This window comes from Hypomesus nipponensis, chromosome 26, assembly GCF_054491055.1.
Source record: "Hypomesus nipponensis isolate SF chromosome 26, ASM5449105v1, whole genome shotgun sequence".
Lineage (NCBI taxonomy): Eukaryota > Metazoa > Chordata > Actinopteri > Osmeriformes > Osmeridae > Hypomesus > Hypomesus nipponensis.
The window spans coordinates 6495572-6565314 of record NC_140386.1 but is presented as its reverse complement, the minus strand read 5'-3'; the positions used below and the strand labels follow the sequence as shown (position 1 = coordinate 6565314).

At 49.3% G+C, this 69743-nt stretch overlaps 5 protein-coding genes across 5 annotated transcripts; 1 reads left to right on the top strand and 4 right to left on the bottom strand.

Moving 5' to 3' along the window:
- The first annotated feature begins 1588 nt into the window (after positions 1–1588).
- Positions 1589–6445, top strand: LOC146221193 (regulator of G-protein signaling 5-like). The gene is made up of 5 exons (XM_084692419.1): positions 1589–1886; positions 2335–2433; positions 3189–3256; positions 4030–4193; positions 5129–6445. Exons 1-5 carry the CDS (start codon positions 1843–1845, stop codon positions 5372–5374), a joined length of 621 nt encoding a protein of 206 aa, XP_084548545.1. The 5' UTR covers positions 1589–1842; the 3' UTR covers positions 5375–6445.
- A 5969-nt stretch (positions 6446–12414) lies between these two features.
- On the bottom strand, positions 12415–19489 carry rgs5a (regulator of G protein signaling 5a). Its single transcript, XM_084692420.1, has 5 exons — positions 19347–19489; positions 17923–18036; positions 16994–17055; positions 15144–15310; positions 12415–14612 (listed from the first exon to the last, which is right to left on the bottom strand). The coding sequence occupies exons 1-5, from the start codon at positions 19388–19390 to the stop codon at positions 14448–14450; spliced, it is 552 nt and encodes a 183-aa protein (XP_084548546.1). The 5' UTR covers positions 19391–19489; the 3' UTR covers positions 12415–14447.
- Positions 19490–27339: 7850 nt separating this feature from the next.
- Positions 27340–29811, bottom strand: LOC146221191 (regulator of G-protein signaling 16-like). Its single transcript, XM_084692938.1, has 5 exons — positions 29715–29811; positions 29381–29464; positions 29209–29270; positions 28491–28657; positions 27340–28136 (listed from the first exon to the last, which is right to left on the bottom strand). Exons 1-5 carry the CDS (start codon positions 29756–29758, stop codon positions 27948–27950), a joined length of 546 nt encoding a protein of 181 aa, XP_084549064.1. The 5' UTR covers positions 29759–29811; the 3' UTR covers positions 27340–27947.
- A 5770-nt stretch (positions 29812–35581) lies between these two features.
- LOC146221190 (regulator of G-protein signaling 8-like) lies at positions 35582–39318 on the bottom strand. Its single transcript, XM_084692939.1, has 4 exons — positions 38990–39318; positions 38403–38464; positions 35997–36163; positions 35582–35804 (listed from the first exon to the last, which is right to left on the bottom strand). The coding sequence occupies exons 1-4, from the start codon at positions 39088–39090 to the stop codon at positions 35610–35612; spliced, it is 525 nt and encodes a 174-aa protein (XP_084549065.1). The 5' UTR covers positions 39091–39318; the 3' UTR covers positions 35582–35609.
- Positions 39319–51491: 12173 nt separating this feature from the next.
- Positions 51492–56288, bottom strand: LOC146221189 (thiamine transporter 1-like). Its single transcript, XM_084692305.1, has 5 exons — positions 56121–56288; positions 54997–55753; positions 52660–52852; positions 51992–52127; positions 51492–51832 (listed from the first exon to the last, which is right to left on the bottom strand). The coding sequence occupies exons 1-5, from the start codon at positions 56286–56288 to the stop codon at positions 51671–51673; spliced, it is 1416 nt and encodes a 471-aa protein (XP_084548431.1). The 3' UTR covers positions 51492–51670.
- Positions 56289–69743: the final 13455 nt, after the last annotated feature.

The following is a 69743-nucleotide window of genomic DNA, read 5'->3' as shown; positions in this document are numbered from 1 at the left end:
TAGCTCAGTGGTACAGGGTGGGGATGAGTATAGCTCAGTGGTACAGCGTGGGGATGAGTATAGTTCAGTGTTCTACTTCATGGTTCTGTTACACAGGGACCAGGGCGCTATGATTGCCCCTTAGCTCCACCCACTCGCCTGTAGTGATGGGTAGTCATGTTCCAGAATGTTCTTGACAGAACTTCTAATACGGTATCATATTAGCATTCTAATCTCGATTAGGCGTTGATGGATCACACACCTTTGAAACAATAATTCTGATGGCCGGGGTGCATTCAATCTCGTTTGTGACTGTGTGTGTCTGTGTGTGATTAGCTTTCCTTGCCTGTGGGGTCGTACTGTACAGAGCCATCTCCCGTATTGTCTATCCGGTGTAACCACGGCAACATTCCCTCAGGGACCAATGAGATCAGTCCTAATCTTTAATTGGAAAACCTTCGAAAACTTTGATCAAACTCAGACGCGGGCGGTGATGCTGCGCGCTTGTACGTGCACAAACCAGCGTGCTTGGGTGTTGAGCTCAAGGCTCTGTCGAGCTGGCCCAGTCTGGCTCGCACCGGTTTGATTGTTCCTGTGGGTCTGGATCCATTACGAGGAAATCCACCCTAGTCTGTAAGATGTTTGCAGAGTTCAGTCAAGATTCTGTTTTCCTGTTGCTCTGCAGGCGTTCAGACGTCAAGGACACACGCTGATGTGTTGTTCTGTTTCTTGCTCTGCTTTTCTCTGCAGCTACCACACACACACACACACACACACGTACGCATTCACACACATGCAAATGTTTCAGTAATTGCAAATCCTGCGTTTTGCTTTGAGCTGAAACATGAACTCTGACTGATGTCATCCGATGACCATGTGCCAAAAGCAGCCACACACACATCATGCTTTCCCTCTCAACGACTCCTGGCATCTGACCTCAGTTAAAGTGCCCACATGTGTTGACTGGGAAAGCTAAGGTTTATGTCTGAGAGAGAGGCAGGCTCTGGGCAGGAAATGAAAGGAAAAGATGGCCAAGGGCCATGGAGGTAAAGATGACATCTCCTCTGGAGCTGTTGCCGGACAGATTATGTACCGACTAGAACCTTCTCTGAAACCTCCCTCGTGGGAGGAGCCATGTTTAGGACATTTTACGTGTCTAATCCCACTGGGACAAAGACAGAGGCAGGGAAGGCAGGGAAGTGGGGAAGGCAGGGAAGCAGGGGAGGTACAGAGGCAGGGTAGGCAGGGTAAGCAGGGTAGGCAGGTTGGTTAAAACCACTCACCCATCACAGTCTGCTGGAGAGAGTGAAACACAGGTACTTACATTTTGATAGTAACTTTATTATTATTTCTGCCAAACAATCTGAAGACGTCTAGAAGCGAAACACCGTCCTTTTTGAATCATTAAATGTTGAACGAAAGGCACAGAAACCCTTTGCTCGCCTCAAATCCCGTCAACAAATGACATGAAATCAAAAGGAACACAATGCTGCTCAAATTGAATTTTCCATTGTGAGGTTTTTTGTATCCAATGAAATTATTGAGACAAATCTGTTTAGAGGCGGATTGAGCGAACAACAGCATTGATCCTTCAGGGGTAAACAGCATTTGTTTGGTACCTAACTCCTCTTACTTTTCTCCATGTGTGAAAACACACACACGTACACACGAACACACAGCCAGCCAGCCTGCCAGGCAGCACTGTGATTGGCCAGTCCTTAGTCAGTGGCTTATATATTTCGAGCTGAGGGAGGAGACTAGCAGCTTGTTGACTAAGAGGCAGAGGTTCTCGACACTGCTGTTATCACACTTTGGATTTCTCCACGTCCGTCCGACCACACAACCAGGACCTGAGACGTCAACATGTGTAGAGGATTAGCAACACTTCCTGCGACATGTCTGAAAAGGTAGGGCTCTTGTTGTGGTTCTTATTGAGGTTTTTTGTTTTTGGGTTCTGAGTTTGTGTATTTGTCAGACGCTGTTGACAAATATTGACAAAGTATTCAATGTCTTAGATGCGCTGTAGGATGTGTAATTTTCCGAACAGTTGCTGTGCTAGGAAGTTACAGTACTAAAAAAGTATTAAAAATAATGTTCTCTACTGTATAGTTTGTTTAGTATATTGTATAATGTGACAAAATATACACACAGAAAAAATGTATAGAGTTAAACCAACAATTTATTGTAAAATAAAAAACAATACAAAAATTATAATAATATAGATATATGCTTATATATAATATACTGTATATAATAGTTGAGAAGTTATTCAAGTTCAATACTTGACTTCAGTGGTGTTGGTAAACAAACATGTTACGTGATCCAGCTTTCTAACCGTGTCGAACTCCTCTCCAGTGCCAGAGACATAAAACACAAGATCGGCTTTCTGCTGCAGAAACCAGATCTGCTACCAGACTCCAAGAACGTCAAGGACAGGAACATAGAGGCAGACAGGTGAGCGCAGAACATGTACACACGCGCATTCACTCACCGTTACAGTAGCGCGCGGCACGTAGCACACTTGTACAAGGTGACAGACTTTGTTGGAAGGGAGATGGAAAGGTGATGCAATGCATATTGCATTGCATTTTGCATCCTAACCTGACCATAGACAATAGAACAAAGTACGCAGCCATCCATAAGTCATCGTCAATGATTATTTAATCATCATCTAATCATTCATAATTTTTGCAACTGATTACCTTGTGGCCATTCTTACAAGAAACGAATGTGTTGCGTTCGCACCATTTCCCACTAGATACTAGCTTGCCTCATAGGAATTAGCAGTGACACTATTCACGTGGAATTGTATTCTAAATAAGCGCTCTCCTGATAAAAGCTAATTGGACACGAAATGGAGATATGTGTCGCTGAACGCTGAAACTACACATGAATAAACTACACGAATGAGCTAAATGAATAAGCTTCAAGAATAAACTCACTTGGGTATTGTGTTATGTTTGGTAACTCATTATCTTAGCAGTTAAGTATTAAAAGCACGTAGTAATAATACATCACATATTTACGTGGTGTTACCTAACTGGTAAGATATGAGTTCAACCATCCACAGCACGTTGCGCAACATTAAAATGGAATTCAATAAGCAATCAAACACGTCTTGCGTAATACCACCAACGGGCTGTGATAGTGAACAGAAACGCCTTTCTATGAGGTCTGACAGCTAGATGAAAAGACCTCTTGTGTTTCAGAGTCCCTGATGGCCCCTCCAAAGTGCAGAAGTGGCGGGAGTCCTTCAACAACCTGATGAACAGTGAAGGTGAGATGATGTTATGTACACCGTACTACCGTAAACGTCTTCAGATCTCCCTGATCCCTTCTGGAGAGACTGTCGGATGACGTGGGTGGGGGTTGAGCGTGACTTGGCTGGTGGTTTGTTCAGGACTTGGCTGGAACACACACACACACACGTTTGGACTCGCGTTCTCATGCTCTGAACGTCTTCTACGTGTCTCAAGGCAGAGCTGGGTGGCCGCTAAGGGACTGGTGCACTGGAGTGTGTGTGTGTGTGTGTGTGTGTGTGGGACTGAGTGCCTCTGTGTGTGTTAGTGTGTCCGTGTGGGTGTGTGATTATTGAGTGAGTGTCTCTCTCTCTCTCTGTCTGTGTGTGTGTGATTATTGAGTGAGTGTCTCTCTCTCTCTCTGTCTGTGTGTGTGTGTGTGTGTGTGGGGGGGGGGGGGGGCTGAGTGCCTCTGTGTGTGTTAGTGTGTGAGTTTCTGTGTGTGTGTGTGGCCCCCAGAGGGTCAGTCTGCAGGGACTAAGGAGTCGGAGCAGTGGCCCTCTTGAGAACCTCCAGAGCCTTGACCTCCTCATTCCACAGCTTCCACCATGACCCCCGGGGAGTGGTGGGACACATGCACATCCCACACAGGGAACATCAGTTTGGATTGATGCCTCAAGATCCCTCTGCGAGTTGACTGACCCTCTTCTCTCTGTCTCGGTCTCTCTCTCTCTTTCGCTCTCTTTCTTTTCTCTTTGTTTCTCTTTCTCTCTCGCTCTCTGCCTCTCGCTCTCTTCTCTCTGTCTTTCAGATGGTCGCACGGTGTTCACTGACTTCCTGAAGTCGGAGTTCAGTCAGGAAAACATGGAGTTCTGGAACGCCTGCGAGGACTACAAAAAGACCCCTTTAAACAAGATGGCCGCCAAAGCCAAACAGATCTACGAGCAGTTTGTGGAGGCAGACTCTCCCAATGAGGTAATTGGAAAGTTGACAGGTGCTCGTCTAGCTGTCCTGCAGCATACGCATTGCCATGGTGACAGAAATGACCTCAGATCCTTGTTTCTCCCCTGTTTTTCCAGACGTGGTTAGGCGGCTGTGTGATTTTACTCAAAAGCACTTTTACTGTGATCCACACCAGTGCTCCCAGATATACTGGGATCATTTATGAATCTGTTCTTTGTCTAACTTCGTCTTGACACAATACAAGTCTGACGAATGTAATCCCTCTTAAGTACTTTTGGCTTTGAATGTTCCCAACACAGGAAACGTTGTGTTGATGGAGTATCCAATGCATGACTGAAATTCTATTTTGAAATCTTCTCCTGATCATCAAAAAACTAATAAACTAAGAATTAATTGAATAATAATGATATAGGTCTGACAAATGTAATCCCTCTAAAGTGCTTTTGGCTTTAAATGTTCCCAACACAGGAAACATTGTGTTGGAGTATCCAATGCATGACTGAAATTATATTTTGAAATCTTCTCCTGATCATCAAAAAACTAATAAACTAAGAATTAATTGAATAATAATGATATAGGTCTGACAAATGTAATCCCTCTAAAGTGCTTTTGGCTTTAAATGTTCCCAACACAGGAAACATTGTGTTGGAGTATCCAATGCATGACTGAAATTATATTTTGAAATCTTCTCCTGATCATCAAAAAACTAATAAACTAAGAATAAATTGAATAATAATGATATAGGTCTGACAAATATAATCCCTCTAAAGTGCTTTTGGCTTTGAATGTTCCCAACATAGGAAACATTGTGTTGGAGTATCCAATGTATGACTGAAATTATATTTTGAAATCTCCTCCTGATCATCCAAAAACGAATAAACTAAGAATGAATTGAATCATAATCATCCATTTGATTTGAAAACCTCCCTTCCTCCTCCCCTCTCAAGGTAAACCTGGACTCAGCCACCAGAGAAGAAACCAAACAGAACCTTCTGTCCGCCGGGCCTTCCTGTTTCCACGAGGCCCAGATGAAGATCTTCACCCTGATGGAGAAGGACTCCTACAGGCGCTTCCTGTGCTCCAAACAGATCCAGGATCTCAGTGCCTCCGCCGGCCCCCCGGCTCCCCAGGAGGCCTCCAGGCAGATGGGGTGCGTCCCAGGGAGCAGACAGGCTCTCGTGTCCGGAGCTTAGAGTCACTTCCGAGTCCCAAACGCCTCGTACTAAGTCGTCTGGGAAACTGTGAGAACACACAATTTGGTGTTGTAGATGGAAGAGGCTGCCGGGAGTAGAGGTGCAGGTAGAAGGGGGGGAAGAATGAGTCGTGATTTTTCTTGTGTTTGGGACTGATTGGATGATTGGGTCTCAGCTATGAATGTTAAGAATGTTTCATCTCTGGCTACTTGTCTGACTTCTCAACGTCAGATTTGAGTCAAGTCCTTCCAACAGAACCTTAAGAAATACATTTGAACTTTATCTTTCTGCCAAGCATCCGTAAGGGGTCCAAAAGTGCTGTAGAACTTGTCATATTTTGAGATTTAAAATAAACCTTAACCAACGATGAATTTAGTTCATTTGACAAAAGCTAAACTTGCATTTTGAGGCTGTGTGTTGTGAATTTTACAGCTTCAAGCTCACTTGACCTTTGTTGACCTTGCGGTCGAGTCACAAATAGGTGTTGTTTTGAGGCGCAACAATGTGAAGTTACCTCGGAAACCAACACCCATATGCTGACACATCCATGCAAACACACACAAACATCACCAGTAATCATTCAGACTGGTTTGTGAAGAAAGTTTTTGCAATCACATGACTGTTACAGTTTTTGTTTCTCGATATATCTGTATTCCGGAGGGGGAAATTCCAATGTGTCCAATTGGTGTGAAAGTTGAATCTGCTCACGGTAGCTTTCCCCACATCATCACATTGGAAATGCTGCAACCTGACTTCATTGACATCATGTTTGTAACTCTTTATATTAACTCGTGAACTTTACATGATATTATTGTTGTTGTTCATTTTCCAGTATATGTTGAGTCAGTTATTAACGTCATGTGGCATTGTAATTGTTGGTAGGCAACCAGGACCAATACATGTGCTTTGTTACTATTGTTTGTGACATTTGATGCTTTATACTGTACCAGAAAGTCATGGTGCTTCAGATTTCATATGGAAATGTTATATTTATTGTAAAAAGTCATAGCTATATTAATTTGCTTGGTAATAACTGTAATCCTATCCAAATAAAAAGATGTGCCACAGAAAGTGATTATGTGCTTGACATTTCAGACAAAAGGATCTGATTGAATGAATGTTGGATTGAATTGGATGCTCGTGTTGGCCTACGAACAAACTCTTATCTTAGACAAACAGTTTAGTGAGAGCTCTAAGTGGAATTTGAAAGCCTGAATCTGTCTCTATCCGCGAAACATTTGCATGCAGTTTGCTTGACAAACAGGCAGGCGCAATTGAATTACCAGCAACGATGGGTTCGACCATGACCACGACTCCTACCTCAGTGTCAGTGAGGCACACCTGGATGGGAATCGTGTTGGAACTGCATCCTCTCCATCAGTGCGGTCTCCTTCCTCTGCTCATTTCTCTGCAAGACACCGTGTCGACCACAAACCCCTCCACATGCGAGTGTGAAGTCGAGGCATTGTCATTGGACAACCCAGTGAAACAGAGAGGAAGTGTGCGCTCGATGGCTCAATCATTGAGCAAAGAAACGCAATTTGTGCTCTCGTCCTCAAAGGGGGACATCAAAACGTACCTGCGTAGCCTCGGTTATGCTCACGCACACACACACACGCGCGCGTACACCCCGCCAAAAACAAGCACGCACACACACAGAATCGCACACACGGTCATTGAGGCCAGAATTCGCGTCTCTGATAACCGACAAACTTTGATTTTGGACATGCTGCTGGAAGGAGTGTCTGGTTGGTTGGAGGTATATTAGAGAGGCGGTAGGCTCTTTTACCTTCACCCACTTTGACGCACCTTCAGCCAGTTTACCACCGCGTCGAAAAACTCACGAATCCAAGCAATCACTCGAACGCTGAAAGTAAGGTTGTGTAACAGCTCAGTTGTCTGTTATGACAGATTCTAAGTCAGGGAGACCTCCGTTTCACAGTGGCAGTGAAGGGGGTTACGTAAGAGCGGATGATTGGGAATAGAAACGAGGTTCAATCTGGGGAAAAAGAGACCCGGATTTGTTGATCTGAATTGGCCAAGACAAACCACCAAGTCTCGTACACCTCCCGTGTGTGGAGGACAAACGAGAACAACGGATAACCGAGTTTGTTCAGAGAGCAGGCGAGAGACCGGGGCTCGATTCAGCAACTTCAACTTCATGTACGTCTTGCAGAACATTGGCTGGATTGCGTTCTGTCGTTCAGTCGTAACACAACAATGCTGAAGGAAGGAGGAAGGGTGATGTCTTATCATAACGGATGACCTGGTCTGTCCATCCATCCGTCCGCCATTTGCTTCAAACGCGCCCTTTACTCAAGTCAATCACTATACAGGTATCCCAGCATGCATCTAGTTAAGCTGAGAAAACGACGGCACAACAGAGTATCCAAAAGTGCAAACTCGGGATCTAAATATATCACATCACCCCCTTTTTAAATGAAGGTACTCTTCAGTTACACTAAACATAACAAATGCAGACCTGTGAAACAGACGACAATAACAATGACAATGCAAATGCAAATACGCTCTTTTTCATTCGTTTAACCCCGTGTGATATCTTTTTCCTTTTAACCAAAACAGAAATATTACGCTAGAACACTGTTAGACTATTCCAACACCATCAGTCCCATGTTGAACCTGTTTTCCAAAACCACAACTAAGCGTCAAGCCACATGTTAAGGTTCAAAGCGCTCAAGTGGCTCCTCCTCCCCCCTGAGCGAGGAAGAGCTGGAGGTCCCGCCTGCATTTCTGCATGGTGTCCATTTGCACCGGCTTGGCATTCTGTGCTGGATTGTCATCCGGGATCACCTCGGGCCGGGCTGATGTGTCAGTGCCAGTGGCGGTACCGCCCGTATTCCCATCCAGGTCATCGGTTGGTACACGGGATCTCAATGGATCCCCATGCCTCCCACATGTGCCGTCACTGTCTGTCCGCTGCACCCTGGAGGACACTGGTCCAGTTTGCTCGGCTATGACACCCAGAATCCACTTTTGTTTCTCCCCCTCCCCCCCGCCCGTTTTCTGCAGGTATACAGGGTCCGGAGCAAAAGACCTGTTTACTGCACGCTGATCGCGATAGAGCTTTTGCATATGTTGCTTCTTGCGCACCGTAACCGCGGTGTCAGGAGCAGGTCCAAGCGAGTGCGCGAACGTCTGTTCAAGAATAAGTCCGCAAGTGACTGACCCGTGGGACAATTTGGAGTACAGCGACTCTGCATCGGGAACACAGAGATCTTGTCCTCAATGTCCGTAGTGGTCTGTCCAAGCTTTCTCATAGCACTCTTAAATGTCTGTACATACTCTTCGGCGAGGCCATGGCTGTCAGCGTGGGCAGGGGCGCTCGAGTGCAGAATTCCATTCTGACGCGTGAAGTTCTTGAATTCCTCTGACGTGAACGTGAATTTTACTGTGGTGAATTTTACTGTGGTGTATTTCCCCATAATAATCCCACAGTAGACCGTCAGCCATTTGCTTCAAACACGCCCTTTATATCAAGTCAATCCCTATACAGGTATCCCAGCATGCATCTAGTTCAGCTGAGAAAACGACGGCACATCAGAGTATCCAAAAGTGCAAACTCGGGATCCAAATACATCACAGACATTAAAGTCTTTCCGGTTGGAAGATAAATGTCGATTTGACAGTCCAGGGAAGATGAACAGTGCATTTTCTGTTTGCCATTATGGACGGGGGGGGGGGGGGGGGATTGTGTGCCAGGATAACGAGGGTTTAACTACACAGGATGTCTGCAGGCTCTGGAGGAGTTAATGGTCTCTGTGTCATTAATAACCTGCTTATCACTCCCTCTCCTCTCCTCCTCTCTGCTGCTGTTCTCTGGGTGCAGGACGGCAGCAGACAGGCAGGCAGGGAGGGAGGGAGGGAGTCAGACAGGAGCCAGGGAATGAGGCAGGGGGCAAGCAGGAGGCAGGGCAAGCAGGAGGACAACCTGCTCATTGGAGGTTACCAATGGGTACAGTGTTTCTGACGTCATCACGCCATGCCTCTGGCTCCCTGTGTCCCTGTGTACTGCAGACACTCCCGTTGAACACATCTCCACCCCCCCCCCTCCCACCCCGCCCCCTCTAAAATAGCACATCACTGCTCCCCTTCTCTGTCTCTGCATTCATGTCCAGCCCCCCCTCCCCAGCCCCCCCCCCCACACACACACACTCACCCCCCCCCCCACTCCTATCTTTGTTTCTCATGTCCTTCTGACTCTAATGTGGCTAGTCTCTGACCCCCCCCCCCCCCTCCCCCTTCCCACAAGCTATTTTTCTCTGTGTTATTGCATTACAACTTCCAATTGCGTTATGAGTGGCTCTCGGGAAGACCACAGCTGCAAAAGGCAATCAAGATAAAGACCTATGAGTTGTGTATATATATATATATATATATATATATATACATACAATATGTTCAAATACAGAAGCAGTCTGTCATCTTTTAAATGTGAGTGTGTGCATTTGCAGGTGTGGGCGTGTGTGTGTGCACACACTTGTGTCTGCGCGCAAATATGCATGTGCACACTTGTGTGTGTGTGTGGGTGTGCGTGTGTGCGTGCGCGCACACATTGTGGTCATCGTGAGAGAAAACCATAGAGCATTCCAAACCAAAATGGAACCAAGTGAGTCATTTTTCCCCTGTGCAAGTGAGTACCCATGAACTCTGTTTTGTTTAAGGGTATGGTAAACAAAATACAACTATATGGTTTAATGACGGCAATCCATCAGCAAGAGCTAAATATGTAGCCTGACTTCTCCACAGGACACCCATCACTCAGACGGCCATGTTTATTAGGCCTTTAATGAGCCGAGGAGGTTTGAACTCCCCCATCTGCTCGTAAACTCCATGTGACCATATTAAGTAGTCTTATCTTACCATCTTCATCCTGTGTGGTTTGGTATCTTCGCTCAAGCGTTGTTTGCGCAAAGTAGACAGCTGTGGACGCATTCGCATAGACGCGGCGGCCAAACCGTCTCGTCCGCTGCGTTCTGAGAGTGCTGGCTGGCAACACTTCAAGAGGACGAGGCCCTGATGGAGCGTTGGATCGACGTCTAAAGTGATGGAACTACGACTCCCATCTGTGCTCCGACAGTACAGGTTGAACTTACGTAACCTTTCAGACACGTTATAAAAAGCTCTGGTACTTCTTGTTTACCGTCTTTGAGCCCATTTACGCATTCTATCGTGTCGTGTATGCTCAAAACACACACACACACACACACAGGACACATGGCAACGCAAACTGTTAGGATCCCGGCTGCCCGGGGAGTGAAAGGTGAACCCAAATGCAACACTCAGATTCTGATGTGACGTAGACCAGGTTTATTGTAGCCACACAGAGGGTGATGATGGTGAGGTCCGTGGATTCCAGGCAGGAGGGAGTGAGGATGGTGCCGTAGGTTGTGGATGGTGGCGTCTGTAGCCCACAGGAACAGAGGCAAGTTAGCAATCTTCAAGGCAGAGGCAAAGGCAGAGGTCCAACTACCGTCAAAGTAGCAATGTTGAACTGGCAATGAGTCTGCGGGAAGTCAGGGTAGATGAACTGTGCAGGTAATGACGGATGGGTAACAGGTGTGTCTGGTTGGGAGGTGAACTGGAAGACGTGGACTGGAGTGTTGGGGCACGTGGCCTGGAACAGATCACTGTATCTGACTGGACAGACGCACATGAAACCACGACTGAACACGACAGAACACAAGACATACCACACACACACATACAGTCCAATGTGTGTGTGTGTTTGTGTTCCGGCCTGTGCTGTACCAAGGATGTGAATGAGTGCAGGGGGGACGACTAATGGCTCTGCAATTGAGCTGCAGTCACTGCGATGACTGCTGGCGAATAGGCTACGCTACACTTATTCGATGAGGAACCGTGTTCCAGTCTTGAGGACTTAAGTGACATAAGTGATGTCGTTTAGGCGTTAGAGCAGCGCTGTTGAACAACAAGTCAGAGCCGAGACAACTCGGACAACAACACAGTCTGTGACAGTCTCGTTCAGCGTCGAGAACCCTTCACTACGCTTCTGGAAACTCGGGTGAGAGAGGGGAAAGATGATGCGTAGGCCTGCAAGGGAGGCTGTGACAGTGTTTGTGTTGGCTGCAAATCCTTGCTCGCATCTGTTTCTTTTCAATTGTCCCCCCCCCCCCCCCACTCTCTCTCTCCCTCTCTCTCTCTCTCCCTCTCTCTCTCTCTCTCGCTCTCTCTCTCTCTCTCTCTCTCTCTCTCTCTCTCCCTCTCTCTCTCTTTCTCTCTCTCTCTCTCCTCCAAAGTTTTATTTTGCTTTCCCCCGCACTCACACGCACATCCACGTCTTGTTACTCAAAACAATCGTTTTAATTTCCAATTCATTTTATTTTCAAAGGCAGTATTGTCGTAGAAATGTGCACTGGTTTTCATCAAGTTCATAAATCTCTTGACGGTGGAACAATTGCATCCGTTCATCTTATCTGTTTTGTGCACACATAATCGAGACAGTGTCGAATCCACTGGTTATAGATTTTCAACCACCACAGTATGGAACACCCTCCCATTGTAAGAGATGCACTCACCGTATGGGAAACGTGCAGCAAGTAGGAAGCTTGAGGAGACTTGACGATGTCGCTCTGGTTCCCAAAGCTGTTCTTTGTCATTCTTCAATCTCACGTTTGTAGTGTTTATAAAGGGGGACAAGGTTAATAATAATAATATACTAGACTAGATAGATGATATTAGACTATACATAGATGATTATTTAATCTTTTAAACATCCGATTATGTTGTCTGTATTTGTTAGACATGTTTTGTATGTGGTAGATGTAGCTCTCTTTATCTCCTAAATAGTAAGACTATTCAAGACACGTTGAAGGTGTGCAGGATATAGGACCAATAAAAGATAACAAAAACAGCGTTGAAAATCGGAAGTCAGGTGTTCTAGTTTTTATGACAGTGAAAAGACTATGCTGGACCAACGATGCTCTCCCTGGGAATATGCACCCCAAAGTGGCGTTCATTAATAACTTAATAACACAAACAAAACGGTTGATATCTACATGTAAAAAATAAATACATCTTCAGAACTTTAATGTATTGATGCATTTTATGTGATTGACTACAGGTAAGATACATGCAGAGACTATATATGTCCAGTAACCAGCCGGCACGAAAGAAATCCTCATTGATTATTTTCTTCGTTTCAGTTTTTAAAACCCATCTGATATGGAAGGCAATGCTATAGCTCTAGATTGGCCGATCTATGCCACTGCAAATCCTTGTGCATGCCACATTGAAACCAAATCATAGCAATAATCTTAAAACTCAAAATAAGACGTTTTGTTTTTGAATAACCATGAAATGAATCAACTGCAGACCTGAAGTTTCACATGAAACAATAAGGATTTTTTAAGTACCATGTCTGAAGTAATAATGTTTTCATATTATGCTTACAACAACTGCGTGTCAGTATAAAGCATGCCAGAGTAGATAGATTCACACATAATAATTAACTGCTGCGTGGAGACGTTTTAGTGACACACTGCTGCACGCCAAAACTCCTGACATTTATAATTGAGGCTTGTGATCACGTACTAAGTCACAATAAGGAATGCAGACAAAGGCAGTATTGTGGTATATAAGTGATTATAAATAAAGTCCATAAACATCTTTACTTGGGGTTGGGACCATGGCATTTTATCAACTGAATAGTTTTGCGGACAATCAAAGACACATTTGGATTTATTTAGTTTGTTTTCCACTTTACAGGCACTATCAAGCCTGATTTGGGAAGTAAAAGACAGTTTATGACTTAAGACTACTTGGACAAATGTTTAAACTTTCTGGACACAATAAATCACACAAGGTAAAAAAAAAAAAAACTTTCCCAGAAGAAATTGCACTTGTAGAGAAGAGAGTGCACTTGTAGAGATTCCATTCTGCTTGATGTCCCATCTTAGCAACTTACAATGCAGTGGTAGCCTAGAGAATCTGACCACTTAGCCAACTAGCCTTCCAAGCATGGTCATAAAGAATGCCAGACGCGATACACACCATCTCCTACAATAACCTCACTCCGGCACAGTCCTAATCCCAAAAATACTTTTCATTTTTTTATTTAGCAGACCCTATTTTCTAAAGCAACGTACAGGGGAGATTTTGAACCTGCAACCTTGATCAACAGTCATATGCTCGACCACTGAAATATACCCACCCCCTAATTATCATTATTAAGGTTGTTTATTGCCCAATATTTAATGTAGGATCAGGTGGTTTATGGGAAAAAGCTCAATGCATCAATGCTTGGCTCTTTCTAATTGTTTACCGTATGTCTGTGTGAATCTTTATGTTTCCTGGAAAGCACTCTGCTAATCTAACAGACCATTTGACGGCCACTGGACAAGGAAGGTCACATATCACTTGACCGCTTAGTTCTTGGGAAAAAGCCATGGAGCTTTTGGTTTCTTTTGTGTTTAGACTGGCGCCGTGAAATTGAGGCCAGTTAAAGTATAAACAAACTTGAAAGTTTGTCAGCAAGAGGTGAACTTTTGGTTTGTTTGTCTATAAAAAAAAATTGATGTTCAGAGACCATTTAAGTTACAGTTTAATTCATAGTTTTGTCAGTTTCATTTGGACTTCTTTGGGGGTAATGCTGTCACATTGTAGTGTTATCTACTGATATAAAAAAATAACATTGAGTGGTATTCATTTCAGCTGCAGGCAGTCGGGTCAATATCTTCTATTCATGCTTGTTTTAAATTTGGTTTAGAATCTTGTACAGAATTAGCCTGCTGCTTAGCCAAATACTCTAGTATCTGTCTCTTTGCACTATAGCTGACTTGGTCTAATTTATTTCAAATTCAAAGCGATGTCGGTTTTACGGGTATTAAATTTGTCTGCTGTGGCCTTATTCAAAAGGGTGCAGCTTCAAAACACTCAGATGATAAACATAACAGAGCAGACCTGGTTTGTTTATTTGAAAAATAAAGAACTGGATCTGTTCCATAAAGCCACATTTCTATATCTGCAGTGTTGCACATGGTGCCCGATCCTGAATAAGGCCCAGCTCTCCTCTTCCTCCTCCTCCTCTTCCTCCTTAGTTCTCCAGCAGCTCCTGGTACAGCTCGGATCTCAGGAAACGCCCGAAGGAATCCTTCTCCATGAGGGCGAAGATCCTCTTCTGGGCCAGGTCAAAGGTCGCAGAGGACAGGTCGACCAGGTTTCTCAGGGTCACGTCCTTGGTGAAATGGTCAATGTTAACCTGGGCAGGAAGACCAGAGGATGAGGGATTTAGATGAAGACAATGGAGTGGCGATGACAAGTGAGAAAAGAAGCAGTAGACATGAGATCAAAGGTTTTAAAAGCTGTGTCCTAACCGAGACATCTACTTTCCTAAAGATAGAGAGAGACACTCCTCTCCATCAATTAGCTCATGATAACATCTACACTAACCGTTCCACTGAATGAGAAAGAGAAGATTCACACGAAACTGAGTCACCACAGAACGTTCCGTACACCGACAGTGCTCTCTGCGCACTGCGCGTCCCGTCGATCTCAAAGACAAGACGAGCAGAGAACGAGGACGTGTCGATCTGTTTACGTGAGGAGGGGGGTTTCACAGCCCTGGGCACCGGAATCTAGGCCATCTCCTCAACCACAAGACTGTCCTGTTCTGTCCTAGGAAGAGAACGTTCCTCTAGAGGAACACAATCTAGAGGCCCACGTCATGCGGAAGGGCCGTGTGGCTGCGTGTACTGGATGCAGACACTCGAAACACAGGAAGCGCGCTGACCTCACGCGGCCCCTCGGTCTGGATGAAGTCCTCGTAGATCTTCTTGGCCTTGTCGGCCATCTTGGGGGGAGACTGGGTCTTCTTGAAGTCCTCGCAGGCCGCCCAGAACTCGACATTCTCCTCGCTGAACTCGGACCTGAGGAAGCTCCTGAAGGTGGCCAGACCATCTGTTGCAGACAAGGCAAAGAGAGATTCGAGGGGGGGGGGGGAGAAGAAAAGTGTGAGAAAGGAAGGGGGGAAAGAAAGAGCGAGGGACGTACAGGGACAGAGTGGGGGTAGATCATTCTGAGGTCATTTCATAATAAGTTCTAGGAGCAGTATAGAAATTGTGATACGTACGGTGTGTCTAGGGTGCTCTTTCTCTCCCTCTTTTTCCCTACTATCCCTCTTTCCATCACGTTCTCTCTCTTATTTCTCTCTCTCTCCTTCTACACCAGCATTTATCTGGAGCAAAAAGAGCATCCAACCCCCTATTTAATGGTCTATGTCAGGGTCTTTTGTCCTAGCACTCTTAAAGTCTCCATTTAAAGTGCCTTTGCAGTGGCCCTGTATTTATGAAGCTTCCGGTGAGGCCAGGCCTGTCATTGCTATGGTAATTGCGTTCTATTGTGTAGGCTTTTATCGACTTTTATACATATGGGTGCTTTGTCTCAACTCGGAAAATTGAGACCATCGATTCAAAGCAGATGAAAACAACTAACCTTGACAGTGCACAGAAGAATGTTGCTCTGAACACAAAAGCTTCTCATTTCCAAAGAGCTAGTAGTCCAAGTTACATTGTGGGTGAAAAGCGCAGAAAGGAATTGAATTGACAGAACTACATACATCATAAAAAGAACGAGTTGGAAGCAACATTGTATTGAAGATTTTAAGAGTTCTGCTTGTTGTTCTGCTTGTAAGAGTCCAATTGTTGGGGAATACATAATGAGAGAACATGTCCTTTAAAATCCATCAGGAAACTACTGTTAGAATTTTTGTTGGATGGAATTTGAGTGTAAAACAAATAATCAGAGCGTAGCAGTTTCCAGTTCATGGGTAATTAGTTGTTTTAGTTGAAATTGTTGGATCACTCTCTGGAACTCACCATAACAGAAGTAACCTCAATGGTCACACACACACCCACCCACACCCACCCACCCACACACACCCACCCACCCACCCACCCACCCACCCACCCACCCACCCACCCACCCACCCACCCACCCACACACCCACTCTCACCCACCCACCCACACACCCACACACCCACACACACACACACACACACACACACACACACACACACACGCACACACACACACGCACACACACACAAGGCCAGTTCTTCATCTCCCAGACTCCACCGCGGCACCCTGCCTAGTCCATTATTTGATGATAATGTACATCTCGTCGGGCATTATCCTTCACTTAGTGTTGTGGTGTTTTTGCTTTGGACTACCTTGTAGGAAACACAACACTAACAGGGGAAACGGTCACACTAGGAACCGTCTGGAGATGTACAACAGACCTTCATGGCCTCATACTTTCCAGGATTGTGGCTATTTTTAGTCCCAGGTGTCATACTTGAATAATAATGACCTATCCGTGTGGTGTAGTATGCTGTTGGGAAACATTAGCAGCTTTGGGAAGGGATTCAACTGAAAGCGTTCATTATTCTTTAGTATTTCTCACTTACATTCACTAAGATCCCATGATGGGACAATAAAATGTTATTTAAAAATCAGAGATTTTTTTGACACATGACAAAGGCTGAAAATGTTCTGGTTCACGGACGTTGCCATGGCAGCCTCATGTTGCCGGTTGGATAAACAGCTCAGTGGTGGGTAAAGTTATTTTGCCCGGTTACTTACAGCTGTTGTTCAACACACGGTCCAGAGATTCACGCCACTGAGAAGCCTCCTCCGGGGTGGGCCTGGAGGCGAAAACAAACACACACACAACAAACGCAGGGGACGTGAACACTTTCCAGTGGAAGGCATAGTAACATTGGTACGGGGGGCACTTATTATTTAATTTTTTTACTGTTAATCTTTTCCTTTAGAGTCTTTACTCTGTTCACTGAATGCAGCCCAATAGCTCAGAATCTTCTGATCTACACTCCCTCTCCCACTAAATCTATTCAATATGATCTACTCATAAAGTCTCCTCCTTCATCTCCTCCACAGACCCTTGCTGTGATGCTGTCTCCCATTCCACTCCTCTTCCCCTTTCTCCGTCACGACCTAATCTTTCTCAGAAGTCAAAGGTTTACTGTAAAATACCCTTTCGAGCACGTTCACGTCGGTGCCATGCCGTGGCTGGGATGAAGTCGTTCTCAATCCCTTCCTCCCACGCGCGTTATCCCCTGTATGGGTTGTGCTCACGCACTATAATAAGTCAGCAGGCAGCTGGAACACGCGCGGCCAAATTCCACTCAAATGTACCCTGCATTCGCACTCTGTTGCTCTCCACGCTCTCTCGCTCCCCAATTCCTCGCTTCCTCTCCCTCTTGTGGCCTTTTCTGTTCAATTTGAGCCCCACAGCTTCACCTCACAGGCACTCACCTCAGCTTATGCCCCCCCCCCCCCCCCCCAGAAGTTATTCCCACAAGGGCGAAACGTGTGACTGAAAAATGTCTGCGATCGTATTACAAAACCTTTGGCAGTATTCCACGATTTAAGCTCGGGGATTTCAGAAAGCGTGTGAATGTGTGCGCCGTGTGAGTGTGTGAGTGTGTGTGTGTGTGGGATGTTGCTCAGAAAACTGTCAGGACTTTCAACTCTGGGAGGTTACCACGCACTTCTGAAGCTTTTCCGGTTTTTTCTCCGGCTTCTCCGGGTAGGGGATGATGAGGTCAATGGCATTCTCTGGTTTCTGGAGCAGAGTGCCCAATTTGGTCTTGATTTCTTTAGCCCTGAAAGATAAAAACACACGATGAAACAAGAGGAGTCTTTGTCTTTAATCAGAGTCTTAAGCCCCCATTACAGCTAAATGAAATTACAGCGCATGATTTGTGTCCCTGTTTGTGAAGAAAACCATATGGATTAATTTCACAAACTCAATTTGGCGAGCACTTGGCTAAAACATTTATCTCACCAAAAAAAAAAAAAAAAAAAAAGACAGAAAATTGGTTATTTACTTCAATTAAGAAGACAACAAACAGATGTATTCAATATAATTTTAGAGATTCCACATCGTCTTTTTCCATGTACTGGAAAAGAAACAAAAAAAGAAAGAAAATATGAATGATACACAATTGTTAAAGGGACGTGGTTGTTACTGATCCAGTTCAAAACAGATCAATAATTCAGTGGACCTGCACTGCCTCCTTTCGCATCAACAAAAACCACTTTGCTTTATTTGAGTTTCATCACTGAGACTGGACAGACAGAGACAGAACCTGTTTTCTTCAGAGCAAAAGTTTTTCATGTGCCTACTTTTTGACAACCAGGAGTTTAAGAACGGAATGGTCAATTGGTGGGTCTATTGTTTTCAAAATTCCATCATCGACAAGATATTATTGTGTTATACTCTATGCTTGTCTCATGTAAAGTCACTGTAAATATTATATATAATTTAATCCTTCCATGAATGAACGTAGGGATAATATGGATATTTATATATTTAAAGTAACATGAAATGATTTTTCTTCTAAATCTGAACTTTATGATATAACTATAAACATCTCCTATTACAACCACATCTCTGTGCAGGCTATTCTGCAACAGATGAATCTGCTCTTGAAAGATAATTTGTTGCACTAAATTGCTTGTTTTGGTTTATATTGAAGACTCCTGAAAGTTTGGTGATAACTGGTCCAAGGAGGAATGGAACAAAATCCACAAAATCCTTTCCTTCACATAAAAAGTTCCCGAAGTCAGACTTATTGGAAATAGATCCTTTTTTAGCCGGTCACAGAGGTAAAATCATGACCAGCTGTTTACCCCACTGTTCATCCACCAAACTTGTGTTGTATGACACACAAAACTAAAATGCTATATTTTGTTTGTTTTACAGACAGAAAGTACTACTCAAAGATCACAGAAGCAGTAGCTACCATTCAGCAAAACAGAACATCAGTTACAATAAACCATTTAACATACAAATTGAACAGCACTTTTGCTGTTCCTGAAAAAAAAAAACTTTGTCTAATAAGTAAATGAGGCATGTCAAAACAGCCTCAGGCAGAGTAGGAGAACCAAAGAAAACTCTGGCATATCTCACCTTTCCAGGCATGTCTGGGGCAAGGCAGCTAATCCTCTACACATTCTCACAAAGGCTCAGTCTTAGTTTTTCAAACGTCCTTTCAGTCCAGGGAACAATCACAAGTGTCAGAGTACTTTTTCTTTTTGACTTTGCCGTCCAGCGCTCGGGTTTGTTATATACAGACACCCTATTGGCTGTGGGCCAAGGGCTGAGCCAATCCGAGGAGGATCTGCAGAGCACATGCAGAGGTAGGTCTGGGGTTGGCTGGTTGTGACTGACCAGGCTCTGAGCAGATGGGAACCTGCAGGTCCAGACTCCCACTACCCTCCTCTCCTCACCTTCACCATGGAGACCAGAGGGGTTAAAGGTCATAGCTAGAAGGGTCAAGCACAACCAACCAGACAGACAAAGAATGACCCAGGTATGTATTGAAAGCTGGGATTTAATGGGCAAATTATACATAACGTTGACTACTTTTGGTAGAACCAAGTGGACTTGGAGTACTGGTAAAATGGATGGCTAACGTTCCCTCCTGGGTGTGTTATTTGAGTGTTGCCACAACAAACAACCGCACATTAAAAAAGCAACAACAAAAAAAGCCTTGGAAGTTTGCCTTCTCTTACCAACTGTAGTTTCTCTCTGGAGATTTTATGATACACCTGCACACAGATAAAAGAAAAATGCATGAGAACTAACAACCATTAAGCCTCCAGTTTGTGGGGAGGCATCTGACTTGATGGATTCATATCGTTAAATCATTGCAAAACATCTGAAATCATATCAAAACTCTCTGTCTGTCTAGGAGGACAAAAAACGAGGCCAAGCCAGCTCCACAATCAGCCATCCACAGATGGGATACAAGAGTCGGACTGCGGAACACCGATTGTGAACCCAACTTTAAAACCTTCTTCCGTGAAGAATGTCCTTTTAATCAATACCTGCACAGCAAAGGAGATGGAAGAAAAAAGATTAAAAAAAAAAAAAAAAAACGGAAAACCACAATCACGAGTAAACATAAAAAATTGCAATTATACACTCTGGCAATCACGTAATGACGTGCAATCCCAGTTTCCCAGCAATCCACAGAGGAGAACATTTTTGGAACACATAACAAAGAGCACTTTAATGGAACAGATCTTATTTGTGAGTGGAGTCGGAAGGAGGTCCAGAACCAGACTGAAAAAGTTGTGGTCTGGGGAGACAGGAAGTGATGTGAATCACGCACCACGCTCCACGACGACCATCTCTCAGACTGAACAAAACAGGACCCCACTGGTCATGTGGATCCTGGACAATTGCGGACTGGACCACACCAGCTACATCAACATTGCTCTAGGCTGGCATTGTCCAACTGAAATACCAAACCTCCTTGATAACAATGTTTGTCCTCCTCTGATATTAACAAAGGCTATTGAAAGTCAATGGGGACTCACTGTCTCTGTGTGGCTCAGTGTATGGCATACTTGGGTGATGTTCATTCCCATAGGGTATTGCCCAAAGTGAGGTAGAGTACAGGGGGGATTCGAACCCGCGACCTCTTGATCTGCAGTCTAACCACTGAGCCATCCCCCAGTGGACGTACGACAAGGCCAGAGGTGGCAGAGGAAAGGAGAGAACGAGCGCTCGCAGAAATGGCGCCAGTCGCGGCTAATCTGATGGGGAGCAATATGTTTTCATTCTGCTCACATCCCTTTATTGTTGCAGTGCCGCTGTCTTGGACCAGCTGTGTGGAGTCTTATCTCCAGGCCGGGCAAGGCTCGGGCCCCGCGCTTAGAGGCGGCCTATCAATAGCACTGATGTTTGTGTGCTCAGGGCTGCCTCGTCCATGGTGGCAGGTCACACTCAAACACAGACACACAAAGGCCCTCGGATTTGTATAACCGAATTTACTGGAAGGCCAAGTGTGCGTGAGTGAACGCGCGTGTGTGCTTCGGGCCCCGGGGGGAAACTTGTTTCGCTGTTCAAATAAACAAAGGGCGCATGGCAGACGGGGCACAGCACACACACGCAGACACACACACACACACACAGTGCTCCATGGAGTCATGTTCTACCCTCCTCTGAGGATCAGCATCTCATTTGATTGATGGATGGAGTTTATAGGGAGCAAAGCCTGATGGTATAAAGAGCGTTTTGTTCACGTTGCTTATTACTTCATAATACACAACATGAGATTAATATTAACCTTGGTAATACTGAAGTGAAAAGAAAAAGTACTTGTGTATCTATGTATTTGTCTACGTATCTATCTAGCCTGGCCGTCCATTTATTCAGTCTGTTATTATCTAATCAACCAAGTATAACAAATTGAAAGAACTCCTTGTAAATGTTGATCTCTAAGACGCTGCAGCACTTCAAAACATCTCCATCAACAAATGAGGGCCTCAATACCTTTGAGGGTATTAATAGCACATGAGCTGTGTTATAGTGAGTCATTCTTCAGTGATGAGGAGAGACTACCATCCCTCCCTCGCCAGGCTCCACATACCCCAGCAAAGAACCTTTCTCCAAATAAGGAACTCTCCAATCATTTAAATCGGCATTTGATATTCATTATCCTGTTGTTATTTGGCCATTTAAGTGCATTAAGATGTGGTAACTGTCGTAATCGCTCCCCTCTAGGACAAAGAACGAGCACAGGCTCTCCACGGTTGATGTGTGCCAAACAGGAAGGCTGGCGAAGCCTGATCTCCTCCTCGCATCTCCAGAAGTCTCTGGAGGCTGTGCTAATCTCACTCATGAGTCACGACCCAGCTCCCCCTGGCAAAAAGTTCAAGAGCGTGAGGCTGGACGAAGCGGAGTGTGCTGGTCTCAGACCAGATGGGCCCTTCACCAGGTCGTGTCCACTGGAGAGCCGGCTTATGCTGTTGAACTGGACTGAGATCTGTGCTTAACTCGAGCGAAACCCAATGTGCTGAGGAATGAAGTGCTGAGGGAAAAGCATGAATTAATCAGTTCGACAGCCAGGGCTGTCCAGGTGTTTCCTTCTGCAACTTCCACAAGCACAGTGTGTGTGTGTGTGTGTGTGTGTGTGTGTGTGTGTGTGTGTTTGCAGAGACGTGAAGACACACTGGGTGTTGAACAAAGCAGGCTGACTCCACAAATGTTTCGTCAGAGTGGAGGACACTACATCAAGCTATCGGTTCAATCTGGCTGCCTATCAACCTTGACCCCTGACCGACGATGCCAAGTGAAAGGATGATAGGTCAAAGGCTACTAAGTGTAGGATGCTAATTATTGCTAAGGATGTAATTATGTAATTATTGTATAGTTAGACCACATATTTGAGTTTCAAGATTCCCAAATGTTTAATGTATGCACCTTCCTGTCAAAGTAAATTCCTTGTTTGTGCAAACATTCGTGGTAAATAAAATCCCTTCTGATTCTGATTCTAGGTTGAAGGATCCTATTTGTAAGGATGCCAGGTTGAAATATGCAAAGAGTGAGGATGCTAGGTTGCGTGGAGGACACAACTCCATGTTCTCTCTGAGCTGAACCCCAGACCCAGGCCTGTCTAAGAAGGTAAAGGTGTCGTCTTTCTCAGACAGTCGTCGCCAACCAGAAAAGAGGATATTAAACTGCTTTTCCCACAACACTGATAATTGCTTATCTAGAACAGTTTATTTTCAGAGGGGGGTTTTCCGGTGAACTTGCTACTTAGAAGCTAAAGAGAAAAGCTGCAATTATTTGCTTTTGAATTACAATGCCTTTCCTCCATCAAGGAACTCTGGGTTTAGCTGAACAAAAAATAAACAAGTATGCATAATCATTCCTCCTTTAGAGAAATAAATTGTTCTTCATTGAGACAAAAAACAAAAATCCATCATGTTCTTGAACAAAGCGTAAATAACAATAATTTACGCCATCGTACAGATTCCATAGAAAGGAGTCATGTCATCATGTATGATGGTTGTGTAACTAAACATCATAACCAGGAATCTTATCCCAGTGTATGTGCGAGAAAGTTGAAAGTCTTTGTCTTGTCTTGAAATGATGTGACAAGGAACCGCCAAACCAAACATTGCCCCTAAGCCATGATGGAAAATACACGACATTGGAGCTGACCGTGTCATCCTGGAGATGCGGGGCAAACGGAAGCCGGAACGCTTCTTATGCAACGGGTCCATGCTGGGAAAATGTAAGCGGGCCACGTAGTCGTGGAGAGCGACGAGAGAAATCCATGTTTTGACTGGAGGATAGGATAAAGACAGCACACCAAGAGACATTACATGGACATCTGACAGCCGATAGCGATTTCCAAAGCATAAACAAAAGATGCCCACGTTGAATTTTAACGTCGGTCCCCTTTCAGCTGTTAGGCCGTCATACATTGCAGCTTCTAATAAATACATTTCTTTAGACCTTCCAGGGTTGCTATTTCGAGCTTGTTACACTACTTTGTGTTCGAGCGTACTAAACATTTTGAAGAGCACTTATCTCATCTCAACTTCGCAATATTTTCCGCCGTTCCAAAAATACCAGGACGGGAAAAGTTTCATTATGTGTCAGACGCAGAGGGTCACTGATTAGGCACACTCAATTGCAATATTATTTTTTTCGTCTTGTAATCTACCGCTCCTGATTGAAGCTGGGCACTGAGCTCGGCACTCAGAAACGCCACGCTCAGGGGCTCAGAATCGATTTCCGTCCATTTGACACCGTGGTGTTTGTGGACGACGTGTCATCCTAGTTCAAATTACAGTCGCTCCTCCAGCGTTGCCGTCACTAACGTAGAGCTTTTGATGTAAACTTGACAATGAAAAGCAGGTTCAATGTTTGGTGCACGGCCCTGGGTGGAACACGCAGGTCATTGTCTACGACACTGATCGCTTCGCACGGAGCTCCGCAATCGACCGCGACGGGATTTGACAGCGATAACACACTTTGTATGTGACATCAATGCGCCCCACAGGAAGGTGTCATGCACGACAGACACAAGGGGTGGCTTTTAGTGAGGGCAGGGAGAGAGACGCAGCAGAAATGCGACATGTTGTCCTCCTTCTATATCTCCTCTGAGGCTTCTGGCCCTCGTGGACGCTGAGGTCAGGCCCTCGTGGACGCCGAGGTCAGGGGATAGCATATTTTTCCCCTCACTCTGGGGACGAAAAAGCAAGACGTTTCCCACGCTTGGAGTGTAACATGCTTGCAGCTTCTCTCTCTTCGACACTGTCTCTCTCTCTCTCTCTCTCTCTCTCTCTCTCTCTCTCTTTCTCTCTCTCTCTCTCTTTCGCCCCCCCCTCCCCCTCGCACACCCTCTCTGTCTCTCTCTCCCTCTTTCGCCCCCCCCCTCCCCCTCTCTCTCACCCTCTCTCTTTCTCTTTGTCGGCCTCTCTCACCTTCTCTTCCTCGCCGCAGAGATGCTCTGTCGTAAACCTTCCCAGCGGTAATTGCAATAACATAACATCACCCTGCCAAAATATTATGGAAAGTATTTCATAGGGAGGGAGAACCACGGAGGGGCCTCAACAGGCTGAGGTGCGACGGGGGGGGTCCTTTGGGGGGGGGGGGGGGGCTCAATGGAATGTGTGTGTGGGTTGTGTGGGGCGAGAAGGAGTTATGGGCACCGGGGGGCTGGAGGGCCGGCCTCAGACGCAGGAAGAGCACTGACCTCGTCCCTCTGTCCTGTGGGTTCACTCCAGGTCACGGTGGAGGACATTTTGGGTGCACAGCTTAGCTGTGTGCTGTGGGTACACAGGACATGGCTAAGGCCCTTGAGTCACTCGTGTCATAACAATGTGTTCACTGAGCAGAGGATTCACTCCAAAGCCTCTCGTACTTCCCACAAAAGTGTCAACGACGTTTGAAAGATGTTTGAAGTTGTCGGTGAGCTTCTAGCGCACGCTGATGTTGAGTTTGTAGAACAAATTCCGTGTTGCGTGGTGTGGTTGTACTGTATACGTTTCTTCACTAGATGTCGCTGTGGCATTTTGTTTGTGATAGGCCCACTTATTTTTCATCATGTAGCAGATACTTTTATCTACACAGACTTACAGCAGCACAGGAAATTTGAACCAGAAACTTCTGGGTCTGCAGTCAATTATTACGGTATTATGTATCAAGGTACTGACATATACCCTCAGCCCTTAAAGCAATTTATGGTTAATTATACCTCACGTCTGTACAGTGTATTCATGAACAAATGATCAAGATTCACTTCAGTCTACCCCGTGAGTTGATTTAACAATGTCAAGCATAGGCATATTCAGCAGTTGTGAAAGCTGGTGTTCTCCTGGTTTTCTGTGGAGGTGAATATATTCAGCACACTGATTTGCACGTGCCGTTTAGATAGCCGTGCTGTTGGCCAATGTTTTGAGTTTGCAGTGACGGTCATCCAATTCACCGCGCACAGCAGCGCAGCCTCTTTGCTTCTCATCAAAACGTGTCCTCATCTAATTTTAGTATAATACAGTATAAGTATAATACAGACGTGACGCAACGTGTAGCCTACATGGTGGATGTCTCTCTTCAAAATCCACTCTGAAGCAGAAGAACACTTACGAAACCGACACTTTTTTTCGGACACTCATCAAATCAGAGCCCCCCCCCCCAGAAAAAACCCCCCGAAAGCCGCATTTCCATGGAGATGGAGATGAACATGCAGCGGATCCGAGCAGCACCTGCGGCGCACCTGCCGTCGACTGGCTCTCGCCGCTAATGACATTAGCATAGCCAAACGAGACGCTTCAGCCCCCCATAAAAGAGTCCCTTCACGGATGAAGACGCCGATGCGGGGTTGCCGTTACACTATGGAACATGCTAGAGGCAATGCATGACATTAGATAGCCTAGGGATCAGAATCTCGACGGTCACGTTACCCAGGCCTACGGGTTCGGTGGAGGGGTTTTGAACCCCGAAAAGGAACCTTGCGATGTGTTGACGTTTTTCAAGGGGCGGTTCTCGGAGGGGGGAGCTGTGGGGGGGGGGGCAACAAGTTTGGGTCCCCCTTGTGAGCCTCTTAAATGGAGAGTCTGAATCATTATAAACGTGGCATTTTGCCACGTTCGCTTAATACCTGCTATGCAGTGGTAATTTTTGGGGGGTGGTTTATATGGCCCATATAACAGTACAATTGCCCCCCCCCCTCCCCGCTGCAGTCCGGAGTGCTCAACCCACTGCCACATTTCCTTCAGTTTAACGCTTCTTTTATGGCACAAGATATATTGCTCGTGCAAACACGCGGCGACGACTCACTCCAGGTTTTTCTTCGATGTGCTATGTCGACACTCCCAGTCTTATCTCCTGCAGCATCCTGTTTCCAAGAGCTGGCGTTCACTTGACACCCTGGGAAACACAGCCTCACTGTCGGCAGCCGGGCAAGATTTAGAGTCCTGCAGCAGATGGGGAAGTTGTGGCTTGAGTGTCGTGGACTAGGTTTCCGTGGAGACCCGAATCAGTGCACTTGTGCCTGCAACTTCCCCAAGCTACAGAGTGGGCTGACTGAACAGAATCAATATCACACGGTGACGATAACGAAGAAGCTGGCGCACTCATCGTCACAGTCATCCTAATCATCCGGTCCCAGGAAGTGCTGAATAATAGCCAGCTAATGATGAAGTACATAGCAACTGACGCATCCGTCCTAATGTGGCTTTGTCTGACTCCCACTTCTCAAAATAGATTTGTTTCGAATGAATGAACCGCATTATGCTACAGAAGCCCATTTTAAGGGATGCTAGTGTAGACACGTGGATAGGGTCGTGCTGTGTTCCTGCTGTGTTCCAGCTGTGTTCAGTCGTGTGAATTGGGTGGCAGATGATATAGTCGTCCTCTTCACCTTTATCCTACTACAGTGCGTGTGCGTTTGAATTATTTACAGCTCTTCCATTTGTTGGATTTATACCCTGAAAGTTACTGCATCAGTGTGGTGTATGTGCAGTTGGATCGATATCCTCTGTGCCTTGGCCAAATTTGAAGTGAAGAAACTCCATAAAGAGCGTCATTAGAAAGGTTAAGTCACCGTTAATAAAAATAAGTACACTCTCTGAGAAGTCTGAAATAATTTATTGTTCCAATAAATTGACAATCAGCGTGTTTCAAGTTAAAATGCATGCCAGAGCAAACACATTTTTGCTTGGTATTTTTTTTTTTTTTAAGAAAACACATACCAAGATCTTAATAATAAATATAACATGAAGTAAATACACATCTTTTCCATTTCAAATGAAACAACATGTGAGGTGTCGAGGAAGTGGGAAAAGACACGAGATATAGATAACAAGCTTTTCTTCATATCTTATTTTACATGTTCGTTCCTTTCTGCAACACTTTTTGCAGGCGAAGACCAGTACAAAGAACTTCTCTCCCATCCTGAATATGTCTGAAAGGGTTCTTTGACACCCCATAGAGTCTCCTGGCTGGATAGGGACGTCTGTCCATCCTTCCTCCTCTAACGCTTCCTGCAGAAGTCTCTATTGGTTGTCTCCCCCTCCTCCTCTTCCTGACTGGGCGACACGCTTCCAGCGCCCCTGCATGCAAGGGGCTCTGCGTCTTTGCCCCGCCCCTTTAAGGCCTCGGGCCCCGGGCGCCATCGATCGCAGCGCGTGCATCGTTAGTTTCGACTCCACCCTCGGGTGACAGCGTTCAATCTCGTCCGTCGCCGTTTCCCCCCCCCCGAGGCGCTCACACTTTCTTCGCCCCCGCGGCGAGCTGGCTGGCCATGTGCCTGTAGGCGGCCGAGCGCAGGAAGCGGGGGTAGCAGTCCTTCTCCATGAGCGTGTAGATCTTGTGCTGGGCCAGGTCGAAACACGAGGCCGAGGGAGCCTGCAGGTTGGCTTTGGTGATGTCACGGGTCTCGTGGTCAATGTTGACCTGAGGAGGGAGAGAGAGAGAGAGAGAGAGAGGTTGGGTCAGCGATGCGGGAGACACTGGAAGGGGTGTTCGTGTTGCCATGTTGCACTGTGCCTGGTAGCTGGGACATGGTTACTTTTCCCAGTTCCTGGGAAATACAGAGCCCCCAATATTGTCCCTTGACTCTGACTACTGGTAGGCCTCTGCGCTATGGATACTCGATTTTGCGCTGTCCTTTCGAAATGCACAGCGGGGGGGGGGGGGGGGGGGGTGCAGGTTACTATCAAGACCGAGGGAGGTCCATGTTGAGAGGACGGTTGTGGTGTGGCGCGCGGATGGAGAGATGCAATCTCCTGCGTGCGCTTCGAGCCTCACCTCTCTGGGCGCGTCGCAGGCGATGAACTCGTCGTAGATGCTCCAGGCTTGGGCAGGGAGCTTAGCAGACACCCTGATCTTCCTGTAGTCCTCGCAGGCCACGTAGAAGGCCACGTTCTCCTCGCTGAACTCGGACACCAGGAAGGCCGTGAAGGCACACAGTCCGTCTGAGGAGAGGAGAGAGAGAAGGAGCCGGGAGTTAATCACGGTGGAGGGCGTGGAGGGCGTGCGGCAGTCCTCGGCAGTGTGTGTGCAGTGTGTGTGTGTGCAGTGTGTGTGTGTCTGCACGGCCTGTCAGTGTGCGAGCAGAGTACGGGGATACGGATCCGTTTTAGAGCCTAAAGCACTGATCGTGTCGTGTCGAATCTTCCTGCACGTGCTCTCTGCTATGGGGTCTACTGGATGGCACGTGCATGAACCACAATCCCCATCTTGATGCTGGGCGTAGAACGCGTTGATTTAGGCGTAGCTGTGGTGCTTTTGTGGTGTCGAATGTGCGAGTGTTTTGGCGCGGGCAGCATTTTCAACGTGCTGGTGTAGACTAAGTTGTGTTGCCAACTTGGGGGGGGGGGGGGGGTTATGTGTGATCTGTAGAGTAAGTGTCTGCCTGGATCTTGGTGTGTGTTTGTTAGGGTTGCAGGTGGATCTTGGTGTGTGTTTGCGGTGTTTTTTTTCCCGTGTGTTCAGCGTGTGCGCGGTTCTGTGTGTTGCGACTTACGTTTGTTCGACAGGAGCCTTTCGAAAGATTCTCTCCACCTTAGGCATTCCTCCAGAGTTGGACTGTGGACGGCAGATGAGAGAGTTATAGTTCGATTCACGTCAAAGCATAACAAAGATGGGACATTGTCAATGTGCACATGCTGGACATCCTGTTAGGCTTTGCTCCTTACCTGTTTTTTCCTGCTTTGCTGCTGGCATGAGTCCAGTCATGTTTTTGCAGCATGCTGCCAAACCTGGCTTTCAGTTCCTTTGCCCTGCAAACAAGAAAAACATTGCACGTCAGATGAATTCATTTAGAGTCCTTGGACAGCCTATTTCTTTCTGAGAAACCTTGATGAACATTTTTTTTTTTTAAACACTTTCACTTCTAACTGAGAACATTTCCGTTACGCAACATTTAATTTAGGACCCGGCTCATCTATTGAAAATAGAACGGTAAAATCCCAATGCCATCTTTTTTTCTGTGCTAAGAAGTTAGCAATAGCCTGGAAGCGTTGATCATACCTTTCCAGGCAGGTGACAGACAGATAGGTTAGTCCTTTGCACATGGTAGCAGGTGGATGCTGGTAGTTTGGTGCTGTGTAGGCAGACAGAGATCAGTAGAGCGTGCCTACAGAGAGCTGCCCGAGGATTATATACCCCAACCGCTGACTCATCACCAGCCTCCACAGCCAATCACAAGGCTGTCTGTGTTTGTGCATGCTCTCTCTCTCTCTCTCTCTCTCTCTCTCTCTCTCTCTCTCTCTTTCTCTGTCTCTCTCTCTCTCTCTCTCTCTCTCTCTCTCCCTCTCTCTCCCTCTCTCTTTCGCTCCCTGTCTCTCTCTCTGTCTTGCCCTCTCTCTCTCTGTATGTAAACTGGGGCAGAGAAAATAGGCACAGTGAGTGAGGGAGAGGGAGGTGGGGGAGGAGGTGGGGGGGAGGGGTGAAGGATGGAGAAGGATAAGTGGGAGGGGGGGTGGGGGGGCGGGAAGCTGGGAAATGACTGAGACCAAATGATGAAAGCCTCTGACATGTTCTGCAGTTGTTTTTCAATGTCCCTGAAATCAAACATGGGAACACAGATCTGTTTGTTATCTTTTCTCTTTGCCTGAAAACATGTTATTCTCCTAGCCTAGATTATTAATTGCTCCTCATTTACCGCTGTGTGTGTGTGTGTGTGTGTGTTGTGCATGCATCGGGGTGAATGTTTGTGTGCTTATGTCCGAAACCTGCCTGTCATTTGTTGTCTTAGTGAAGCCCACTTCTTGGGCACACACATGATGACAGGGAAGCTAAGATGGGCAGTTCTCCAAAAACACCAAGCTGGAAACCACGTTACGGAGGTTTTTATTTGTCCATGTTGGATCTGTGTTGTTGGTGGCTCAAACACACAATTTTATTCCAGTTTATTGTCATATGTACAGGATACACACGTATACGAGTACAATGAAAAGCTTTGTGTTGCTGCGTTACTTACAACAGTGCAGTTTTTTATTATCAAATAGATAGTAGCGGACAATAATAACAGTAAAAGATACAATTATATTAATCATTAAAAAAAATATATATATTATACACAATACTCACTGACCAATGTAATGAAACAGAGTGTCGGCAGTTGAAAGGTGGTTATAGTAAATGCTAATGTGCAAATTCTATGCTAGGCAGTGCTATACTCAGACTGCAGGAAGGAGGTGGGGGGTTATAACAGTCTGTTTCAAAATGGAGGTGGAGGGCGGGGGTAGTTATCTGTTCAGGAGCCTGAAGAAGACTCCGGAAGGGAGACAGTTGACCAAATGGGACCAAGGAAGAAGTCCAGTGATCCTTTATCAAAAATTATCTTTTAACATTTATTTTTTATTTTATTTAATGTTTATTTCAGGCGCAATGGCCCATGCACTAATACATTACATACAAGAGACATGAATCTACTTATCTAAAATTATAACAGATAATCCTCTCAAAAGTCCTTTCAACTCTCGATCTAAATATCGATCGATCTAAATATGAATAGCTCACCAGAAACAAAAAAAACACGGTATTCGTGTGCGACCCAACACCTTTTGAGCAGGTAAAAAAACAACCAAAGAGAAAACACATTGTGCCTGTCTTTGGCAACAACAAAAAACATACGACGATTCTAATAGCAGTGTTTGCGCACACACAAATGTGTACTAATGTTCTCCGCGACGGTGTCCCTTTACCAGGACGAGTGGCTGAGAGACTGCTACAGTACGATGTGTCACCGTGCCAAACTCACAGCCCAGGACAACTCCCGCGCAACCGCAAGGCAGCCATTGTGCTCTCAGGGGTTGGAGAGAACATCCGATTAGGATTTAATAGCAGGGAATAAACGATGTCTGGCTAGTAAAGAAGCCTAAGGGCACACACACACGCACACACACACACACACACACACACACACCGTTGTACCATCATGTCAATCGTCCGGTGCTGATGCTGTATCTATTCCAATTAGCGGGATAAAAACAGGTTTGTAACAATATTGTTATGTAAGGTGTCACAGTACGTTCTAGAAGGAGATGGGGCCTCTGAAAACCTTGGAGTCTTTAGCCCCAGGTGATGTAACGACTTTGTCTACCAAGCATCCAACCGAGACTTCTTACGCAAGGTGATTGGAAGACAGACAATCGTGTTTCTGTCCTTTTCGAGAGGCCTGAGGCAGCAGATTGGTTGTGTAACAGCAAATATACAGCCACCGTGTGCTGTGTGCTTGAAGAAGGGAAGAAGACTTTTGAAAAGATCTCCAACAACTCTGAACACTGTACGGATTCTTGAGTCCTCGCCATGGAACAGACCCTTCCTGACTCCTTCTGATAACTTCCTGGGCCATGGTTTATCCTAATGTTATAAAACCTGACTTACAAAAGCAGTGACCTCATTTCACTGTCTCTTGGCAAACCAAACAATTCCTATTGGCTGAGTGTTTATGCATTAATTCCCATGAATTAACACCAAATACAATTTCTCACACACACACTATTAAATGCTCGATCAAGAGCTTGCTGCATGTGGCACAGCCCTAGTTATATCACCTGCCCACTCTCTTTCTCTCTCTCTCTCTCTCTCTCTCTCTCTCTCTCTCTCTCTCTCTCTCTCTCTCTCTCTCTCTCTCTCTCTCTCTCTCACACTATTGTATGCTTGATCAGGAGCTTGCTGTATGTGGCACAGCCCTAGTTATAGCACCAGCCCTCTCTCTCTCCTTCTCCCTCGCTTTCTCTCTCTCTCGCGTGAGGAATTGAAAATCGATGATTATTCCCTCAGGGGCACACGGGGTGCATTTCAAAGGGGGTCAAACGTGCGAGAGGTTTCTAGTTTGGGTCAATCCTGAACCCTTATATCACCGCCTCCTCATTTTGTTTTTTTTATTTCACTTTTCATGTCGTCCCAAGGTCTCCTCTGACATCACCTGAGTGGAAAGCCGCTGACAGGACTGTTTATATCATTCGTTCATTTAGTTTTATTATCAAGTGGTAACATTTGAATTTACGACAGCGAAAGCCCACAAATCCACCCGTGACATTCAAGTTTATGACGGAACGTTATCAAACGTTCCGTCCGCTCTCTGTGGTTCCTCTCTCTGAAGCAGAGCTAGCTGGTGACACACAACACTCGCAGCCCCACCTCACTCTCTCTCACACACACACACACACACACACACACACACACACACACACACACACACACAGGGAGCATACACACAGACACACTAAGAAAGGAGAAATGAAAAAGCGTAGCAGCAAGCACGCCGCCCTCTCGCCACCTCACCTCAGGCGTCCTCATCACTGCCTTCGACTCCGATCCGGCTTCAGGAGCCGTCTTGATTTGGACACAGCTGTGGGGAGCAAATGAACCCGTGGGATGAGAGAGGAGCTACTCAGGTGAAGAGCTGCTCACTGTGGGGAACAGAAGAGCAGGCGAGGACAGTCACCCAACACCAGGGTTTGAACCTCAACGCTGGGCTGGGCCCAGCTGGTGAGACTGGCCTCTCGACCCCACTTCCTCTCTGTATTATGTATCATGACTCAACCTGTGCTGATGTCATTCCATTGTTAACAGACGTTCTCCTTGCCATCTTGCGAACTGCTGGCAGTGTTTATTCCAACGTGTTTGCGTGTGTTTGTGCCTTTAGTGAAAACCCCTCGGTTCAATGCCACGGGGAAGATTTCCCGACAAGCCCACCTCCAGTACCTTGCGAGTTTGTTTGTTTTTGAAAGGCTTCGAGAAGTGACTCAAGGGTGGTGGAGTTTTCAAATCATTTCCGATTAAAAACGTTTCCATTCAGGCCTCAACAGCAACAACAACAGATCAGTCCGGGAAATCCTTGATGGGTCGACAAGGTTGTGCAACTCTTGAGAGGAGGGGCTGCGTCTGTACTTTCTTTGTACTTTCTCTGTGTTCTGTTGTTTATTAAACAGTGGTCAGTTACTGTAAACCCTTTTTATCTCAGCTAGCTGTGACCGGAACCTCACTTCTTTGACTGTGTGTCTGAGTGTTAGGCAGAATGAGTCCCAAGCCAACCGATGCTTCCTTGGCTGTGTCTGCTTGAACAGCAGTCACTCTCCAGCTCCCCTGGGCCATGACCCTTTGCGAAATTCTCACTCCCCGTTCCCTGTATCTCGTCAACAGGATCATTGTAGAAGACGAAATGTTATTTTCTTTCAGATGTAAAACGTTTTGTATTGGCGTGCGAACAAAGGCGGGCGTGTCGAAGAAGCTAGAGGAGAAAGGGGCTGCATGCTGGCGCGCTACGGCTGAGATTTAGGTGGCTCTCTCTTGGATGAAGCAGAGAGAGAGAGAGAGCCAGACAGACAGACAGACAGACAGACAGACAGACAGAGGGAGCATGATTATATAATCCCACATAACACATCTGTTGCCTTGACAGCAGTTTTCAATTTCCCCCCCTTTGTCCCAGTATGTTCATGTATGTGTATGATGTATGCAACTATATTCGATTTTTCCAGGGTCCCTGAGGCATACCATGAACTGTCCTGGTGCACACGTGACCAATAATTGACAAGAAGGAAAGACATTGCGCTGCTAGCCCTTCCATGACGCCCTCTTCTTTATTAAAAGATCATCCTTATCCTTATCCTCTAACGGTCATTTTCCTGATGAACAGAGACCAGCTGTATCTATTCCAGCAGGTGATTCTCACAGATGATTCTCTGTCAATCTGCTGGTCCACATTACGTGGGTGCCTTGTCTGCAAGACAGGATGTTGGCCTATATTCCCATTGAATTCCATCCCCGTAGTGATTCACAGACTTAAGTGTTACATTTTCTGTGAGACTATAGGGTCTCTTGTCCCAGATTTTTTAAGGACAAAGTTCCCCAAACAACTTCTCTGGCTGGCTGATGCAGACAAAAAGACACTTTAAACATAAATGCCTTTCTTGCCGGGGATTGAAAGAAAAAAAAACCTCGACAAATACGCGAGAATTTTTCTTTTTATGAGTTTCGCAACGTCTTTCCTTCCTTCCTGTATAGCCGCTCTTTCGCTCTTGTGTAAGGATAAAGAGAGGAAATAACAGTTTTTCTTACTTTTTACTCATCTCCAAGAAAAATTCAAGCTACCACAGCTAATCAGTTTCTGTATTCAGTCTTTTCAATGTATTTCCAGTAATATTACATAAATCACACATTACAGCTTATTTTTTAAAATCTTTTATCATATTAATACATAATGTTAAAAGCAACAAATACATTTGCAGATGTACAAACGTTTTCAATTTCGCTTCAATTAACTGTAGTTTCAATTATCTAGTTTTCTATTTGGTTAGTTAACAATTAACAGTTAACAATTCTGTCAATGCACACAGTCCTATTCACACAGTAAACAAATATGTCTTTGTCATCTAAAAATAATGATATTGTGTCAATTGACATGCAGGATATTTCTGATTAGCAAAAGCGTCTACTGCCCGGGGTCATGGAAGATACACAGAAACATCAACAGTATCTTATAAACCCTTACAAGTCAACACTGAACAAGGTCATGTGGTTTTTCCTTTTCTAAGTGCAAACGAGCCAGACCCAGTTTAAACAGGATGGGGTGTTCCCTCTAGCCTCTTAGTAAACACACACACTATCATGTCTAAGCCCCCCCCCCCCGCAAGAGCCCCAACCCTGCTAGCCCCCAACCTGCCTGCCCCTTGCCCCCCCCCCAACCCCTAAAATGGTACTTTAAAGGGAAACGAGCATTCACGATCAAAAATGTACATGACATCTACCCTCCCCCCCCTACATCCCAAGACACAAACGTGGAGCAGTGGTGGGCGGAAAAATAAATGGGGGTGAACGTGGAGAACAGGCCTGGCAGGATGTTGTCCCGGGGGGGGGGGGGGTGGGCCTGGAAGGGTGTCGTCCCAGGGGAGGGGGTGGGGGCTGGGGGGGTCACACGGACCTCCGTTGGCAGTGTGAGCGCGTGTTGTGGAGGATGTCCTGGTACATCCTCGACCTGAGGAAGCGTGGGTACGAGTCTTTCTCCATCAGGCTGTACACCTTGGCCTGGATGTCGTTCAGGCTGGAGGAGTTTGGCTCCTCCAGACACTGCCTGGTGACCTCACGGGTCCTGCAGTCGATGTTCACCTGGAAGGAATGATCATCTTTAATCAGCGGAGGTCGGCAGTTGGCTGCCGAGTCAAGACACAGTCCTCCTGACCAGGATGGGGGCATGGCGTGCAAGATGGGCCACCTCGAATTTCACTTGGTTTGGGTGGTGTTGGTCCAATAAACCTAGAATGATGTAGTAACTCACACAAACAAACAAACATTCCACACCTCTCTTGGAGCCTTGACGTCGATGAACTCACGGTAGATCTTGTTAGCCCTCGACATGAGCTTGGCAGAGCTCTTGATCTTCTTGTAATCTTCGCAGGCCATCCAGAACTCGATGTTCTCATCGCTGAACTCCGTCTTGAGGAAAGCGCGGAAGGCGGTGAGACCGTCTGCGACAACAAACAGCAAACGAGGCCCTGACAGTGTGAGGAGTCGACAACAATAATAACAACAGCAACAGAAATATTCCAGAAACGAGATTTGCATCGCCTGACTCCCAATTTCCGGGCGAAGCACACCACAGTCCTCCCCTTTTAAAACTGCTCCTTTCTCTGCGCTGAAAGCAACTCATTCAGATAAATTAGCGGAAGATAACGACTGGATATTTACCCTAGGCTGACGTTTTCTCTGATGCATGTCACCCCTAGCTCAGCCATACAGGAATCACAACATCAACACTTGGCCACTTAGGGACCCCCACTGAGCCTTTGGCAGTCAAGAGAAATGATCATTGTGTTCAGCGTTGCAGACAAACGGGGGTAAAGTCAAGTTATTTTATCGTCCGTTTCATGTTGACCTGTTCCCATCCTCCTTTGCTATGTTTGTGTTACATTAGTCCGGAAGCAGCGAGAGAGAGAGAGAGAGAGAGAGAGAGAGAGAGAGAGAGAGAGAGAGAGAGAGAGAGAGAGAGAGAGAGAGGGAGAGAGAGGGAGTTGAGAGTGGAATCAGACAGAGCCCTCGTCAACATGGCTCACGCTGTCTCTTTGAGGGGCTTGCGAAAAACAACCAACCCAACACCAACCCAACAACCACAACACCCAACAACCACTCGCACGTTTGACCCCCTTTGAAATGCACCGTGTGTGCCCCGAGGGAATAATCATCGATTTTCAATTCCTCCCGCCGTGGGGCGGAGCGGCAATCCAAAAAGGAAAACGTGTCTCGGCGTCTCCCGGCATGCTTGCCTCGTGGCCGCCACCCTCTCGGACTGAGCGGTGAGCTCGCAGCCTGCCAAGCAAACACAATTAGCCGCGGCGCAAACAAAGCGGCGTCGTAGGAGTGGGCAAACGTGATAACAGAATCCCATCTGCGACGGACAGGGAGAACACTGGGCAGGGAGAACACTGTCTGAGCCCCTGTCGCTTCGAGAGAACAAGCCGTCCTCTTTCAATCCCGGCCATGTCCTTTACACAATGATTAAGTCATCTCTGTGTGTGTGTGTGTCGGACTGTTTTTTTTCACTGTGGACCTGTATGTCGGAGTGCGTGTAAGTGTGCCTGAGTGCTTGAGCGTGTGTGTGTGTGTGTGTGTCAGAGCGTGTGAGTCGGTGTGTGTCGGAGTGCGCGTGAGACGCAGCGCGCGTGCGTGCGCGCGAGATCCCTTTAAGAACCTTTGGTCGGCTCGATTGGAAGCCTGACACGCGGGTGCCCTCTCGCGCGTGAGGAGTACAATGACCTGCTTTTGAAAAGAGGTTCTATTCCGGCAGAGCCATGACATCAGCGTGACGCGGTGTCACACCTGTCCCTCCTTCCCCTGGAAGTAAGGGGACGTGGTTTCGGTTTAGTGGGAGAAAGGAAAGAACAATTCCATCCTCTTTTTCCGAGGACAAAGTCCTTTCAAATCCACCTCAGAAACAGGCCACCGACACGGTGCAGTGGACGTGTTACTGCTGCACTTTCGCAGCATCCAGGTGGTGGACTTGGCCTGAAATTTGATGTCATATTCTCATCAACGTTCACTGGTCCTGGCAAACTGAAACGAGAGCCGACAGGAAGTGGATGCAGGAGGACGCAACTCGAATGGATAGCGGTGTCTGCTGTCCTCGACAGTCAGAAGGCTAATTTCCTGCCTCAAGTCATCTGCCAAGCTTTCGGAGCTATTTGCAGTGCTCTGAATCGGTCCTCTGGTGTGACTTATGGACAAGGGAACACAGACAGACTGTTCTCATTTATGTCGCCCAGTCTCAGATCTTGTGTGTGTGTGTGTGTGTGTGACAGAGAGATGTGTGTGTGTTTGTATGTGTGAGAGAGAAGTGAGTGTGTGTCTGTGAGAGAGAGAGAGATGTGTGTGTGTGTGTGTGACAAGGTCACTGTCAACTGTGTGACTCAGAGAGTCTCTGGCTGTATCCATTAGCAGAGCTGAATTAGTTCTAGAGAGTTAACAGGGCAGCAAAGAGGATGGAGAGAGACACAGGCAGGATTAAAAGATATTTGAGTGGTCTGTTCAACAAGGTCACCAAAATGAGGGCACTGGTTGTCATTAACAACCCCTCCCGCCCTCACCATCCTCTCCTCCCCACCCCCCTCTGCATTCTCAATTTGAGATGCTTCTCCCTGGCCCTGCCTCAGAATGGCCAAGGTCATGTTTGAGACCAAGGTAGTGTAGAGAGTCAGCGAAACGAAGACTTACATTTGTGTGAAAGCAGGACGTCAAAGGAATCAGACCATCGGACGACCTCGTCTGTCGACAGCCTAATGGAGAGAGGGAAGAGGAGGGAGAGGAGGAGAGGGAGGAGGAGAGAGAGGAGGAGAGGGAGGAGGAGAGGGAGGAGGAGAGAGAGGAGGAAAGGGAGGAGGACAGAGAGGAGGAGAGTGAGGTGGAGAGGAGGGAGGAGGAGAGGGAGGAGTAGAGAGAAGAGGAGAGGGAGGAGAGAAGGGATGAGAGGGAGGAGGAGGAGAGAGAGGAGGAGAGGGAGGAGAGAAGGGAGGAGAGGGAGGAGGAGGAGAGAGAGGAGGAGAGAGAGGAGGAGAGAGAAGAGGAGAGGGAGGAAGAGAGGGATAAAAACAGATTTAATGAATTCATTGGTTCAAATACCCCCGAAACTCTATGTTGCTTTGGATAAAAGCTAGATGAACACATGAATATTTCATTGACAACAACAGGAACTGTAGCAGCAGAAATGGCCTGTTGCCAGCAGACTGAATAATGCATCATTTCCTACATGAAACATGCAAAACACAGCCTCACATCTCCATGTTTCCGGAAGGTTCACTCACTTGATACACCTAGCCGAGGTGTCCTGAGCCGGGGGAAGGAACTCGCTGAAGTCGCTGTAGGAGTCCGACTTATTGGACAGGCAGCCCAGTCTGGTCTTCATGGTTCAACTCCTGTAGAGGATGGAGGAGGGGGAGAAGGGGGAGGAAGACAGAGGAGGGAAAGGGAGGAAGGGGAGGAGGAGGAGAGGAAGGAGTGTTACTGTCTGCTGACGAGTCAGTAAACCACCTCAGCACCTTGCCGGGCTCGGTCAGGAGAGAGAACGGCTGTCAGGGAGAGGATGGAAAGAGCTTGGGGAACACGTGCCCTGCAAGTCCAGCCCTCGCGCACGCCAACCTCCGAGAGAGGACTGGCAGAACAGAAAGATCCATCTGTCCGACTATTAGTACGCCCACTTAGCAAGTCAATTGTTTTAAAGGCGCAGTGTGTGTTTTTCCTGCGGCCTGAAGGACTTGAGGAGGCGTCGTGGCAGAACGCCGGGTGTCTTCGCTGGGAATTGGGAACGTTGCCCGAGATGCTCGGTTCATCATCCACTGGAAGCACTTTGAATGAATGGCGTCGCTCATCTCTCTGACTAGCGAGCTCTCCAGACGTCGCCCTCTGGGCTCCCTCTCAGCACAGCACGTTGCTACGGTGTGTGCGCGTGTGTATGCGCACGCGTGTGGATTCGAGTGCCTGAGTGTACACAACGACTGCAGGTTCAACACGACATACATTCCGTGCTTCCAAATGTTATTTTTCTCCATGTTTTACTTTTCCAGCGGCCCACGTCCATCTAAAGGCGTTCAGCAGTCTGCGGTCTGTTGTGGTTTTCAGGGCCCAACGGTACTTTTCGGTCGGTTTAACGGCTGAGGGCTGAATCCCCAGCACGCATCGGGTGCAAACACGTGCCGAGCTATTTTTAACGTTTCCTGACAGATCCATGCAGTCAGTCGGAGTGGGCCAGTTCATGTTGTATTCAGTCAGGCATCAGCGTTGTCTCCTAAGGGGGGGTTGCTAAATTTAGCATTCCAGAGAAGCAAAGTTGCCTTCAGAATTTTAACCCCGCCCCCCCCCCCCCCCCCCACACACACACACACAAAAAGCACCAAAAAAACGAAAACATTCCCCCTCCCTTTTTCCCTGAAGGAATGTCTGCATGGGAAGAGAACTGTGTAGTAAGTGCTGTGTCGGAGAAAACCCCTTTGAAGTTTGCTTTGGCGCATTGCAGTGTCTCCACGTTTCCCCTTGACCTCTTTTCAAGTTGGAGCTACTGAGATGGGAGATGTGCTCGTGCCGCGGTGTGTCTCTGGGCAGCGCGTGCTGCTATGCATTGTGGGATGAGCAGTGGCGCAAATACAGTCGTTTCGCTTGTTAAGGTGTCCATGGTGCGTGGTCAAGTGGTCACGTGATCATTTGGTCGCATGGCCACATGTTTACCAGGTCACATGATCACGTGAACGCATGGCCACATGTTTACCAGGTCACATGATCACATGGTCTCATGGTCTTGATAAGCCCTGCATCTCAGGCTGCAATGCTGCATAGCTTCTTAGTTTCTAAGTACTGCAGCTGGCCTTACAAAGTGCAATTGCAGAATGCATCCAATTGGGACACATGACTTCAACATTGCGCCTTGAACTTTGACCCCTTGCTCTGACATCCATCCCAGTTTGCATCCTGGTACTTTTGCCAGATTGCACTGCATTGTATTGGGACGTATTTAGCAGGCATGCTAAATAGTATGGTAGTATGGGTATAGAGAACCAGAAAAGCTGGTCACATGGTCCATGGTGGCATGGCAACATGGTCTAGGGAGTCAGGTGGCTGAGCGGTTAGGGAATCGGACTAGTAATCTGAAGGTTGCCAGTTCGATTCCTGGCCGAGTCAAAATTACGGCAAGGCACTTCACCTTACTTGCCTCGGGGGAATGTCCCTGTACTTACTGTAAGTCGCTCTGGATAAGAGCGTCTGCTAAATGTAATGTAATGTCTAGACAGACTGATTTGGTCACACAGTCACACCACTCACTGCTCCCCTGCAATCATCATTTCCCCACTTTCCATCAAATGGAGTTACACGTGTAGAAAGAACCTGCCCCATGCTAACAGATGGTGTTTCACATACACAGCATCACCATGGCTGCGTCTCAACAGGCTCCGCTCCTCTGTGTGTGCACGCTGCAGCAGCGTGCGCTGTGCACGTGAGCCTGCGATCTGAACCTCTGAAGAGGCCCTGTCGGCGGTCTGAGGGCCGTCTGATGTGCCGATTCCACCAGGAGGGGGCGAGGAGAGGTGGGAGAGAGAGAGGGAGGGAGGGAGGCCAGGGGAGGAGAGGGGGAGGAGGGGGTGAGGCATCTTTGTTTGGGTTATTTCTGGCTGGTCAGGACTCTGGTTGACCGTCTGTGATCTTGTTTCAGGCCAAGTCAGACCTCCTGGGTCTGTCTGTCTGTCTGTGTCTGCTGTCACCCTGCGTGCCTGCCTGCCTGCCTGTCTCACTGCATGCCTTTCTCACTGTCTGCCTGCCTGCCTGTCTCACTGTCTGCCTGCCTGCCTGTCTCACTGTCTGCCTGTCTCACTGCATGCCTGTCTCACTGTCTGCCTGCCTGCCTGTCTCACTGCCTGCCTGTCTCACTGCATGCCTGTCTCACTGTCTGCCTGCCTGCCTGTCTCACTGTCTGCCTGTCTCACTGCATGCCTGTCTCACTGTCTGCCTGCCTGCCTCACTGCCTGCCTGGCTGTCCCTCAAACATACAGAAGGCCAAACGTGACTCAGCCAGCTCCATCTTGCACTCTCTCTTCTGTCTTCTCAGCCTCCCACTCTCCATCCCTCTGTCCATCCCTCCCTACCTCCTTCCCTCCCTCTCTCCATCCCACTCTCCATCCCTCCGCCTCCTCCCCTCGAATCTCCCTCTCCTCAGCTCCTCGGGGGAGAGAGGCAGCGACGTCCTCCTGCCCCTCACGGCGGCGCCACCATTCCCCCGCTCCACCGTCGACGAGCTTCCCCCCGTGCGCGCGCGGTCACCGCTCACCTGCCACCGGCGACGTCCCCTCCTCCCCTCCATGCCCCTCCCACTCTCACCCGACATCCACGTCCACCCGCCACGAGTGGTGTTTGACACCAACAATGTCTTCCACGGACACCCGTCCCCTGCACCCACCCCCCATGTCTCACCTCCGAGAGACGGACAGTGGCATCAGTGTTGCCGGCCACCCGGATCTCGTGTTGCCAGCCAAGGTCAAACCACAACTGACTTGCCCCAAGGCGCCTTTCACATCCTGTCAGAGAGGGGCTTCTCGTGGCCACGCTCGACAACCCCGGAGAGCTGAAGGGTCTATTTCAAGCAGACGGATGCTTCGAGTGGCCACGTTGGGATTGGTTGTGTGTATGATGAAGTCTCACGATCGGAGACTGAATGGTTGGCGGTGTTGCGTTCAGGACAGGAGCGCTGTTCAGGTTGCTCAGTGCCACATTACACATGTGGTACACAGCACGGCTTTTGCTCGAACCCCCGGAAATACCGTTGGAACGATGCTATTCTCTCTTTGATTTTCTGCCATTAATAATGCCCTTTTTGTGTCGCTTTGGAGAAATCCGTCGGCGAAATGTATAAGATGAATGAATAAAGTATGATGGGGCACGTTGTGCAAGGCTAGGTTTGTTTCATCACTGGATTTGTGGAATTCAAATAGCATTTTGGTTTCAACCCAGATGCGGGTTTACCAGAATTGGGTGGCCCAGTGTAGAGATGTGAGTGACCTCTTTCCTCTGTGGATTACGATGAGGAAGGTTTCGTCTGGTTTTAATCTATTCCTCCAGCCATTAGACTTATGAAATCAATGCATTTGGGAGATATTCTTGTCAAAACCCCCTCCCGCGAGGTTACAAGCCACCAAAACAAATTGAGTTGAAAGCTTTGTTGGCCCCGGCAGCTAACCTTCTCGCTTTTGCACCAGCGTCTCTGCGATTGTGTACAGTGCGGTACAGTTTGCCTCGTGCGTCAAACTGCCCCAGAGAAGATCACCCCCCATGTCAACACCGGTCCTCGCACGCACGCACCACAAACAGGCTCCCCCAAAACGTCCGCACACGTCCGTTTCTTTTCGGTCGCGTTGGACTTCTGCGTCGGCAGAAGCGAAATCGAGGGTTTGCCGACCCAGCGGTGGACGGAGCGCGAGGAACGAAAGGGAGTTTGTCGCCGTGGACCGAAGACTGAAAGGATGACCTGGTGAGCCGGGGAAGAAGACAACGTGGGTGGTGTGTGTGTGTGTGGGGGCTTCAAAGCTCCTCTCCATCTTTGGAACATCCACGGCCTGACATTTACAGGGCTCAATAACCCCCTGGGGCCGTGGTACGAGGGCAGGAGAGAAGGGCGGTGATTGATTTCCCCTCTCTGCCTATGTGGCATACTGCACAGACATATATACGTACACTGGCACACCAACAGCAACAACTTTTTGGAGGTAAAATGAATGACTACAAATGATTAAAACATAAAACCTTCCAAAATATTTGTTTGTTTATATAACATATAAATATATGCTCATATAACTGTTTCCTTTGGAATTGTACACATAATGGTCACATTTTATGCACCGTGTAACAGCAGCTTATGTTTATCACGATTGATCACAATCTGTTTATGTTCCTTTAAGTATGAAGAAACCTCTAAATTCAGCATAAAACGACATAGAAAAAATCTCTTCTGTCCAGATATCGGACCAAACCTCAGTTTGAGTATTCATTCTCAACCCTGACAGCAATACAGCTTCTCCTTCAGATCCCGGCTTCTGCGAACAAAAACTGCCTCGTGTAGCAGACTCGCAAATCAGTGATATGAATATGGATCTATTACCTTCAGCCTGGTGTTTGAGCGCGCAGGAGGTCTCTCTCTCTCTCCCAAAAGTACCTTTCAGATGGAGTCCGCTCCGGTTTATCCAGCGATGGTGTGTGTGTGCGTGTGTGTGTGTGTGTGGGGGGGGGGGGCGGATGATGTGATGGTGTCCTAGGCAATGGTAACAGCTCTCTGGTGTGGAGACATGTGCGGTGTCTGTAGCCAGGGAGTGGGAGCGAGGCGGCAAGCTCATCGCTGTGAAAACGTGGGGAGAGAGAAACAGAGACGACGGAGGGAGGGGGAGGGATGGAGGGATGAGGGGGAGGGGGATGGAGGGGGGGAGGGGGAGGGAGGAGGGGAGGGGGAGGAAACCGAAGGGAAGGGGAGGAGTGTGTTGTGGGTGCGTCGAAGCGTCTAAGGACAACCCAAGCTCCTCGCGATGGAGATGATGCGCAGATGTGTGGGGTCCGTACAGTGGACCAGGGGGGCAGGGTGGACCAGGGGGGCAGGGTGAACAGGGCTGGTAGTTTGAGGGCAGCGCGGAGGGCATCGCTGGGGTGTGGTCCCTGTCAAGCTTATGGAATGGAGCCTCAAGTAGAGAGAAGGCTCAAATCCCCCCCCTCCCCCTTTAATCCAGCTCTCTCTCCGTTCCCTTGTTATACTGTCAGCAGGAGAGGAGGGAGCATGAGGAGAGGATGGGGGAAGGGAGAGGAGGGTGGAGGGAGAGGACAGGAGAGGAGAAGGTGGGGGGAGGGAGAGGAGGGTGGAGGGAGAGGACAGGAGAGGAGAAGGTGGGGGGAGGGAGAGGAGGGTGGAGGGAGAGGACAGGAGAGGAGAAGGTGGGGGGAGGGAGAGGAGGGTGGAGGGAGAGGACAGGAGAGGAGAAGGTGGGGGGAGGGAGAGGAGGGTGGAGGGAGAGGACAGGAGAGGAGAAGGTGGGGGAAGGGAGAGGAGGGTGGAGGGAGAGGACAGGAGAGGAGAAGGTGGGGGGAGGGAGAGGAGGGTGGAGGGAGAGGACAGGAGAGGAGAAGGTGGGGGGAGGGAGAGGAGGGTGGAGGGAGAGGACAGGAGAGGAGAAGGTGGGGGGAGGGAGAGGACAGGAGAGGAGAAGGTGGGGGGAGGGAGAGGAGGGTGGAGGGAGAGGACAGGAGAGGAGAAGGTGGGGGGAGGGAGAGGAGGGTGGAGGGAGAGGACAGGAGAGGAGAAGGTGGGGGGAGGGAGAGGACAGGAGAGGAGAAGGTGGGGGGAGGGAGAGGAGGGTGGAGGGAGAGGACAGGAGAGGAGAAGGTGGGGGGAGGGAGAGGAGGGTGGAGGGAGAGGACAGGAGAGGAGAAGGTGGGGGGAGGGAGAGGAGGGTGGAGGGAGAGGACAGGAGAGGGTGGATGACACAGGGTGGAGGATATCAGGGCTCAGGAGAAGATGCACACTCTCGGAACAGACCGGCGAATATAACCCCCATCACCATTCATACAGTTTGCCCCCCTCCCACCCTCACGCAACATGTGTTTCCACAGAGCCATAAGGCACGTGCACAGGAAGAAGTAGGCTTCGCGAGGTCAACACAAGTCCAACAGACGTCCTCTTACTTGCCGCCCCCCCCCCCCCCCTTTGGCTTGCCACTGAGCCGTGCCAGGGCCTCGCCCACACCCGACCTGGAGCCTGAGACACACGTGGGAGCCAAGACACGAATAAAGCACCTCCGTCACCATTGTGTCATGTCGGAAAGTCAGCACAGGAAGTCATTGTGGCAATGTCTGCCTGCCATGATTTACACCGGCATCACCCCCTCCCCCCCAGCCCCTCTCTCTCTTTCCTTAATGACTTCTCTCTCTCCCTCCCAAACCCTCCCCACACCAGAAGGAAGCCAAGGCAGTAGCGCACATGGCAGACCGTCAGTCCTGCGAGGGGGAAGTCACGGGAGGCCTGAGGGACGCGTTTCCCTGCTGGAAATGACCGAAGCGTCCAAGGACAACCCAAGCTCCTCGCGATGTGGTCGCGATGGAGATGATGTGCAGATGTGTGTGTGGGGTCCGTACAGTGTACCAGGGGGGCAGGGTGGACCAGGGGGGCAGGGTGGACCAGGGGGGTAGGGTGGACCAGGGGGGCAGGGTGGACCAGGGGGGTAGGGTGAACCAGGAGGGTAGGGTGGACTAGGGGGGTAGGGTGGACCAGAGGGGCAGGGTGGACCAGGGGGGCAGGGTGGACCAGGGGGGCAGGGTGGACCAGGGGGGTAGGGTGGACCAGGGGGGTAGGGTGGACCAGGGGGGCAGGGTGGACCAGGGGGGTAGGGTGGACCAGGGCTGGTAGTCCCCATTGAGGGACTTGTTGCACTAGTTGGTTAGCTGTAATTGATTTAGCTACTTGTACTCGCTGTGAATTATATTATTGTTGCTTGCTTCCCTCCTCCCCACTTTCGAGGATCACGTTGTTTAATTGTAATTTGTTTAATTACATGCTCTTCTGGTTCGACCCATTGGCACATTGCTTTTCACAATGTATGTTTCATGTTTTGGCTACCCGCCATGTTTTAAGCCTCGTTGTTTATGATCATTGACTGGTGCATTTTTGAAAAGCTTCTTTCTTGTAAGTCGCTTTAGATAAAAGCGTCTGCTAAATGAATACATGTAAATGTGATGTAGTTTGAGGGGCAGCGCGGAGGGCATCGCTGGGGGGTGGTCCCTGTCAAGCTTATGGAATGGAGCCTCAAGTAGAGAGAAGGCTCAAATCCCCCCCCCTCCCCCTTTAATCCAGCTCTCTCTCCGTTCCCTTGTTATACTGTCAGCAGGAGAGGAGGGAGCATGAGGAGAGGATGGGGGGAGGGAGAGGAGGGTGGAGGGAGAGGACAGGAGAGGAGAAGGTGGGGGGAGGGAGAGGAGGGTGGAGGGAGAGGACAGGAGAGGAGAAGGTGGGGGAAGGGAGAGGAGGGTGGAGGGAGAGGACAGGAGAGGAGAAGGTGGGGGAAGGGAGAGGAGGGTGGAGGGAGAGGACAGGAGGATATCAGGGCTCAGGAGAAGACGCACGCTCTCGGAACAGACCGCCGAAAATAACCCCCATCACCATTCATACAGTTTGCCCCCCTCCCTCCCTCCCTCACGCACACATCCACCAGGTCACAAACATGTGTGTTCCACAGAGCCATATGTGCGGGCGCAGGAAGAAGCAGGCTTCGCGAGGTCATGCACGTTACACATGCGATGACGAAGGGCTCGGAGGTAAACACACGTGTGTGTCGTCTTCGTTCCCCCCCCCCCCCCCTCCCCCGAGACACCCAGATACTGGCAGGGCGAGGGGCGCGTGTCATACGTCGGTCATGAAGCCACCGAGCCGCGACACCACGGCTCGCACACTTAAATCTAACGGAGCTCCTTCGTCACCATTGTGTCGCGTCGGAACATCGGCAAATCAGCACCGGAAGTCATTATGACCATTTCTGCCTGCCGTGATTAACACCAGCCTCATCCCCCCCCCCCCCCCCTGCCCCCTCTTTCTCCCTCCTTAATGACTTCCCTCTCTCCCTCCCAAACCCTTCCCGCGCCGGAAGGAAGCCAGCGCAGTTGCGCGCATGGCAGACCGTCGGTCTGGAAGCGGAGGAAGTCACGTGAGGCCCTGAGGGACGCTGATGTTAGCTGATGCAGCGCGCAGCCGTCGCCGTCCGCCCTGCTGTGCCCATGTGAGATGTCTCTCTGTCTCCCTGCTGGAAATGACTCACCACCTTTGAAACCCTGCCTGGCAACAGTGGCTGTCGTTTCATTCTTTTTTTTGTTCTTCTCTGCAGAGTTTGATGGGGCAGCCTGGATATGAGGATGCTGGGTGATTACATCTCAGCTTCTATTCCAACGTTCTCTCAGCCTCTCTCTCTCTCTACCCCCCTCATACATGACCTCTGTTTGTTGCAACGGCACTTGTGTGCATTTACATTTTAGCCATTTAGCAGACGCTCTTATCCAGAGCGACTTACAGTAAGTACAGGGACATTCCGCCCAAGGCAAGTAGGGTGAAGTGACTTGGCCAAGGACACAACGTCTTTTGGCACGGCAGGAAATTGATCCGGCAACCTTCTGATTTCGAGCCCGACTCTCTCCCCGTTCCGCCATCTGACTCCCCTTGCGTCCACTTGTCTCTCCTCTCATCCGTCTTCCTGCCCTGGCACTGCCTCTGCACTGCTAGACGATGCACAGCAACACAGGCATCGCCGGTACAGCAGTCCAACATGGCCACACATGCATCTTCACGTCAGCGCGTTTGTTATGGCTACTCGGCTAATCCGCTGGGCCTTGACAGGGATGGCCAGGGATGGTACACCAGGTACCAGCACCGGACATTTTACCCTGTCTTTGGTGCGCCAACTCGTCCTCACCAGCGACGAGTCTTCAAATCCGTCTCCTGTTGGGTCTTAAAGATCTATAAATAGAGGGGGGATGAGTTGGCGTGTCTAACTTTAGATCCGCCAGTGAGGGTAAAGCTTTCAGACCAGACGAGATGGTCACCACGGAGGCAGATGATTCAATCAGCTGTTATCTGATGGGGCTCAGCGACGCTGTGTGCTTTTTAATCAGAGTTAGCCGGGGATTTTCTCTCTCCTTTTTTTTTTCTCTCTCTCTCTCTCTCTCTCTCTCTCTCTCTCTCTCTCTCTCTCTCTCTCTCTCTCTTTTTCTGTCTCTCTCTCTCTCTCTCTCTCTCTCTTCTCTCCCTCTCTCTCTCTCTCTCTCTCTCTCTCTCTTTTTCTGTCTCTCTCTCTCTCTCTCTCTCTCTCTCTCTCTCTCTCTCTCTCTCTCTCTCTCTCTCTCTCTCTCTCTGAGGCTCCGTGTCACATCTCTGGAGGGATGGGAGTTTCAGAGCGATCTCTAGAGTCACATCTGTCATGGTGTTTCTCTTCAGTAGTGTATCCTCCCTCTCTCGTCCAGAAGTGTTTAAACATGACATCAAACACGACATCAAAATATATCTTGATGCAAAATATCCCTCAAATCAAAACATGTGTAACATTGGGCATTCAAAATGTATACAAAATGACAGAGCATTCGGACTTGTAGCTACTATTCGTTTTGTCTATCACCAAGAGTGCAAATGGTTAGACGGTCAGACATTTCTTGACAAGGCTATCGTGAACATAAAATGTGTTTGAGCTTCGGATTTCCCTTTTCCTACAGTGGCCCCAACTGTTCAAGTTCAAGTATTTTATTTCTCAGGTACACAGAACAACACAAGGTCAGACTGGGCACTGAAATTCTTAAGACAAGACAACGCAAGCACCTGGCATAACATAACATATAAGTACACAGAACATAATTTACATCTATGCTGCGCTTAAATAAGTGAAACTTCCTAAATATACATGTAGCAATAAATAATCGACTATACTAACCCTAATACTAAAACTTCCTAAATTGCAGATAACAATAAATTATACACTATACTAACCCGAAATGCACATAAAACCTATTTCAACCCTATAACCTATTCTAACCTAAGTGGAGTACAGTACAATAGTGCAAAATTGCAGATCAAATTGTAGAACTGACATGAACTGAATGTTCTAAGAGCGTTCCAGAGCGCTTTTCGAACGTTCTTAAGAAGCGCCTAGCGTTCAGAGCTTCTTAACGAATCTGGGAAACCCGGCCGAGGTCAATTGCCAACCCCTCGCCACAAACCAGCCTTGACAGCCCTGGTGTCGCTAGCTTGCACCCTGACATCAGACACAGCCAAACACGGAGGCCTGCGATCCATCAGTGAGTGAGTGTGTGTTGCGGGGACTGGATCAATACTGGTCCGAGTCACTGAGCAGGCTTCTTGGTGTGTAATGTCACGACCGGATGCAGGGAGGTGAGGGAAGACCCCCTGGTGCGTCACGGTTGGCGGCCTCCGGAGGAGGTGGAAATACTAGCCAGTGTACCCACACACAAGTCACCCAGACCGGGGTCTATCCCTATATGGGCTGTCTGTATCTGATCTCCCAAATATTGATTTTAGAGACCGTGTGTCTGTCCAGGGGAGTCCCTCTATGCCTATAAGGAGTAGGACATGTATTAATGGTTGTTTTGTTCCTTTGCATTAAGTGTACCATATATAGTGTACACATGGGTATACGATTCATCTTCTGGCGCCGGTGGGGGCTTGAGATTCAGCACGATAGTGGGAGCTGAGACGTGGCTTCTTTGCTGTGTGGTTTGTAAATACAGACATTTCCTTGACTCTGACCACGGATGTACTGTTGTAAATGTGGACTTTTTGACCCCTCGATCTTCTGCTTTACTTTTCTACGTGTTATATTTGTGCGTCGCTTTGAAGAAAACGTCTGCTCAACGGATGAAATGTCAAATATTCTGTTCTCTCTTACGACATTCTGTTGATTTCATCCAGAGAGGTTTCGATGTGGGTTTCCAATTCCATTTGAAGATGTTTCTTCAAACATCTTAATCTCATTAAAATAGCGCAAAATAATTCTGAAGAATGATTTGTGACTCCAGTTGTACGTGACAAGGACAGCTGGAGAGTAACAGAAACTGTAATTGGGGACAAAAAGGGAAAGGATGGTTGTTGCCGTCATGGATAATGATGGGGGGGAAAAACAGAGTGCAAATTATCCAATGACAATCGGGGGGGTCAACTTCTTCTCCAGGGCGTGAAGTAATATTTACTATTAAAGGTAAGATTGATATGTAAGTGTATTGAGGCCCCCAACCTGTTGTTTTTACCTCTTTTAAGGGGGGGGGGGGGGCAAGTGGTAATTAGGGGGGTCAAACACCCCCAAGCCCCCCCGCTGATAAGGTTGCCGGTTCGATTCCCGGCCATGCGAAATGGCGTTGTTTCCTTGGGGAAGGCACTTCACCCTAGTTGCCTCGGGGGGGGGGGGGGATATCCCTGTACTGTCGCTCTGTAAGTCGCTCTGGATAAGAGCGTCTGCTAAATGACTAAATGGAAATGTAAGATGCCAAGCCACTCTATAATTAAGAATTATAGGTCAGGAATGACCGTGCATTCATTTGCCATGCTTCTTTGCATTTTTGATTCATGGAACTGTGTTAAAGCCCCCCGTTGATTGAGGCTTGAGGTCAGTGGGTTGTCTTGTAGTGATGGCTGGTCCTGTCTGTGGTGAGTTGGTAATAGGGCAGGAAGCATGCAGAACAGGAACTCCAGACCCAGTAAGGTAAAAAGATGTGTATGCACTGGCTGTCATCTACATGCATGTGAATCAACCTGTTCTATAACATAAATGTTAACCTAACGTATGTATTTATTAGGAGAACCAGGATTGTTTGGGTGGGAGCCAAGTAAGGAAAGAAAGAAAATGATTGTTAAGTGATTTTTCTGATTTACTCTACACACTGGGCTTTGAAACCCAATAAGAAGAAAAAGCTGCACATGTAGATTGACCTTTAAAGGACTGTCACTTGTGGTTTTCCTCTCCTGCAGTAGCTGTGTGGCGTACGAGACCAAGCCCTAGTGGGATCGGGATTATATATAACATTGCAGCACATCCATCTTAATAAAATGTTGAAGCCAAAAATGATGACCATGTTTATTCAAGGCATAGTCACAAAACAAAACAAACCTATTATATGAGTTAATGGCTATGTATATAATGGTTATACTACATAGAAATATCACATTCAGACAGCACTTTCTCATGTCGTAAGGCACAGTGTGAGGTTGCGGTGGATTGCTCGAGATGAGAGAATCTCTTTTCCGGGGAAGTGAAGGTGTGGTTATACTCCCATCTAGTGGCCGCATGGAGACAATGCATTCAAGATTGTTTCCCACACCGCCGGGACAGAACCTGCCGTTCTCGAGCGCAGGGACACCCACTCACTCCAGGCCGAAAGGAGGCCGTGACGGCTCAGACCGCAGGCCAGCGACACGTGCCCCGCTCTCACGTGTGGGGCACTTCCGTGACGTCAGGGCTGGTCTCGGACTGGCCACCTGCTGGGCCGGACCTCTCCCCGGTCCTGGGTCTGACCCTCAGCACGGTGCACACCCCCCGGAGCAGGAACAGGACGGAGATGGCGGCAAAGGAGGAGGCGTAAACGACAAACTGGGGGTAGAGAGAGAGAGAGAGAGAGAGAGAGAGAGAGAGAGAGAGAGAGAGAGAGAGAGAGAGAGAGAGAGAGAGGGAAGAGATGGGTGGAGAAGTGGGGGCGTGGAAGGTATGGGCGCGTGAATGTCTTCCCACATTTCCGATCCGCCCCCCTACCTGTGTGGTGATGGCCAGCCGCAGACCGCTGACTACTATGGCCGTGAGGAGACTCTGCAGGGCCGTGCCAGTGAAGAAGTTGAGCCCGAAAACCAGGGCGTAGCGCTCCCGGCTCAAGTTGCGGGCGATCTGAAAACTAAGATGGCCCAGGTCAGTGTTCTGCCTCTGCACCACCATGTCTCCATGTCTAGGCTAACAAACAGGAAGCGAGCAAACGCAATTCAACGTTCGTTCATCGACCCCACGGATCGATGGGTTTTCATCGGCAGCATGGTGAGTCAGCGGGGGTGTTGATTCGACAGTTGATTTGTCACGTGACTTACCTACACCCACCCACATATGAACCTGATTCAACACAGGGTCCTCAACGGGAACCCCCGCTTGTGAAGTGAAGACACGCTCGGTGCCCTTTGAAAGGAAACACTCGCGTTTGAAACACTCAACTCTAGTTTACATTAACATTTAGTCATTTAGCTGACGCTCTTATCCAGAGCGACTTAGAGTAAGTACAGGGACGTTCTCCCCGGGGGCAAGTAGGGTAAAGTGCCTTGCCCAAGGACACAACGTCATTTGGCGGTGGCCGGGAATCTAAGCGGCAACCTTCGGATCAACAGCCCGCGACTCCCTAACTGCTCAGCCGTCCGACCCCCCCCCCCCCGCCCCCTTACGTGCACACGGTGATGACCAGCATGTAGACGGTCTTGAAGAGGGCGTAGCAGCCGTAGCAGACCCAGATGCTGCCCGTGAGCTCCATCAGGTAGAGGGCTCCGGCGAGCAGGGCGGTGAACACCCCCAGGAACAGCTCCCCCCACACGGACCAGTCCAGCACCACGTGGCCCACTGCTACGGAGGCTGCTGCCCCTGGAACACAGATCACACCTGGGTGTGGGTGGGTGTGTGTGTGTGGCAACTGGGTGTTTGGGTGTGGATAGGTGTGTGGGCACCTGGGTGTGTTTATGAATGTGTGTGTGGCACCTGGGCATGTGTGTGTCTGTATGTGTGTCTCCCACCTGTGTGTGTGTGTGTGGCATTACTAAGTTCCACTGGTGCAGCCACGATAAATCATACAAGTTGCAGTAGACATTTGAAAGATCGGTAGGGCCCAATACGACATTTAGCATACAGTCTTTTTAATGTCAGAGTACTTTATTGACAAATGGATATAGATGTGGAAGAACTTGTGATTTCCTGTGCACTTACATTATTCACTAATCAATAGAACTAGTCATTGGATACTAGTTAGTATGTTCTCACGTAAGCTTGCTATTAATAAGAGTAGATTGTGTCTAAGTGTCAGGGTTAATAGATGTCTGGGATCAGGAGAATGTACTGGGTAAACTCTAGTCTGAGAGTGGTCATGTGTTGGGAGCTATGAATCTCTTTCTCTGAGACTGTTGTAACGTCATTACTGCCTTACTGTCACTATCTATGTTTACATTCTTGTGCCCTATAAAAGATGGTCCTCTGTCCTTCAGAGTAGAGAGAGACATGATTGAGACCTAAGCCTGGTGTTGTGTTGTCATTTATTGTCAGAGGTCTGGTTCTCTCCCAATCTGCAGATTGTTAATCCTTATTAAAATCCAGAACGCCACTGAACTTAGTCACTCCGTATATGAAGAGACGGACAAAACACTTTCTTCATCAATTGGCGTTGTCGGCAGGATTTCATTTCAGCCACGAGGGGGGCAGGTAATTGGGTAAATGAAGAACTTTTTGAGACATTCAGCTCTAATAACAGAGGGACATGGAGTCTTCTCTCCCCCTCTCCCTCCTCAGTCTAATAATGACTGATAACCCACCCTGTTTTAATCATTTCACTTAAAGCAGACATTTCATCACTTTATTCCGCCCCAGTAGATCAATACTAATAGCGTGGCATAAGCACCACCAACCACTCTCCGTATTAGAGCTGTATGTAATCAGTCTATGCTGCTGGCCTGTGGAGAGGGATGAGCCCGATGGAAATGATGTCGTTGCGCCGGACAGGCTGACAGCCACCGGCGCAGGGTCAGAGGAGCCGTGGGCTAATAGCCCAGCATCGAAGCTAATCCCTCCGCTAGGACGCGATAATGACGTGAATTGAAATTAAACACGCGAGAACACATTCCTGGTCATTATTCAAGACCCTGCCCTAACCCTTGCTAAGCGAAGGGAAATCGCTGCAAATGGAAAGAAGGACGAGTTCCTCATTTAAATGCGATGCGATTTCCGTTTTTGGGTTCACGATGGTCTGATGTTTTGGTCATTCCGGTAATGGCCGAATAAGAAACGGCTGTTTGTGCACTATAACACATATCATCACATCTTCGCCACTGTCGTTTGATCTCTATAATAAACGCTCCTACATTTAAATTGTTGTTACTGACTGCAGGCAAGGTACTCTTGCATAACTCAATTCCTGAGGGAAATATAAAATGTGAAATAGACCAAAAAAAAAATAATACAAACATTGCCTCGAATTTAATCTATATCGGGAGGGAACTTTTGCACCTGAAGGACACAGCAGGCTGCTATTCACACAGAGTAATTGCTAGCGGTTTCCTGGGAATACAGGAAATGTTTCTGCTTTAGAATCAATGGAGAGAAGTCTGCGGATGGTTTCCCGCTGGGTGGGTTCATTTGGAGAAGGGAGATTGCAATTAAACAGACTAATTCATGTGGTACTCATTGTTTACCCTTTGCAAAGGGCTTTACGGAATAGTCTTAGCAGAGTGGTTGTTATTGTCAAGAATTAGGGCTGTTCCCTGGTCTAAATGAATCTTCATAGAATTGCTACTGGGGAATCGAACTGAAAGGATGTGTTCAAACCACAAAGGTGAGTTTTAGGCCTTGGGGAGCAGTGTTCAGGGGTAATGTGTGTATTAACAGCATTTTTTCTCTCACTTCTAGAGGGTTCCTTAACTTTTATGGGCCTTCCAGCCCTCCCTCCCCCTCACTTCAAATAGTAGCTGAGAGTCCCCCACTGACCACACAGCCCCACCCAGCTAGTTAGTTGCTATAGTTACCTGACAGCGTGGCCAAAGCGTCCACCCCTCCGTTGTAGGCGGTGAAGTTGTCGCTGGGCTGTTTGGCCTCCCAGAGCAGCTGCACGTAGCTGGAGACCTGATAGAAGCCACAGCGGCCCGCGGCCACCCACACGCAGAAGAAGCGCACTGCCGCCGACGAGTAGCACTCCCTCCAGTCCCTCCACAGCCTCCGCGCGGCAGCCTCCGCCTCCCGCCCGGCCCTCGTGGCCCTCCCGCCCCAGGACGCCCCCCGTCCCTCGGGCTCCGACGGGCCGTCCTCGCCCGGGGCTCCGCCCGCCCGGGTCTCCCTCCGGAACAGGCTCCTCCCGGGCATGGGAAGGAGGACGGCGGCGGAGAGCGCCAGGCAGAGGGACGCGAGGGTGGTCACGGCGAGCCAGTAGAGGGCCACCCCCCACTGGGACACCAGGAGCTGGCCCAGAGCCGCCCCGGCCGCGTAGCCCAGGAGGACGGCGGCGCGGGCGTAGCTCGTCACCCGCTGGTAGTGCCTGGGGTGCACCACGGTGTAGATGTAGGAGAAGTAGGCCACGTCGGCCGCCGTGGCCAAGCTGTAGACGAAGAGGGCGCCCTGGGCGGAGGAGACGCCGGAGCAAAAGAGGAGGAGGAGGATGGCGAGCACGTTGCTCAGAGCCTGGAGGACGATCACGGGCTTGTATCTCAGGGGGTCGGTGAGGAGGAACACGGGGATGAGGAGGAGGAGGCTGGAGTAGGCCCACACCGGCAGGACCTGCTCGGTCACCTTCGGTCGGAATCCACATGGCGGGAAATAACGACGACAGATTCAGTTAGCGGGCGCTTTTTCCCCGAAAAAATGTGTCATGACAATGACATCAAAATGACACAGGGGGGATTCATCCCTACGGCCTCGTGATTTGCAGTTATTATTATTAATCATTAACAGGAGGTTAATTTAAAATTAGAGGCCACATTTTTACTAATGGTGCTTTACAAATCACGAGAGTATGGTGCATGGGGTGTCGATGTGTAGGTCATTGATTTGACTGAACTATTAGAAGACTGACAGGCAGACGCTGGGTCTGTTTTTGTCACACACACACACCCATGCACACACACACACACACACGCATCTCAGCAGAGTTCCCTACCTGATGCACGGTCAGATTCTTGTACGGCCCGATGAGGAACGCGGTGAGGAACGGCTCCGTGGGCCTCAGCATGGAGCTGAATCCGTAGACGCAGAGCAGCGCCGTGGGGCCCACCCAGCCTCCTCCGTGCTGGGGCCCGCACACCGAGCTCCAGCAGAAGCCTGTCATCTCGCCGCCGTTCCCCAGAGAGACCACGCCGTGCTCGGGGTAAACAGGCAACTCATCTAGGCTGTGTAATCTGCCTCGACGCAGAGGTGCAGATAAGCCCAAGGTTAGCGTGACTGCGAAGTCACCTGTTTTTCTTTTGCTTCTCTCTGACGTCTGCTCAGTGGTGCTGCTACACCGCTCGACTGCAAAAGGGAAAACGTTGGGATGAAGAATGAGAGGGCGCGCCCCCAAGGGAGAGATGTAATAAACACATCTCTCGCGTTCTTCATGGGGAAGAAGATCTGCTCATTGGGTGCGAAGTCAAGCTGACGGTGGAAACTGCGAGTTTGAGGGAGCCTCTTGCCAGACACGTTCAGTCTCTCCAAAACAGACTCCCACCCTGAAAGTGCAATAACGTGTTTATTTCGCTTTTACCCCAAGCGACACAGAGCGAAGGGGGGGGGGGGGGGAGGAATTGAACTTGTGACATTTTAATTTGCAGTAAAAATTCTCAGCCACTGAACTGTGGACAGCACATTTATCGTAGCAAACACATTGTGGGTTTGTATATTTATACTGATCCTCTGGTGTCCAGTGAATGTCCTGCATCATGTTATGACACTTCCCTCTGAACCTGAAGGCGAAGAGCACCTAAATCATGTAGGATACCCCAAAAATGTCTATTTCAATATCGTATGCTCTCTCGGACCGAAACCTCTTTAAACTCACACAGACACGCACGCACGTACACACAGAAACGCACACACCCGCACGCTCACAAGCAAGGGACACACATGCAGACACATATATGCTTTCTCTCTCACACACACATGCGCTCACACCCGGTACATACACCACACACACTCTCTCTCAGACACGCACACGCACCATGCCTCTCCAAATAGCCAACCATTACATCCACATCATTCGCCGTGTAGGTAAGACACATTTCAGGCTTTACTGGAAATGCAACCCTAAATGATAGTTCACTGTGCAGTAATCAACAGGGAGTATTTCAGCACAAAAGCAGTCTTTTTGGGCAGCAAAGCGAGTTCTGAGACCTGTGAAATCCCTCCTGGCAGGTGGGGTTTTTATGAGAACCAGTGTGAGACTGTGTGTCTGGTCCTCCTGTAGCCCAGCAGAGCTTTCTCTCGGAGACAGCGTGTGCTTGTGAGGTGACTGGAAGGGAGGAGGAATATCACACTGGCACAGCAGGAACTGGATCCAGACCCATCCAGATCCATCCAGACCCATCCAGACCCATCCAGACCCACCCAGACCCACACAGACCCACCCAGACCCACCCAGACCCAGCCAGATCCAGCCAGATCCAGCCAGGTCAATCCAGATCCAGTCAGACCCACCCAGACCCACCCAGACCTCTAAGACAGGGGTGGACAGGAGATGTCCACTTCTCCAGCTGGCTGTGGCTCAGGACGGGCCCCCCCACACAGCCAGGTGACCCGTTCTGGACCACAGTGTACAGCACATGTCAAACTGTCCCTAATGTTAAACCCCCCCGCCACTCCCTTCAAAACAACCTTCTACATGCCGGCTGAGGGCAAAACCAACTCTGTGAGGGGTCCTAAATATCCCTTTATCAATTCAGCCATGTGGAAAACCTCTCTTCCTGGAAACCGACATCCACCCGCCACGCCGGGTTCCTTTTGTCCTGAGGAGTTTGATGAAGGAGCCAATGGGCTGAGACCCCCCTCCCGCTGACTCCGCATCACACACAAAGTCTGCACCCCCCCCGCCCCCCCGCCGCCCCCCCGCCGCCCCCACACACACACTGATTTCACAGCACGTACCAAACCTGTCCCCCCCCCCCCCCCCCCGCCTTCCCTGCTACCAGGACACATGCACACACAGGTGACCAGGGATTGACTTTGAAACAAACTGCGGGTGACAGGGTGGTATTGGTGCGGTCCAGATAAGCATGTGTGAACAGGAACTGGCTGCCTCCCCCCCCCCCCCCCACACACACACACACACACACATCCTTCTTATCAACAACCTCACTGAAGCATGCCGATAAGCCCTGGCAGGCAAACCCAAAAAAATATAAAAAGATATTCACAAACAGTTTCCCCACTTTATAAAACTATGAAAGCTCAATGTAGCAAGGGAATCCAGCCTTGTTATAATAGGGTTGTGCACCGAATGAAATGTGGATTTAAACAAACCAGACAGACTATAAGACAGACAGCTTGTCTTATAGTGAATCCTGTTTCCGATGTGAAACAGCATGTTATAGTTTCCCTGTATCTGGCATCTAACTTTAGCTAGAAAAAAACACTGACTGCCCGAGAGCAACCCTAGCCCACACCCAAGCCCAGCACTAAAACAACGCAAGTAGGTGCCTCTGAATACTTCACCGCAGCCGACGAATGCGAACGAAGAGTTAAAACAACATAACATTCTCTCCGGAGGAGGCAATCCATCTTAAAGAGGCTAATATTGATCTCCTGACAGAGTGGTGGATGAAAGAGGCTTAGCAAACCTAGGAGAAGAACAACTCCACCAATGCCCTGAAGCAAGTCTTTGTGACCGCACTGCCGGATGCCGCCACTGGAGGGAGCTCCCGCTGCATCGAAGTCCACCTGGTGGAAAGGAGATGACAGATTCCTGACGATTGTGACAGGCGCGACAACAAAGTTGGAAAAAGTGTTATGAGGAAGAAGACAGTGACAGGCAGCAGACGCTTCTCTGCCAGCTGTCCACACTGCGATACCATCTGGTAGCGCTAATTAATCTGGACAATGACCATCACGATTACATTTCCGAAGCAGATAACAGTTTAACACGCATCAAGTTAGCTGGGCCCACGTGCTTTTGAATCTGCGTTCGGATACTTTATCTCCCTCTGAATGGGGTCTGTCATTGTGGGTAGGCTTTGCAGCGTGCCAGAGAGTGGTTCATGCGTTAGCCAGGAATATACCAGACACAAAATTCTAGAAGGTTCCTGCTAAGCTATTTTGACATTTGCCTTGATGGTCCACAGGGTCAGTTAACATTTACTGTGACCGAAGCATGTGGCTCAGCTTCAGGATTTCCGAAGCTCCGGTTTATTCAAGGCGGTCATCAGTCTCTCTAGGGCTCCTTGTCTCTGGAACAAGCCACGCGGTGTGAGTCGGGTTGCGACTCGAGTCGGGAGCGGCGCACAGCCTCCGTGATCGATAACCGGAAAGCCGGCAGAGATTGCCGAGTGATTAATAGGGCACTAACTGACACAAAGGAATCACAGTGGTGATATCCTGTCTCCCTGCTAAGTTGTCACTCAACGGAAGGGTCCAAATCGCGCCCCTCACTTCTGCGGTGGCTTTTCTGTTGAAAACACGGAGAGATCTGGGTTTACTCATGTGAGGAACGCGGCGCCAAACGTTTTCTCCACATTTGGTACCAAGCAAGGTGACATCAGGAAATGGGCATGCGGAGAGAGACTTGATAATAACAACAATCAAACCAATTAGTTTCTGTGAAAAGAGAAGCTAATTGCTTTCTTGGAAAATGTCTCATTTGTGTTGGATAAAAAGGCCAGGGAACATGAAATGGATTTTAACAACAAAAAAGCAGCGTAATCAAAATGTCACCCAACATTGATATTATGTCACAGCATGTGGCCTCCAGTCGCCTTGGCTCGGCAATGCCATATTTGTGCACTCACCCGAATGCCCCAAGCCTCAGCTAGCCTCAGCTAGCCAGCTACCAGCACATCACGACAGCACAGTTCCCACCAATCAACCTCCTCCAGTGCCATTTACGCCCCTCTAAATAGATAAATGAGTCGGAAAACAGATTTGATATGCCGATATTCACGGCATTTAGGACGTATCTGCCAGAAGTCGCGCATTGGAGCTCGTAAGGGCCTTGTTAGGATGTCCGAGAGGCCTCGACTCCAATCAACAATCAATCAAGGTCAATGTCGTGACGATGTCATAGCTGAGGGGCCCTCTGAGTGGGCCAAGCGGCTGACATGCCCCCCCCCCCCCCCCCCTCTTGCTGGGTCCCGTCCGCAATGAGTCCGTGTGAGAGGGGGGGGGGGTCACGCCTGGATCCGCCGTGGCATTCCTCCGTGTCTCCGTGTCTTCCTCGGGGCCGTCTTCCAGAAGCTCCCGGTGTTGTTGTTTCACGGCTGCCACGGTGAGATATTCCTCCACTGCCCCCTCGCTTCCAGTACCTCGCCTCTCTCTCTTTTTCTCCGTTTCTTGGTGGTCAAGGTGCAAATCCGGGGGAGAGGGAGGGAGGTGAACCGTAAACTTGAAGACGCAATTCTCTGCCAGGCTCGCCCTCATTCCTCCAAACATCTCAATAAAGAGGAGCTTCCGGCCGCTTCTTCTAATCAACCAATCAAGTTCTCTTCGCTGACTTCTTCATCTCAGTCCACTCCGTTCGACTCCAGCCCCTCAGATTGAGGGGGAAGGCGCTGCATAAGGTCACTGGCTCTCCGTCTTTACATTACTTTTGCAGGACTGCTCGCACCAAACACACTCAGAGCCAATCAGTTTCTGACCTTTTCAACGCGATCAAAGTTCATCACGGTTTCCCCTTCCTCCCACCGCATTGGCTAATAAGGCAGCCCAAACACAGCGGCAACGAGTCGAGGAAATCTCCGGCAAACACAAGGAACCGGGCCGTCACCTTTTTCCGTTCAATGCAAATGTCTCATCAAACCTTTGTTAATGCATATTGGCGGGGAAGTGGGGGCATTTAGCTCTGTTATGTGAGAGAGAGATTATGGCGCAAACGCGGCCAGAAAGACGCGGCTCTCTGCGTTTGAGTTCCACATTCATTATTTTAATGAAAAGAAAATCTGCAGTGAATCACTTAAGGTCAAATTGGGCCGCGGGGCGGATTAATGCAGAATTAAAAGTCATTAATAATCATACGCCGGAAAGAAACATTGCCCTTCTCCACTTCTTCTCCGATGACCTTACTGAGCTGGTGTACGTCTCTATAGCTGCATTTGCATGAACAGATGCGTTAACGCTTGCTCCAGACAGATCTGGTCAGTATCTACAAGCCGGCTTCATCTGGACTTGTGCCAACTGACAGTTAGAGCTTGGATTTCAGATCCCTTGCATGTAAAACGACAACAGATGATGAATGTGAACCAGTCCTCCTTCTTGTCCTCCTCCCTCTCCAGCACTGGGCTCAAACTCATCGAGTTCTGTTGATTGGTGTTTTAGACGGGAGGGAGGGAGGGAGGGAGGGGGTGAAGGGAGGGAGGGGGGGGAGGGAGGGGGTGAAGGGACGGAGGGGGGGAGGGAGGGGGGGGGGTGAAGGGAGGGAGGGGGGAAGGAGGGGGGAGGGAGGGAGGGAGGGAGGGAGGGGGGGGTGAAGGGAGGGAGGGAGGGAGGGAGGGAGGGAGGGGGGGGGGGAGAGGGAGGGGGAGGGGGTGAAGGGACGGAGGGGGGGGAGGGAGGGGGTGAAGGGACGGAGGGGGGGAGGGAGGGAGGGAGGGGGGAAGGAGGGGGGGAGGGAGGGAGGGAGGGAGGGGGGGGTGAAGGGAGGGAGGGAGGGGGGGGTGAAGGGACGGAGGGGGGGAGGGAGGGAGGGAGGGGGAAGGAGGGGGGGAGGGAGGGAGGGAGGGAGGGGGGGGTGAAGGGAGGGAGGGGGGGGAGGGAGGGGGTGAAGGGACGGAGGGGGGGGAGGGAGGGGGGGGGGTGAAGGGAGGGAGGGGGGGAGGGAGGGGGGAGGGAGGGAGGGAGGGAGGGGGGGGTGAAGGGAGGGGGGGGTGAAGGGAGGGAGGGAGGGAGGGAGGGAGGGAGGGAGGGAGGGAGGGAGGGAGGGAGGGAGGGGGAGGGAGGGAGGGAGGGAGGGAGGGAGGGAGGGAGGGAGGGAGGGAGGGAGGGAGGGGGGGGGAGAGGGACTGGTCCAATGTGTTGGCTGCTCGGTCCTTCTTGATCAGTGAGGAAACTAAAGGCAGCTTAAGGTCTATAAAGAGCACTTCACCTCGTCTTGTGATGAACTAGGAGACATCCTCTCCTCTTTTCTTTTCTTCTTCTATTTTCCCTCCCCTCGACTCCTTCCCTCTCCTCTCCCCTCTCCTTTCCTCTCCTCTCCTCTCCTCTCCTCCTCTCCCCTGCCCTCCTCAACTAAACTGTATTCCACTCTTCCTTGGCAAAGCTCCCTGTCAAAATGGAGCCGTACGGTTTTGGCTTATAATTGCTTCCCAAGACTGGTCACTGAATTCCTCGCTATTAGTGAGCCATCCGAGTGGAACATAACAGTTTCAGTTTCAATTAAGACTGTGAGAGCATTCATAATACATTTGAGAGGCTAGCCCCACTTCCAGTGACGCACCACACATGTGAGAGCGCTGAGGGATATGTTATGGAATTTTCCTCTCTTGTGAGTGAGCCTGTGAAAATTAGTTTTCTCAGGTAAAATGAAAGTAATGGAAAAAAATAACATGGGTTGTGTTGTTGCACACGCACACATTTGGCAACAATTATATAATTTGCCAGGTATAAACTTCCCTGCCGAAGATTACAAATTCATGCAGTGTCAAACATTCTGCATGCTTGTGTTTGGGAAATCTTTCGACAATCCTTAATTAACGTGACTGCAGCCGCTCCGAGCATATGTAGTTTAATTATGGATATATTCATATTTAAATCACCTTCAGACAGAAGCTGATGACTGAAGCACCCTATAAAGCAATCTTGTTGAAACACTAATACATGCAGTGCTGCATGTTTCAAATCTCACTCTTAATTTGCGTGATGATACTATCGCTAATACATTTATGCTAACCCCAACCATAACTCTTACCCTGGCTTTCACTTTATGCTATGTATGCCGGTCATTTTGGTAAGTAATGTACTAAAATAAAAAAAATGCTGTTCAGGTGTATAAAAGGAGACGCTTGCATAAAAGTTTATGGACTTGTGTTATGGCGCTCTGATTAAATCCCAGAGTTTAACGGCGCCCCTGTGCTGCGCGATGCGAGGGTCCTCTTCCTCCCAGTTGGCAGGCTGAGCCACGAAGATGCCAATTCTCAATTTCTGCCATCTCCTCAGCTTGCCAGTTAACTAACTTTCCAGGCTCTCAGAGCGTGAACTGCCTGGATTCCTCCCCCCCCTCTCTTCCCCCCCCCCAGCCCTCTCCCCCCCCCCCCCCCCCCCCCCCCCCCCCCCCCCGCCGCTTTCTCCCTCCACCCTCTCCCTCCCCTCCCCAGCCTAATTACCCCCCACCAGCCCCCTCCCACCCACCCTCTGTCTTTCTCTATCTTTCATTTATCTCTCTCTTTCTGTCTCACTCGCTCCCCCTCTCTCTCTTATCTCCTCCTTTGTGGATTCAGAAACTTGATTTTGTTCACTTTTTTTGGTGGCTTGACCCCTCACCCTTTACCAGCCCTCTCTCTCTCTCTATTTTTGTCTTTCTCTCTTTAATTCAATCTCTCATTCGCTCTCTCTCTCTCTCTCTCTCTCTCTCTCTCTCTCTCTCTCTCTCTCTGCCTCGCTCTCTTTCCATCCTTTCCCAAGTTTTGGATTCTGAAAATGCCTCACCTCCGAACCCCTTGACTCCTCCACCTTCGCCACCCCTCGCTCTCCTCCACTGTGCATCTCGCTCCTCCCCCGCTCCCCCGCTCCCCCCCTCATCCCCCCACTCGCCTCCGTCCGTTTCACCCTTCAAGGTCAAGTCAAAGACAAAGTCCTCCAGAGTCACAGGAGTGCCATTTCCCCAGCCCCCCTCTCTCCTCCTCCTCCCAACCCGGGCCCCTGGCTTCAGCCCCGGCCGCCTGGCAGGCCCGGCCGCCTGGCAGCCCCGGTTGCATCGTCTGGGGACCTGGGGAGGCCGAGGAAAAGCCAAGCAGCTGCAGATGTACGCAATTAAACTGTGTCTACCAGCCATTGCCCAGCAGAGATTTGGCAGATAACATCTCATTGTTGTGTTCCCCAGTGTGTTCATGTGGCTCCTCCCGCTGTTTGCTCAAGTCAAGTGGGAACTGGAGAGGTCCGGGGTGTCGAGGGAAGGCCGTCGCTGAACAACCCAAACCCAGGGCACGCGAGGAGTTCCCAGCATCCCCCCATCCAGCCTCGGAGACGCTTGGATTTCCCATGCGACGGACCATTCCAGGATGTGCATTCGCGCGAAAGACGATGACTCTTGACTGCGTGCTGAAATGCCCAGACGCCCTTCCTCTGTGTCGATGACTGATCACCGCTCAATCGACACCCACGGATATAGAGAACCAGCACTTCCAGGCTGACGCTGATAGCTGTCTCGGTGGGTAATCTCCAGCTCTCTAAAACAAGCCGTCTAAAGACCCATCTGAGAGTTTGCCCATGCAAACACTCGATCCTCCTCGACTAGAGAGTCTATACCTGGGGACTTCTGCGGGTGGGAGGCCAGACTATCAGAGGTTCTGGAACCTTCTCGTCCCTACTCACTGGCGATGCTTAGTAGACCCCCGTCCCCCGTCCCCCGTCCCCCCTGAGGATTCGGACAATTGCTCTCTTGCCTCTCAAACCGCTTTGATCGTTAATTGATTGTGGCTCCGGAAGAGAGCATGGGGAAAGCGAGTTTCGATCAGCAGCCTATCGATTTGAACGCTTGGCGTCGAGGCAAACCCGCGCACCGTTTGCAATTTGTAAACACACATACATGCACACGCACACACAAGCTCGCGCCCCCACACACACCCACGCACGGTCATAACATTGAATTCATGTTCGCGAAATCGCGGACCTCCGACACGTGACAAAAGTACCACGGCAGCTGATGCAGAATTATCGATTCATAGGCACATACTCTTTTGTCTATGTGCAGCTTTTATTAGTCTTGCACATCATCCTCGCATTGGAAATCCATAGATAGTTTCCATAGCAATGTTTTCTTCTTTTTTTTCTTGTCTTTCTTTCTCTATCTTTTTTTTTTTTTTTTTACTCTTATACAGTACATTCACCGTGCTCAGTGAGAAGGGTATAGAGGTATGATGGTATGCGATGGCACAAAGCAATGAATAATTGATTCCTCATGGGTGGCTGATAGGGGCGTTTCCACGACAACCAGGAAAACGGGGCGGTCGGTCGCCGCTCCTGCCTGCCGCGGCCGCTGCCTCCGTGACGAGGCTGCGTCGGCCGCCCCCCCCCCCCCCCCGCGTTCCGGGTCGCCCCCCCCCTCTCTCCTCTTCTCCTGCCCCCTCTCTCCTCTTCCTCCTCCCCCTCTCTCCTCTTCCTCCTCCCCCCTCTCTCCTCTTCCTCCTCCCCCTCTCTCCTCTTCTACCTCCCCCCTCTCTCCTCTTCCTCCTCCCCCCTCTCTCCTCTTCCTCCTCCCCCCTCTCTCCTCTTCTCCTGCCCCCTCTCTCCTCTTTCTCCTGCCCCCTCTCTCCTCTTCTACCTGCCCCCTCTCCCGCGCCACTTATCCCTCCTTGACCTCTGGCTCCACTCCTCTCTCCTCACCCCCCTTCCCTCTCTTCCTCTCCTGTCTGACTGACTGGGCCAGCTCCTGGTCCCACAGGGCCTTTCTGAAAGGAACAAGGACCCGCAGACCCACCTGCCCCCGCGGGGCTACGGGGTCTGGCTCCGTGTCGGTTCAGTCAGCCATCCCCTCATTAATCCGGTTACCGAGGGTCGTCAGCGCTGCTGGAGATGGGGGAGACCCAGGGGGCCCTCCTCGGATGAGGCCCTCCCGCGCCACGGATCACGACCCCCTTGGATTCACCCGTCTGAGATCTGGAGCCAAGTCGATGGCTCCCGCTTTGTCTTTTACCAATGCAGATGTGCTGTTTGGAAAAGCTCTTTTCGACATGTGGGAGTTCTCGGTCTGACTTGAACCTTGCCACACAAGCGAAACGTCTTCGAAGGTGACGGGGAAATAGATGAATTTAGAAAGTAATTTACTGCTATTGCGCGACAGTTTTCGTTCTGTTGATACTGCTACGGTTCACTTCAGAATCCCAACTCACTTGATCATGAGTTCATGATATGTTTGAGTGACTCATTTCCCCCAGAGACTCTGTATGACACTACAGTACCTTCCTCCCTCTCTCTCTTTCTCTCTCTCTCTCTCTCTCTCTCTCTCTCTCTCTCTCTCTCTCTCTCTCTCTCTCTCCTCATCTGTTCACTGTCCTGCTGATTAAAGCACTCCTCACATCCTCCAGGTTAATGGGAGGTCTTTAGAGATGCTAAGCATTGTAGAAGGATGTGATGTTTACCGTTTTGCCTGCCGTCAGACTAAACAGAAAGAGAGAGGGAGAGAGAGGGAGGGAGGGAGATAGACAGAGAGAGAGACAGAGAGGGAGAGAGAGGGAGGGAGAGAGAGAGAGAGAGAGAGAGAGAGAGAGAGAGGGAGGGAGAGAGAGATAGATAGAGGGAGGGAGAGAGAGAGAGAATAGGGAGACTAGGACCTTGCTGATATCAATATCCTGGAGGGATCAGTCAGTCCAGACTCAAGGGTTTTCCTCCTTCCATTAATCTGCCTTTTATTAAACAAGAGCAGCCCGCAGCCCAGCAGACGCACAGAGACTCCAGACAGGGAGATAGACTGTTTACCCCCTCTCTTGGTTCTCCTCTCTCCCTCTCACCATGCTAATGGGGAAAAACCAACGCAATATAAAAAGACAGATTGAAAACATCCGCCTTGGAAATGATTATTTGCAGGTGTAATGGTCTTTGAGCTATTATTGTTGTGTCTGGGAAAACAAAAGAGCCCTTGGCAAGAGCACCGTCAAACAAGGTATGCTAGGTGAATTAGCACTTGTCTGGAATTTAATTACCCCTTTTCTGGAGGTCGACTTTCACAGAGAGGCGGACGTTGGGGGGGGGGGGTCGTCGCGGACTTGTTTGTTGAGGACGAAGAGTGGAATTAGGATCCTCTCGCTGGGATGACTGGCTGGTGTTTACCTCAGCAGAAACTCAGACCCTTTTGTGCGGTTCATTTCCGACTGTACATTCAGGGGACAACGAGAGAAGGAGAGGAGATGAGAGGGGAGGAGAGGGGAGGAGAGAGGGAGACGTTCGATGGAGAATACAGAAAAAGACCCTTTACCCGAGACCCGTCAGCCAATGAGCAGAGACGAGACCTGTAATAGGCCACATCTCACCCCGGGGACTGGCCTCCCACCTTCCTGGTCATCTATTCACCTGACAGCTCCGCCGTTCCCTCGCCGCCAATCAGCCAATTAAAGCAGAGTAACAGGAGCCCTGTTGGCTGCGAGGAGCTTTTACAAGGCTGTGCCCCGGGTAGGAGAACCACCTCTGTCACACAATCATAACAATGATGAATACCTCCACGCGGCCCTGGCATTGCCACGCCAACTAAAATGTGAGGTGGAAGTGAAAGGGTGGTTTGCTCCCCCCCCCGCCCCCGCCCCCCCCCCCCCCCAGTAGAATGCCCTCCTCCAAGGCTAGAGGCATCTCATAAAGATCCATCGCTGGGAAGGCAGGAGAGAGAGAGTTGCTTTAATCACACAGGGGTGAACGGTTATGGGAGTCAGAAAGGGAAGAGTGGCTAATGGAGATTCCGACTGGCCCTTGCCTGACTCGGAGTGACGCTGGCTACCGTAAGCTATCCGCCGGGGCTTCGGAGGAGAGGGGGAAGAGAGAGGTGGGGGGAGGAGAGTAGAGGAGAAGATAGACGAGGTGGGGGGGGGGGAGGAGAGGAGGGGAGGAGGGAGGAGAACGGGAGGGAAAGAAAGAGGCGGAGAGGTTAAAGAAGGAGAGGAGAGCAGAGGACAGGGGGGGGGGGGGAGGGGAGAGAGGGAGAGGAGACGAGATGAAAGGAGAAACGGCTCCAAATAACAGCACCCCCGATGGGGAGTATTTAGCAGCGGCAGTCCATTCCACCCTGCAATTATAAATCTGCTCACTTGGACAGCGTAAAGGCGGATGAAGATCGACGTCCCACTGCCTGGCCCGTGTCCACTACCCTTAGACGGAGGATGAGCACCAGCGATTCTCGACAGCACGTTATCTCCTCGACGCTCCTTGCCCGTCGTTTGCACCACTCCACATTCGAATGCCAGTAAAGAGCCCGGTGCCTCGTCATCGCTGCATTAAAGACGCAGCGCAGTTTTAACAGCCAGGCATTGTACCCCCGGGGGAGGCTGAGGCCCCAGCTTCATCCATGATATATGTCATGTTTCATGTTGTGCCATAACATGTAGCGTTGCCTCATTACAACTTCTATGTTAGCTCACATGCTCATTTTGTCCCGCTGCACTCTTTCGTATGTGAAACTCGGCTCATTAGCAGAACATCTCATTATCCCCCTCCAAAAACACCCCTCTGGTTTTCATCGAACCGTGCAGAGAATGTGCCGGATTATTGAGAATTCTCTCAGTTCTGGTTGTTTAGCTGGTGTCGTGTATCCGTGGGTGTCGAGTATCCCTCTATACTTTCCGTTTTGATGGAAGCTCTTTGTTGTGCGACTTTTAGCTTGTTACAGATGTCATAAACTTGGTTGCAGGGGATGGAGAACCCTTTCAGATGTCGCCAGCCGCGCGGCAACCAAGCTCGCCTGGTCTCCACGGGTTACGGTGACGTGATATTTTACCCATTCTTTTTTTTTTCTCGTTTGGGGACAACGCTCTGTATGCGCTTGGTATTCCACCCTGATTGGTCGGGAGGGACCCATGTGGTCGGGCGTGTTGGGGTCTGGTGAAGGGGAGATGGGGATGGAGATTGGGGGCTATCTGCAGCTGGAGGCCAGCTGCCGGAGAGCCTGAATGGAGCAGAGATGAGACGGACCTGGTCTCTGTGTGGGCTTATCTGGCTGGGTTGGAGGGGTGACTGATAAGCGGTATGCATATTACAAAATCCTCTGCAGACGTGTGCTCTTCCGGAGACTGGAACATAGAAAATGTCTCTGGCTTTGCTGACCTCCTTCCTCTGTGCCCCCCCCCCCCCGCCCCGCCCCGCCCCGCCTTGCCCCCCCCTCCATTTCTCCCTTTATTTACCTGCTTCCTGTCAGCAGGTGGGGCTTGGTTGGGGCTTCTGCTGTTTTATATCCACCCAGGCCTTGTTTCCTGAGAGAGACACGACAACCCACTACCCACTACCCCAGCTTCCCCACCACCGTCCCCCCCTGACCCCCCCCCCTCTCAAGCAGCCTTTGAAGTCTCACAGTCCTGCCTCATATCTTACCCCCACCGCCATCAAATCTCAATTTTCTGATAAGAGGAACCGCAAACTTGTCGAGAGATACTTTTTTATTGATCCGGGGAAGCACTAACTCTTAACAAGTACTTAGCGTCAGCCACCTTTGTGTGGGGGGGCACCGACAGCACCTGCCCCTACTGATAAAGACAGATAAAGGACTGGGCTCGGACAACAGATTTAAAATGTCTCCGCATGCTGCTTTTATTCGTTGTTGAATCAGGCGTCGGGCCGAGGGGGTTGCGTGGCCCGGTTGCCAAGCAGCGAGGTTTTCGTTTTTATTTGTATCCCAAAGCACACTTTTGACAGCCCAATCCCACCTTTTCGCCATCCGACCGTTCTGAACGCTGCATGACTCATGACGTGAGAG

Coding starts and splice junctions, on each gene's coding strand:
- LOC146221193 (XM_084692419.1), top strand. CDS start 1,843: ATGTGTAGAGGATTAGCAACACTTCCTGCGACATGTCTGAAAAG. Junction 1,887..2,334: donor CCTGCGACATGTCTGAAAAG/GTAGGGCTCTTG, acceptor ACTCCTCTCCAG/TGCCAGAGACATAAAACACA. Junction 2,434..3,188: donor AGGAACATAGAGGCAGACAG/GTGAGCGCAGAA, acceptor CTTGTGTTTCAG/AGTCCCTGATGGCCCCTCCA.
- rgs5a (XM_084692420.1), bottom strand. CDS start 19,390: ATGTGTAGAGGATTAGCTGCCTTGCCCCAGACATGCCTGGAAAG. Junction 15,311..16,993: donor CCGTGTGTTGAACAACAGCT/GTAAGTAACCGG, acceptor TGTCTGCAACAG/ATGGTCTGGCCACCTTCAGG. Junction 14,613..15,143: donor AGACCGAGGGGCCGCGTGAG/GTCAGCGCGCTT, acceptor CTTCCTGCCCAG/GTTAACATTGACCATTTCAC.
- LOC146221191 (XM_084692938.1), bottom strand. CDS start 29,758: ATGTGCAAAGGACTAACCTATCTGTCTGTCACCTGCCTGGAAAG. Junction 29,465..29,714: donor TCTGTCACCTGCCTGGAAAG/GTATGATCAACG, acceptor TCTTGTTTGCAG/GGCAAAGGAACTGAAAGCCA. Junction 28,658..29,208: donor AAGGCTCCTGTCGAACAAAC/GTAAGTCGCAAC, acceptor TCCTCTCCTCAG/ACGGACTGTGTGCCTTCACG.
- LOC146221190 (XM_084692939.1), bottom strand. CDS start 39,090: ATGAAGACCAGACTGGGCTGCCTGTCCAATAAGTCGGACTCCTACAGC. Junction 38,465..38,989: donor ACCTCGGCTAGGTGTATCAA/GTGAGTGAACCT, acceptor TCTCTCCATTAG/GCTGTCGACAGACGAGGTCG. Junction 36,164..38,402: donor CGTCCTGCTTTCACACAAAT/GTAAGTCTTCGT, acceptor TTGTTGTCGCAG/ACGGTCTCACCGCCTTCCGC.
- LOC146221189 (XM_084692305.1), bottom strand. CDS start 56,288: ATGACAGGCTTCTGCTGGAGCTCGGTGTGCGGGCCCCAGCACGGAGGA. Junction 52,853..54,996: donor CGCTTTGGCCACGCTGTCAG/GTAACTATAGCA, acceptor TCTGTGTTCCAG/GGGCAGCAGCCTCCGTAGCA. Junction 51,833..51,991: donor GGCTGGCCATCACCACACAG/GTAGGGGGGCGG, acceptor CTCTACCCCCAG/TTTGTCGTTTACGCCTCCTC.